Raw genomic sequence first — 52,231 nt, forward strand, 5'->3', positions numbered from 1 at the left:
AGCCCATTATTATATTATGCTTTGATGGAATCCAGTAGAATAAGAAAAGCAATATTATACGCATTAACTCTTCACTTGTTTAGAGATATTTATCTAGTAACTTACAATTTACCATGAAACTGAAGGTAAGTAAAAATACCTTGAAAAGTGAAAGTCATTCAGTCAAGTCCAACTCTTTGTGACCCCATGGACTCTATTGTCCATGGAATTCTCCAGGCCAAAATACTGGAGTGGGTAGCCTTTCCCTTCTCCAGTGGATCTTCCCAACCCAGGGATCAAACAGGGTCTTCTGCATTGCAGGCAGATTCTTTAACAACTGAGCAATCAGGGAAGCCCCAAATACCTTGAAATCACCAATATAAATGTCACACTATCATTTAATAAAATTTTTCCATTTGTCAATCCACTTAGGTTTCTCTTAGTGCCCTGTTATTCTTTTCCTTAAGAAATACTTCTAACAAACGTGGAGGAGATCAGAATGAAGTCAGAATTTCAAAAGGGGAGGGGAGACATGAGAAAGAAGCCTCAGGATAGCAAGAAGAGCAGCTTAATAGCAAAAAAGGAGGCCTCCAGAAGAGTGCTTAAAAAAACAAAAGGAAAAAATCCTCAAACTGCATAGATATATAGGACTCGAGAAAATTTGAATATATCAAAATGCAGATACATGCACAAAATACCTCATGTGCATAAAAATAATTGCCCTGAATCACCAAAAGAAAGTTAATTTTTAATATATTTAACTCAAAATTCCAGGGGAGCATGAAATGCAATATTTAAATTTCCTATCAAAGTAATTCAGTAAATGAAACAAGAATAATGAGATATTTACATATGTGAGATTTTTACTGGAAGTGAAATGTTATTATGCCAAGTGAAATGAAAGTGAATAGCTACTATATATGTAGGTAATAGGCTTCTCTGTGGGGAGAGAAAAAAAGACAGTACTTTGTTTCCCTTTGAATTTCTCTCCCCCATAGCTAGTGGTCTAGGATGCTACTATTTTTAAACTTTTATAATACAACCAATAGTGCAGGCAGAAATGTGCCAGCTCCTATCCTTGGAGACCATAAATGGAAGTAGGATCATTAACTACTCAAGGATGTAAGAATACTGCTCCTTATATCCTTCATCAAGTTACCCATAAAAGATTCAAAATTAAAATTTAAATATCTATACAGTATAAGTGTGCTTCCCTTGTGGCTCAGCTGGTAAATTATCCACCTGTAATGCAGGAGATGTGGGTTCCATCCCTGGGTTGAGAAGATCCCCTGGAGAAGGGAAAGGCTACCCACTCCTGTATTCTGGCCTGGAGAATCCCATGGACTGTAGCATTTGCATATGTGTATGTCTGTGTGTATGTGTCTGTATGCCTAATTAATTTTTTTTAACTCTAAAGTTTTGTGTTCTTTAACGGAGATACACAAATCTAAGAAAACTCTTCTTGCAAAGGCCTACTTTTTTAATGCAGAATTATTTAGGGCAGATATTGATTTGCTATTTTCTCTCACTGAAAAATAACATAACACTAATAACATTTTCCTAAACTAATTTGTTGCAGGATCTGGAATACAGAGTTATAGTTACGGGAGAAATCCTGTTCTTATTCTTTCTACAATGTAACTTTATTTGAGAGAGAAGAATAAAATTGTCTTAATACCCGAATCTCAAATACTACTGGGAAAGTAGATGCCTGTCCCTTTAGGATCTGATGGAGTGGGTATTTTTGTCAAGAAAGTGGAATTCATAAAGTTTAATCTTTTGGGTAGAGAATGAAGCTTAATTCTTCATAGAAGTCAAATATTGTGGAAAGGAGATATTCCTGTTTGTTTCTTTATCTAAAGCAAATGTTATAAAATATCTGTATGATTTAGAACAAAATCTTTATTAATTTCAAATCTTAAATGCTATGATTGTATAATGACACACAGAGTCTGAAGAGGGGGCTAAGAGCACTTTGTATAGAGTCTGTGTGACTAAAGCAAGTCACTTACCCTCTCTGAATCTTTGTTTCCTCAACTAGGAAGAGTAACTATGAGGATAAAGACTTGTACAGAGATTTGAAAACTTTATAGTACCGGGTTACCATTTGTGATTTCTTACACTTACAAAACATATTCTGAGTTTACTTTACCTGTATATGCCAATGTTCCCCAAAGTAACAGGCACCCTTACCCACGTAATGAAAGTATAGGAGTGTATTCACCAAGAAAAGCATTGTTTGTTCCAGGATCTCATCAAGAAGGGCACTCTCTTTAACAATGAAAAGCAAAAAGTTTTTCAAATTATAATTTAAAAAGCAAAGCAGTCAGGAGATTCCAGGTGTTTCTACAGTGGCTTTGGGAGAACTCTCAAGAGTTTGGTGCACATTTGAGGCTATGAATAACGGAAGTCTGGATTCAGATTTAAGAAGGAGCTGTTAGCCACTATATCAACTCTGTTCCTGCTGTCGTAGGAACAGATTGCAGTAAACTGCTCAGAAAAGCACTGGGAGCAACAGAAAGATGAGATCATTAAATGCTGCCAATCCCAGATGTGCTGTAATCCATGGGGTCACAAAGAATCCGATACAACTTGGCGACTAAAAAACAGCAATAACAATACAGCTGAGCATTCTGACCTTTTCATATCTAAATATTCTCACCAATTTCTTAAACTCTAACAATGACGGTTAACAGCCCAGTAACCTAAGTCTGATAATTTAGAGCTTCATTTGCCAGTTCTGCCTTGGATAGGGGACCATTTTGCTAGCAATTTCCATCTACATAAGAAAGATCATCTGGTGTTCAGTTGAGCCAATGTAACAGATTTCAGGACAAGAGGAATTTAAAACATTGGGCTCTGTGAAAATTGTTTAGTTCACTGGAGCATCTGATAGGAAATATTGAAACTGAATTGCAGATATTGGGTAATTAAATCAAGAAAATTGTCATCCAGTTTACAGACTGACTAAAAGCAAGTAAGTACATTTAAAGTTCAGGATTACCTTTCTCCAGGCAAAGTTTTCAGAATAATTGGCTTGTCTTGAAATGTATGTCTTTTTCTTCAGTCATTGAAAAATTAAATGAGTATAATATCAAAAAATAAAGAATAGAGTAACATATTGGTTAGAGCTTTAATGACACTCTAGCCTCAGTCTTCCTAGAACCATGTGTTGGTTTTACCACTTAAGATTTGTGTGATTTGGGACAATTATATCACTTGTTACTCAATGTTTTCATCTGTAAAATCTGTCTCCTAAGATTTTTGTAGTTAATAGAGGTTAGTAAAAAACAAAAAAGTGGTACATATTAAGTACTGAATAACTATTTCATACTATTAACCTAATATCATGAACAAAAAATGATTAATTAAGCTGTTTAAATAGAACCAATCCAGACAACACTTTAAACTTTTTCTCTGCTGAGAAGTTGATATACACTCACCTTAAGATATTTATTTATTTACCTTACAATATTGTAAAGTAATTAGCCTCTACTTAAAATAAATTTTTAAAAAAGATATTTATTTATTAACCTTCAAAGACTGCATCTTGATATTGTTTGCAAATATTGAGATGGGGCTTAGAAATACACAACAACTAATTCCCAAAGGTCTACAAATCTCTCAAGATTTGGCCCTATGTGTATTAGGCAATCAATGAAAAAAAAAATCAAAAAAAAAATAGAAAATACATCTCAAAAAGATTTCATCACCCAAGGAACTGGTCTCTGTTAGTAAAACACAATAAAAACCAATACAATATTGTAAAGTAAATAATAACAATAATAATTCATGTTGATGTATGGCAAAACCAATACAATATTGTAAAGTAATTAACCTCCAATTAAAATGAATAAATTTTTATTAAAAAAAAAATAAAGTTACCTGGGAGCTTAAAAAAAAACACACAATAATAATACATACATTGTCTTCTGTAATAGAATTTACAAACTGTTTCACCAAACATTGCTCTTAGCAAAAATTTTTTGTCTGAATCCACTCTAGTTGTTCTCAGACAGCCCCAAAGAGATGTGCTATCTAGGAAAGCTTTTGAATTTTTTCTACTTAGTAGTCCATCTGTTTTCTGTCATAAAATTAACAAGGGAACATAGAGTGTCAAGTATAGTTGTTTCTGGAATAAATTTAATTCTTTTGTGTAGCGTATGATTTCAATATTTTAATTACTTTGGGTCACCAGGTCAAATCTCAGCTTCCTAAGCTGTGAAATAATGCTAGATAATTTAAGTATTTCTGTAGCATAACAGCAAAAGTAAATTTCTAATGCTTCTAAACAGCGTGAAAGTCATTCAGTCATGTTCGACTCTTGTGACACACGGACTCTATACAGTCCATGGAATTCTCCAGGCTGGAATACTGGAGTGGGTAACATTCTCTTCTCCAGGGTATCTTCCCAACCCAGGGATCGAACCCAGGTCTCCCACACTGCAGGTGGATCCTTTACTAGCTGAGCCACCAGCGAAACCCTCCATATAGGTTGCTGCTGCTGCTGCTAAGTCGCATCAGTCGTGTCTGACTCTGTGCGACCCCATAGACGGCAGCCCACAAGGCTCCCCCATCCCTGGGATTCCCCTGGCAAGAACACTGGACTGGGTTGCCATTTCCTTCTCCAGTGCATGAAAGTGAAAAGTGAAAGTGAAGTCGCTCAGTTGTGTCCGACCCTCAGCGACCCCATGGACTGCATCCTTCCAGGCTCCTCCGTCCATGGGATTTTTCAGGCAAGAGTACTGTAGTGGGGTGCCATTGCCTTCTCCATCCATACAGGTTAGGTTGCCTTATTAATAGTTCTTTCTTATACTATCATCTTTTGGTGAGCTCTTAGTGTTATTGTTAACAATTTGAGGGAGTTATCCCTCTAGTTCTTCTCCTCAAAAATGTTCACATAAATTAGAGATATCTATGTTTGAAGTTATGTTATAATTTACATGTAAAATCACCACAGAATTTTTGTGAGGACAAAATTTTAAAATTTTTTAAAAACTGATTTGATTTTTTTTATTGTTTAAAGGTTTATTCAGACTATTTTAAGCTATTTTTAATTGAAAGATTATTACTTTACAATATTGTTTCATTTCTGCCATTCATTAACATGAACTAACCATAAGAGGGGACATATGCACAGACTATTTTTTGAAATGAGGTTGTGATAAGATGTCTTTTTACACAAAGTTACTGGTTGTATCTGAGCTTTCAAATTTATGTAAAATTACTCATATTCTCAGTATTTTTTAATATCTGACATTTTAAGTTTGTAACACTTCCTAATACATGATTATATAGTTGTTATTCTGGTCACCATGCTTCTCCCTGCAGTAGGAGGGCCTGATCTTTGGGATCAAGGATCACAACAGAGCACATGAATGCCAAAGAATTGATGCTTTTGAACTATGGTGCTGGATAAGACTCTTGAGAGTCCCTTGGACTGCAAGATCAAGCCAGTCAGTCCTAAAGGAAATCAATTCTGAATATTCATTAGAAGGACTGATGTTGAAGCTGAAACTCCAATACTTAGGCCACCTGTTGCAAAGAGCCAACTCATTAGAAAAGACCCTGATGCTGAAAAATCAAAGGCAGGAGGAAGAGAGGACGACAGAAGACAAGATGGTTGGGTAGTATTACTGACTCAATGGACATGAAGTGAAGCAAGTTCCAGGATATGGTGAAGGACAGGGAAGCCTGGCATGCCGCAATCCATGGGGTTGCAAAGAGTTAGGTACGACTGAGTGAAGGAAAAAGGAGAAGGTAAATGTTCTTCCCAATCAGGTAATGGCTAGCAAAGGGTGAGGTGATTTCACTAATGTTCCTACTCCGTATGGAAGGAAACTCTGAAAGCAGAGACTAAGTATCCCCTTAGTCTCTTTTCTTGGCATCCAAGTAGTCCCACAATATATTTTATAGATTAATATTCTACCAGTAAAATTGTTGAAGTTCTAATGTATCTGTTTGTTGTTTGTGCTACTTCCCACTCACACTGAATCATTCCTTTTTCTGTTTAAGTATTCAATTTCCCCTGAGAAAATCCCCTGCAGACTGACAAATGAGAAATTTCCACCCAGAGAAGTTTTGCATATTTTTCAGGCACCCCAGTATTATTATCTAAGATGAAGGAGCAATTGAATTCGAAGAGGAGAAAGACATTAAGCAAATATACACAGTTAGATATTTGGAATATTTCAGGGAAAAGTGGGTTTTGGGGGAGAGGGACTAGAAGGAGGCAGTATACCACGAGAAAATGCTATAGCTTTGATAGAGGCCAAATTATGAAAGGCAGTGTGGTTATGGTATTTATTTTGAAATAGACATATGCTATGCTAAGTCGCTTCAGTTGTGTCCAACTCTGTGCGACCCCATAGATGGCAGCCCACCAGGCTCCCCCGTCCCTGGGGTTCTCCAGGCAAGAACATCTTTTGATAAGATGTCTTTTTACACAAAGTGGGCTACACAAAGTGGAGTGGGTTGCCATTTCCTTCTCCAATGCATGAAAGTGAAAAGTGAAAGTGAAGTCATTCAGTCGTGTCTGACTCTTAGCAATCCCATGGACCGTAGCCCACCAGGCTCCTCCATCCATGGGATTTTCCAGGCAAGAGTATTGAAGTGGTGTGTCATTGCCTTCTCCGGAAATAGACATACACAACGGCTATTTTTAATTTTTCCATATTATCTTATTCTGATCATTTAATGTAACCTACAAATCTGTACATGGTATATTAGTTGATCACTTTTGAACAGATATAAGACAGATTTGGTAAAAATAAATAAAATGTAAATATCCTGGATGATAAATTTAGAAGCATTGGGATTTCTGAGATAGGTTTCAAAATCATCTTCTTTGAAATACATCAGTAGCATATTTCTAAAGCAACCAGCTATATTTGCCCTTGAGATATATTCTTAGAAATTGCTACCAGTGTTAACAAAACATCTCTAACTGTTCTAAAACTCTTTTAATTTCTTTCTGCTTTTCATTTACCCTCAATAAAATTCCTTGATTTATATTTCCCTAAACAATTTCTCTTGGGAATGAGAAAAGCAATATGCTTGCCATGTGTTAATATTTGAAAATAGTCCTCTTATTTCAAACAACCTCTAAGACAAATATTCACCTAATTCATTGTCATATCAAAGTGGAATTGTTTCTTGTCAGAAGTTAACAAATACTTTCATATATCTTATTTATGCCTTAAGATATGAAACTGCAACCACTTTTTAAAAATTTAAATTTATTTATTTTAATTGGGGGCTAATTACTTTACAATATTGTATTGGTTTTGCCATACATCAACATGAATCCACCACGGGTGTACACGTGTTCCCCATCCTGAAACCCCCTCCCTCCTCCCTCCCCGTACCATCCCTCTGGGTCATCCTGTATGCGAGAGCGCAAAAGAGACACAGATGTATAGAACAGTTTTTTGAACTCTGTGGGAGAGGGAGAGGGTGGGATGATTTGGGAGAATGGCATTGAAACATGTATAATATCATATGTGAAACGAATCGCCAGTCCAGGTTCGATGCAGGATACAGGATGCTTGAGGCTGGTGCAACCACTTTTATAATGATTTTTAATAAATTCATGCTCTAAAACTACAAAAATAAAATATACATGCATCATTTATATTGACTTTCTGAAAGTTTTAAATAAAAATATCACTAAGTTTAGATGCAAAGATAGTGCAGAATTGTTAAGCATCTTAATTATCTCTTAAAACTTTATATTAAGCAATATATTCTTCATACTGAATGGTTGAAACACAAAGTTTTATGTTTTAGAAGCAAAAAATATCATAATGTATTTTATATTACAATATTAAGAGTATAAAACACTGAATGATTTCCAAACAAAAACTGCATCAACACCAGGAATACAAAGATAAAAAAAAAAAAAAAACAGTCTGAGTTTTATAGGATTTCATAATCTATTAGGGGTAGCAGAGAAATAATTATTTTTCAAGATTAACTGTGTCAGGTAGTATAATAGGGTTAACAAAGACTACTTAAAATGATGAAAAACAGACTGATGCTAGAGAAGTTGATAGAAAGAAGACTGTGAAAGGCAGCATTCACCATAGTACTTATTTTCAACACACATCTACACTAACAGCCATTTTATATTTTTTCATCTAATAATTTATACAGACTAACAGAAGTTGGTAAAAGTTTTGCAAATGTTAATAAAACCAGGAAAGAATGAAAGCAGTAAATTACAAAAGCTCTTGTTCACTGCTTTTGTTTCTGTGAACAAATTTGAAACTGTGTTCAAATTTTTATATTCTTTGCAGCCAAAGATGGAGAAGCTCTATACAGTCAGCAAAAACAAGACTGGGAGCTGACTGTGGCTCAGGTCATGAAGTCCTTAGCCAAATTCAGACTTAAATTGAAGAAAGTGGAGAAAACCACTAGACCATTCAGGTATGACCTAAATCAAATCCCTTATGATTATACAGTGGAAGTGAGAAATAGATTTAAAGGACTAGATCTGATAGATAAAGTCTGCAACTGGTTAGTAAGAGAGAAGTCTGGCTCTACACAGAGTGAAAATAAATTGAGAGATGACTCAGATTTCCTTCTACCTGGTTAAAAAGAAACAAAAAAATTGTCAACAAAATTATTATGATTAAACACAAAACCTTTCTCCTGTGACCAACTGCACAGACAGATACCCTAGTATATTCAAAATTCTCTCCTACTCAGAGTTTTTCCTCAGAGCAGCTTTCACATTTTTATTTCTCAAGCTATAGATTAAGGGGTTCATCAAGGCAACCACATTGGTATAAAAGAGAGAAGAGACTTTTTGCTCATCCAGAGATCCAGCAGAAGATGGCCTGAGATACATAAATGCACATGATCCAAAGGACAGAGAAACAGTAATGATGAAGGAACAGCAGGTACTGAAGGATTTGGACCTGCCCTCCGTGGAGCTAATGTAGAAGATGCTGGAGAAAATGAGACCATAAGAGACAAAGATGGTGAGACTGGGCACAATGTTATTGATGTCACCACAATGAAAAGTACCAGCTCATTGATGTAGGTACTTGTGCAAGAGAGCTGGAGCAAAGGGTGGACATCACAGAAATAATGGTTGATGGTGTTTGCATCACAGAAGGTCAGTCTCAGCATGCATCCAGTGTGAGCCATGACACCAGATAATGCCATCAAGTAGGAACCAAGCATAAGGCTGGAACACACTTTAGGGGACATGACAACATTATACAAAGATGGCCACATAGCGATCATAGGCCATTGATGTCAGCACACAGAATTCAGAAATGACAAAAAAAATACAGAAAAAGTAAAAATGCAGCTGAAACATGAACCTCATGTGAGAAATAATATTCTTCTTCAATGAGAAATAAATCAGAATTTTGGGTATAAACACAGAAGAATAACAGAGGTCCTTGAAGGATAAGTTGAAGAAAAAGTACATAGGGGTATACAGATGTAAATTCAGTGCAATTAGGATTATCAATCCCAAATTTCCCAGCACAGTGACCATACACATTCCTAGAAACAGAAAGAACAGAGGGAGTTGGAGATCAGGTCAGTCTGCTAATCACAATAGAATGAATTTGGTCACAAAAGAGACACTTCCAGTAGCCATTCTTCTCAAAGGGAATCTGTGGATACAGGAGGAAAGTGTTCCATTAGAGAACAACTCAGCTCTTCCCACAAAAGATCTCATCCTACAAAAGTATATTTTTTTGTTGTTGAGTTGCTAAGTCATGTCCAACTCTTTTGTGACTCCATGAACTGTAGCCCACAAGGCTCCTCTGTCCGCAGGATTTCCCAGTCAAGAATACTAGAGTGGGTTGCCATTTCCTTTTCCAGGGGATCTTCCCAACCCAGGGATTGAACCTGCATCTCCTGCCTTAACAGACGGATTCTTAACACTGAGCCACCAGGAAAGTTCAGCGCTAAAGAGTGCACACACTGCGGATGCCTGACACTATCCCAACCTAGTCCCATAGAGTCTGCCTTCACCTTTGTCACAATATGGAGTGATGTGGACTTGCCCTTAATTAGAGCTTTTATAATCTAAATATAGCAAAGGATATCACAAACAGCCTACAGAGGGAAGACCAGTGATACCATACACAACCATACCTGCTGGGAAAGCCAAGGTAGAGGAGGGGTGGATTAGTGCACTATCATTCTACTCTCATCTCAACATTTCCTCATTCACTTGAGCTCTTCCTTCACCAGTAGAACCACAAGCAGTGACCCTAGCAACCTGGTGCTGGCTTCTAATGCACATTAGACTTCATGTGGTCAGAACCAAGAATTCTGTTTCTAATCCAAGAAGATAGTCTATGAGAATTAAGTAGCTTCCCTTGTCATAAATGTAAAAGAGTGAGAGCTTTATCCTCTTACAGGAAACTTCCTGACATGTTTTGAGCCCACTCATGTCTTGGAACATTCTCTGATCTCTTTCCAACAGATTCTCTCAGTTCACTTGAGTCTCAGAACCACACAAAATGAGAAAGACTATGCATATATTAGGCTCCCCAACCTTCATCTCAAAACAAGGAATAAGTATTGTAAATTGAGTTAGGTCTGTAAGTTGAATTCAGAAACACTCTTCGTAGTTCAGAAAACCACAGAGCTGGTTCCCTTAGCATTGATTGTCACTCTGTTGGTATTGAAAACGTAACTTCAGGTTCTTGGGGCTTGATTTCTTTGATTCTAAGAGGAGACAACCTAGACATATGCCTAGGAAATGTTTATGATCTAGTGTCATTTCTGATTTTATTAAGTCCTTTCAAGCAGTAGAAAAAACAAAGCCTTTAATTACACACTTGTTAGTAATAGACAACAGAAGATTTAATGTGAGTATAATGATGTAAAGCTGTTGGTTAAAAACTTGGTAGAAGCTTTCTAAGTCTCTTCCTGGAGTAAAGAATATTTATATAAATGGAATAAGGAAATTATAGATTCCAGTGTGTGATCTGTCTTTAGTTCTTATAGACCTACTCTTCTACTCATTTTTGCTTTACTCTGGGAACTGTACATCCCTCAGGTAGATCCAAAGTGAATTCCCATCTCTTCATTATCTTCACCTCTGAAGGGAAAGCTAGGACACTGCTTCAGTCCCTCTCTATGCCCATTTCCTAAGTGGACATATTTCCATAAGAGTCCTAATCCAGGTCTCTTTATTTCTTTATCTGAAATTTTTCAAATGTTGCAGTGTTCAAGTTTTGCAACAATATGCTCCATATTATACACATAAGCATCCTAACTTGATTCCCCTCCTTTTATCAAGGTCCAAGGAATGATGCTAAAGCTGAAACTCCAGTACTTTGGCCACCTCATGCAAAGAGTTGACTCATTGGAAAAGACTCTGATGCTGGGAGGGATTGGGGGCAGGAGGAGAAGGGGACGACAGAGGATGAGATGGCTGGATGGCATCACTGACTCAATGGACGTGAGTCTGAGTGAACTCCGGGAGTTGGTGATGGACAGGGAGGCCTGGTGTGCTGCGATTCATGGGGTCTCAAAGAGTTGGACACAACTGAGCGACTGATCTGATCTGAAACAGATACACAGAGCTTCAGTTGCTAACAAGATATAATAATTAACTTGATTCCTTAAACCATTGCCAAATGTAAAGTTTAGAAGTATTATTTAAACTTCTATATTATTTTATACACAATATTCTGATAGAATGAAATCTAATTTGACAGAAAGTTTATTTTTTAAAAAAATGAAACAAATTCTATTTTGAGGCTTCTAAAATGGAAATCTTGTGACCAACTTTAACATATTTTAGCACATCAATTAATGCTAAAATACAAAAGAGTGGCTGTACCTCTGTATGCCTACAAGGGTTCCCAAATAGTGTAATTATTATTTAATTCTTTAGATACACTTCTTTTTCAATAAGGAAGACAAGTTTATAAAAAAGGGGTAAAATATAAATGAAAAAAATTGCCAGCTAGGTCAACTATTTTATAAATATAAGCCTTGGTATGTGAAAATAATATATGTTGATATTGAGATCAAGGGATGTGGTATGAGTAACACTGAAAACAATAAATCAAAGATATAGCAAGGAGTTAAAAAATGTAAGTCAATGCTGAACATCTAAACTTACAACAAAAGCAAGCATATCAGTGTTGCTAAATTCATAATATCTAACTCTTCAGAAGAGGTTAGAAAGCAAGAAAAATTTAAAAATATTATTAAAGTTATCTTTTAAAATGCTGAAATTGCCACAAGTAAGACAAGCATTTTCATAACCATTTCCCCCTATTTTCTCAAAAGAAAAATAATCCAACATTCTATTCCAGAAAACACAGCGTCACAACATTTGATTCATCCACCAAATGTTTCTTGCAAATTATCATAGTTCTCATCATCCTAACTGCAGACTTATTTACAATTTCATGCCTTGAAATCCATAAGAAAGTACCATATGGAAGCCAACAGAAGCAGGAGTGATTTAGCTGTGCCCAGGTTACACCAAATGGATGCAGGTTCATGGGTTTAACTTTTTCTTTAAATATCAAACATTTTAAGCTTTTATCCTATCCAGACAAATCCCATGATCTTTATAATATTTCTGTGGCTGTCTAGAAACAGGAGACTTATAAATAGAGGTTTCTGTTTTCTATCATATTTTTCTAGATTCCATCCTTCTAATTTGAGCTTTAATTACTACTCACCATCTAATCTTATGAAAACGTATCCTATGTCTTTCTGGTTTTCCACAATTATGGCACAGCTTGTTCACCTTTATTCCTGCAAATACTACTGCTGTATGGTCACTATGCATTATAAGTTCAGAAAAACTTTATGGACTGGATATATTCACTTCACCAGATGGAACAGAATAAACATCCAGATTAAAATGCAGATCCTAAGCCTCACGACTACTCTCCACAGGGTCTTCTTATGTATTGGCCATGGATCTGTTGAGGTCCAGCCTCATGAGAGATTTCTGGGCTCCTTTCTCTCCCATGTCCTGTTCTCTGAATTACAAACATTGCAAGCATTCCAAAAACTAATTTTTAAATTTTGTGAATGAAGAAACATTCTTAGTCACCAATCTTCTCCCCAGTATACTAGCCCAAAAGGCATTATCTTTCCCATAAACAACTATAACAAAACCCCTGATGAACTGTTTTCCTCAAAAATTTAAATAAAATTAAAAAAGAGCAATATGCACTCTGAGAAAAATTCATGTAACAACCTGAAACAAAGCATACTCAGATTAAAAACTAGGATAGTTTTTCCTGTGCCACGTTTACATAAACAAAATTAAAGAGATACAATAGAAGCCAAGTATATTGAGAAAAGTAGTCTTGAAATCAGAAACCTAAACTTATTCTAGACTATTTCATTAAAAACACATATGATTGTAAAAAAGTCATTAACCACTCTATGTAATGACCATATAATGAATACATTTTGACAATCCATTACATGCAGATAACAAAATCCTTTGTCAAAGGAGGCATTCACAGTGCTTACAGATACAAAGTGGGTTATACTTAACAGTCACTATAAAGTCTTCCACTTCAGAAATTAAAAGTGATATAATCTTGCTCAATGAAGCCTGGAGAGATGGAAAGAGGAAACATTCTCAGATTCATACTTCTAATGGCAATTGGCAGATAAGACATCCCCCGTGACATTATGTCACCCTCAGTTTCAGTCACTCAGTCATGTCCGACTCTTTGTGACCCCATGGACTGCAGGACACCAGGCATCCCTGTCCAACGTGAACTCCTGGAGTTTACTCAAATTCATGTCCATTGAGTCGGTGATGCCATCCAACCATCTCATCCTCTGTCGTCCCTTTCTCTTCCTGCCTTCAATCTTTTCCAGCATCAGAGTCTTTTCCAATGAGTCAGTTCTTTGAATCAGGTGGCCAAAGTATTGGAGTTTCAGCTTCAGCATCAGTCCTTCCAATGAATATTCAAGACTGATTTCCTTTAGGATGGACTGGTTGAATCTCTTTGCAGTCCAAGGGACTCTCAAGAGTCTTCTCCAACACCACAGTTCAAAAGCATCAGTTATGTCACCCTAGTGTTCCTTAATTTGATGATTTGTTGACCAGTCTTCAATTTCCACAGGTAAAGGTAAGTTCAGACTAATGCAGAAAATATATTATAATAAATAATTTGATAAATAAACAAAATGATTATAATGAATGATAAAATGATAAATGTTCTTCTTAGTAGTATTAATAAATGGGAACATGTGAGGAAAGGAAATTATGCAAATGGTAAATAAGGAGAGAAGTCTACTCTGTGATAAGTTTAAATAAATTGAAATGTCAAAAAAGTCTTTCATATGATACAAAATAGAATAATAAGAGTGCTAATAAGATCATTAAAATTACAAAGAGAATATCCCTATCCTGTGATTTTCTGCACAAAAAGGTGTTGTCTCTAATCAAAACTGTATTCCACTTACAGTTTTTCTCAGAGCAGTTTTCACATCTTTGTTTCTCAAACTGTAGATTAAGGGGTTCATCATAGCAACCACATTGGTATAAAAGAGAGAAGAGACTTTTTGCTCATCCAGAGACCCAGCAGACGATGGTTTAAGATACATAAATGCACATGATCCAAAGAAGAGAGAAACAGCAATGATGTGGGAAATACAGGTGCTGATGGCTTTGGACCTGCCCTCTGTGGAGCTGATGTGGAAGATGCTGGAGAAAATGAGGCCATAAGAGATAAAGATGGTGAGACTGGGCACAGTGATGTTGATGCCCACCACAGTGAAAACAACCAACTCATTGACATAGGTACTTGTACAGGAGAGCTGAAGCAGAGGATGAATATCACAGAAATAATGGTTGATGGTGTTTACATCACAGAAGGTCAGTCTCAGCATGCATCCAGTATGAGCCATGGCACCAGAAAATGCCATTAAGTAGGAACCAAGCATAAGGGTGGAACACACTTTAGGGGACATAACAACATTATACAAAAGTGGGTTACAGATGGCTACATAGTGGTCATAGGCCATTGATGTCAGCACATAGATTTCAGAAATAACAAAAAAAACAGAAAAAGTACAGCTGAGTCATGCACCCCATGTAAGAAATAATATTCTTCTTTGATATGAAGTTAATCAGCATTTTGGGTGTAAACACAGAAGAGTAACAGAGATCTATGAAGGACAAGTTTAAAAGGAAAAAGTACATGGGGGTGTGTAGATGTGAATTTAGCAAAATTAAGATAATCAAGCCCAGGTTCCCAATCACAGTGACTATGTACATTCCTAGGAACAGGAAGAACAAGGGGAGTTGTAGATCTGGTTGGTTTGTTAAACCCATCAAAATGAACTGAGTCACGAAAGACCCATTTCCAGGAGCCATTCTTCTCTAAAGGAATCTGTGGATATAGGAAAAAGAGTCCCATTAGAGAGCAACTCACCTCATCCAGTGCCCCATTCTCCAAAACAGAATACACACTGCGAACGCCTGACACTATCCTGACTCAGTCCCATACAGTCTGCCTTTTCCATTATCAGGATACAGAGTGATGTGGACTCACCTATATAGAGTTTCTATAAGCCAAATATAGCAAAGTAGATCACAATCATACTAGAGAGGGAAGACAAGAGATGCCATATGCAAATATACCCTCTGGAAAAACCCAGGGAAAAGAAGGATGGACAAGGATGCAACTCTTCTACTCTCTTCTCAGCATTCTCTCATTCCCCTGAACTCTTCCCTCACCAGTACAATTGGAGGCAGTGACCCTAGCAACCTGGCGCTGGCTTATCATGGAGATACACCTTATGTGGCAGGAACCAAGAACACTGTTTCTAAACCAAGATGAGGGGACCCGAGTCTAGGAGAATTGTTACCAACCTTGTCACAGAGTAAAAATCATAAAGGAAGAAGAGTGAGAGATCTACCTACTTAGAGGAAATTTCCTGACTGATATGTCCTTTGAGCCCCTCTAATATTCTCTGATTCCTCTCCAACAGATATTTCTAGAAGTTTACTTGCATCTCAGCTACACAAGACAAGAAAGAATGGACATATAATAGGTCCCTGAACTTTGAACACCAAACAACGAATAAATATTATAAATTAAATTCAGAAACTCACCCAACTTTCATCTTAAAACTGCAGGACTGTCTCCCTTACCCTATGTCTTTACCCTGTTGGTTCTGGAAATGTCATTTCACACTCTCCAGACTTGATCCCATTGATTTCAGGGGAGAGGAGCTAGACATTAATTCATCTATGCCCTGGAAATCTTTCTAAGCTTCTATAATTTCTGATATCTTCAGTGTTTTCAAGCAACAGAAGAAAAATAATCCTTTTATTATCATACTTGCCACTTGATCAGACACAGATTTAATGTGAGTGCAGTGATGTAATGCACTTGGTGAAAAGCAGGTTAGAAGCTTGCATGGTCTCCTCCCCAGGGTGTAGATTATATGTACAATATGGAATAAGGAAATTATGGATCCTGGTTCATGATCTGTCTTTAGTTCCTTAGGGGCTCACTCTTCCACTCATTTTTGCTTTACTCTGGGGACTGTACATCCCTCAGGTAGATCCAAAGTGAATTCCCATCTCCTCATTATCTACACCTCTGAGGGGAAAGCTACTATATTGTCTCATTTCCCTCTTTATTCACATTTACTAAATGGACCTATTTATACAAAAGACCTACTTCAGGTTTCTTTATTTCTTTATCTGAACACATCAAATGTTGCAGCAACTAATTTCAGTTGTTCTCTTTGTGAGATGTCTATGAAATAATTTGCAATATAGTATAGCCCTTCTATAGTTTATATTTTTAACATAGTCCTGAAATTTCTACCAGACTCTCCTGCTGCCTAATTTTCTGTAACATTTCAGTAAGTGAAGTTATCAATTCTTCTCATCATAGAAAAGAGTATGGGTTATGAGTTAGAGAGTGCTATGAATCCTACCTTCCTTCTTCCACTTTTACACACTATAACCCTTTGGAAAAGTTATTGAATCCCTTGGTTCTCCTATGTAAAATAAGGAATGTAAAAATAGCATCTCTTTCATTGAGCTGTTGTGTTAATCAAATGAAAAAAAAATCTAAAATGGTTGGGCCAGTATTGGCATATGAGTGTCAAGAAAAGTCAGCTGTTATTACTTATGTTCTCATAAATTTCAGTAGATTCTCTTTCACAATACTCATCAGACTTTTCCCCTTTAATTCATGCTTTTCTATAAACTGTATATTCTATGAGGACAAACATCTATTCTCTCTTGTTAACTATTTGGATCCTGAAACTAAGAACAATTTTGGAACAATGCTGAGAACACAGAAAGAATTCAATGAATACTTCTGAAACTTAGAAAAATGGTAATGAAACTCATCTTATTTTTATCTAAGAGCTTTCAGAATACATTCAAAACTTCTCTTGTGCTAAACCACAACATCTGCAACCACAGTGACCTGCACCCATCTGTCCCCAGCCACCGCACAACTTCTGGCTTTATGATTAAACTGAACTAGTGTAATATTGAACTATAATAGCTCCTAACTATTATTTTCACATTTTCCCACATATTCACTCTTATTTGGTCATGAATAATGCTACTAGATAACGTCTGAAAACACGGCTCTGTCCCTCCCTAGTTCAAGAACTTTCAGTGGTTCTCCATTACCCACTTGAAAATTGAAGCTATGTAGTAAAAACGTAATTCTCAAAACTATGATTAAGGTTTGGTTAAAATTCAAGAAGAAACTGAGTCAGAGTTAACTTTGATGAGAAGCCTGAAAGTACCATTCTGATTAGTATCTTGCACACTTTAAATATGGTACAAAACTTTAACTTTATCAAAAACATAAAAAAGTAAGTAGGAGAATGTTTACTTAACAAAAACCATTCAATTGTCTTGGGAGATTCAACCCATTTTAGAAATATATATGTTTTTGTGTGAAAAATAAACCTACATGAGTCTATCTTTAAACACACTACTTATATTGAGTGGAAGGAGGGAGAAGAATATCATTCTAAGATAATGGAGTGTTCTCTCTCTTATTGATAGAAAAGCATCAAATGCTCAAAAATATGCCTTCAAAATGCTCCAGAAAAGAGGGCATCCACAAACAAAATAATGGCTTGTGCAGCTACCAAAATTATAGAATTTGTTTGTTTGTTTTTAGTGGGGCAAAACTTAAAAGGGAGATGGAAGAAACCACTAGGCACTGAATTTCTGAAGGACGAAAATTAAAATCATGCCATGTGAATATAAGCTTCTTTGAAACATCTTCTTAGTTCTCTATGTCTTGTTTAGAATCTTCCCAATATATTGTATAATATTTTAAATCACTAGCTAGCTAAATTAGGAAAGAAAATATATATTCATGGTGCAACATTTTGGAAAAGAATCCACTTTCACAGCAATTTAGAAAAAGTTCTGTCCTGGTTGATGGGCAAAGGAGAAACCAAGGGCTTACAAGGTTGACTCTAAGATTGAACACCTTCAGCAGAACCGTAACTTCCCTCAAAACCTGTCAGTGCCAGTCACACAACTCAAGAAAGGAAGAACTACAAAGAGATCAAACCAGTCAGTCCTAAAGGAACTCAGTCTTGAGTATTCATTGGGAGGACTAATGTTGAAGCTGAAGCTCCAATACTTTGGCCACCTGATGTGAATAATGGAATCATCAGAAAGGATGCTAATGCTGGGAAAGACTGAAGGCAGGAGCAGAAGGGGACGACAGAGGATGTGATGGCTGGATGGTATCACCAAATCGATGCACATGAGTTTGAACATGCTCCAGGAGTTGGTGTGGACAAGGAAGCCTGGAGTGCTGCAGCCCATGGGGTCTCAAAGAGTGAGACACAACTGAGCAACTGAACTGAACATTTAAAACACTCTGGCTTGTCTTTTGGACTCTGTGGGAGAAGGAGAGGGTGGGATGATTTGGGAGAATGGCATTGAAATATGTATAATATCATATATGAAACGAGTCGCCAGTCCAGGTTCGATGCACGATACTGGATGCTTGGGGCTGGTGCACTGGGATGACCCAGAGGGATGGTTTGGGGAGGGAGGAGGGTTCAGGATGGGGAACACATGTATGCCTGTGGCGGATTCATTTTGATGTTTGGCAGAACCAATACAATATTGTAAAGTTTAAAAATAAAATAAAATTAAAAAAAAAATAAAAAATCATATTAAAGTATAATAAAAAAAAAAAATACTCTGGCTTGATTCCCCCTCCACTCAAAAGAAGTCCAAACACAGAGATGCACAGTTCCATTGTTAACTGAAACAATTCCATTGCTAACTGATTAATTTGCTGAACAATCAGCAAAGTTGCCTCCTTTACAATGTTACTACAGGTATTATTACAAATTGTATTTTAAGTTACTTATAATTTTTTCAAATTAACCAAAGACATAAATTACTCATTTTAAAGAGTAGTTCTTTTATGTAAATGAACAGATTTCATTCTAATTTTGAGGGTCATGAAATGAAAGATTAGTGCCAGGCTTAGTTCACTCCTAGGGATACTCAAATTTTTACAAAATACATAATAGAGCACATGCAGCTGTATGCTATAGGTTTCCAAATGACCCAGTTAATTTCACTTGTTTAGATACATTTCTTTCCATTCAAAAAAAAAAAAAAGTTTATAGAGGGAAACATGAGTTTAAACAAAAAAAACCACAAAACTCTAACCAAGATCAACAATATTATGTAAATAGAACTTGTTAAGGAAAAATCAGTCATGTTCATATTGCAATCAGGAGATGAAATATGAGTGGTCATCTAAAAATATCAGCCAAGGATTAAGTTATGCTGAACATCTCAAACAAAAACAAGTCAAAAATCAGCTTCGCCAAATTTCAAAATACATAAATACGGACTGGAGATTAAGAAGAGTGTTTAGTAATTAATATTTTTCAAAATATCTTAGAAAATGATTACAGGGTCACTGATACAGCATGTTGAGGATTTTTAAAGTAGCACACTTTTGCTTTCAAAAAGTAATCCAACATTCATGTCATAACTTGCTTTACTCTCCAAATTTTTCTTTCACATTGGCATTATTCTCCCAGCTGCAATTTAATGTTTCTGTACCTAAAACTCCAATGAATGTAGCACACAGAGGCCAACAAAACCAAGAATAATCTACTTGTTCAAAAGGCATCTAGTCCTGTTGGTTTAACATTTTAAATCATAAATAACTTAAGCTTTCATCTTATATAGAGAAATTCTGTTATCTCAGTAGTGTCTAGGGTCCTGCACAAGGAGTGAGTCCATAGGTAAAGGTTTTCTACTGAAATAGAATAACATTATCAGGAGTGTATAGAGTATACTGAAGAATAATATACTTGACTTGAAGTCAAAATGATAAGACTTTAGTCTACAATTTTTCTTTCTAAAGCTGTGTAACTTTAAGTAAATCATTATCCACTCTTGGCTTCACTTTCGCACCCATGCAAAACATGTATTTTGATGACTGGTTATGTGTCAGTTCTACTTACAAAGGTGAAAAATAAAACTCTTTGCTAAAAGAAGTTTAACACTAAAGGTTTACATATGGGAAATGGGTATCCTTGATACTCTTAGAACCATCAATCTCTGGTATTTCAAGAAGGTATATTATTGCTAAGTGAAATATGGAAAGATAAGAGTAGAAACAGAGTATCTTACTTATCCTTCTTATTGCAAGTTGACAGATTAAAAATAACCCATGTGATAGGTTTCAGTCTAATGTTATGTAATTCATTATTTGGAGGCCATTCATCTTTTCCCAGTGCAAAAATAATTTCAAAAAGATAAGGAAAAAAGATAATATATTCACTATTTAATGTTATTACTATGCAAGAAAAAGAGATGATATGTATTTTTAAAACGCTAAGAAAAACATATAAAAATGGAAATAAATTATTCAAACAGGATTTAAATTTCTTTAAGATACTAGGTTAAAAAAAGGTAATAAAAAATATGGTAAGAAGGTTTCCATTAAAATTAAAAACAATATATCACAATAAAAGTTACTTGTGCACACAGACAGTTCTAATTAAAACTGTCTCCTACTCAGAGTTTTTCTCAGAGCAAGTTTAACATCTTTGTTCCTCAAGCTGTAGATTAATGGGTTCATCATAGGAATCATATTGGTGTAAAAGACGGAAGAGATTTTCCCCTCATCCATAGACACGGCAGAAGGTGGTTTGAGATACATGAATGCCCCTGATCCAAAGAAGAGAGAAACAGCAATGATGTGCGAACTGCAGGTGCTGAAGGCTTTGGACCTGCCCTCTGTGGAGCTGATGTGGAGGATGTTGGTGAGGATGAGACCATAAGAGACAAAGATGGTGAGACTGGGCACAATGATGTTGATGCCCACTACAATAAACACTTCCAGCTCACTGACATAGGTACTTGTGCAGGAGAGCTCAAGCAGAGGGAGAATGTCACAGAAATAATGGTTGATGGTGTTTACATCACAGAAGGTCAGTCTCAGCATGCATCCAGTGTGAACCATGGCACCAGAAAATGCCATCAAGTAGGAACCAAGCATAAGGCTGGAACACACTTTAGGGGACATGGCACCATTATATAAGAGTGGCTTACAGATGGCCACATAGCGATCATAGGACATTGATGTCAGCACATAGCATTCAGAAATGCTAAAAAAACAGAAGAAGTAGAGCTGTGTCATGCACCCCATGTAAGAAATAATATTCTTCTTTGATAAGAAGTTAATCAGCATCTTGGGTGTAAATACAGAAGAATAACAGAGGTCTACGAAAGACAAATTAAATAGGAAAAAGTACATGGGGGTGTGTAGGTGTGAATTCAGTGCAATTAGTGTTATCAATCCCAAATTTCCCAGCACAGTGACCATGTACATTCCTAGGAACAGGAAGAATAGAGGGAGTTGGAGATCTGGCTGGTTGGTTAATCCCAACAGAATGAATTTGGTCACAAAAGAGCCATTTCCAGGAGCCATTCTTCCCCAAGGTGATCTGTGAGCACAGAAAAAAAAAGGTTACATCGAGAACAATGTTTTCACACAGTATCTCCTCTCACAAGTGTGCTGTTTGGGCTGGAGATATCTGAGAGTAACCCAGCCTGGACTCATGGAATTGTCTTACCTACTCTCTCATGGAATTGTGTTACCATTATCCTGAAACTGAGTGACAGGGAATTTCGCTTTTTGGTGTCTTTATAAACTAAGTAAGAAAGAGTATCAAAACTTAGCCTACAGAAGAAAGAAACCACTGCCCTGTGCAGACTTGACTGCTTGGGATAAAAAACAAACAGTGGATAAAGGAGAGGTTTGGACGAGGACTGACTCATTCTTCCCACATCTCAACATTTCTCCTTTCGCTTGGGGTCTCCCCTCACCATTAAGACTATGGGCAGAGACTCTAGCAATCAGGTGCTGGCCTTTAAAGCAGATTAGACTGGTGGGGTGAGAACAAAGGAAATTACTTCTTAACTAAAACTAAATGGCCAGAGTCTATGAGAGGTTAACTCTTCACCCCACATTACAGAGTAAAAGCTGTAACTGTAGATGAGTGAGACTTCCGTCCATGGAGAGGGAACTTACTGACTGATCTAACACATGCTTTTAGGCCCCTAGTGTCTCTGAGTGTTCACTGATCCATGTCTTGAATAGACATTTTTCTAAGTTTTATTTGAGTCTCAAGGTGCTAAATTGGAAATAAACTGTGATATCTTAGATCTTTGAACTTCAATTTCAAACAAGAAGGACATGAATAAATGGAATTCAGAAACTCACCTTCCTTTCTCCAGAAAACCCGAGGTCATTGGTTTACCCTCTGGGCTTAGTAGGGCAATTTCAGGTTCTGAAGCTCTGGTTCCTTTGATTCTTAAGAGAATGCGGCTCACATATATTTTCTGATTTGACTTCAAAATCTTTTAGAAATATAGATCATAATTTCTGTTTATGACTTTCAGTCCACTCAAGCAGCAGAGAAAAATAAGCATTCTTATTATTATTTTTGCCACTTGGTAAGTCACAGATTTAATGTGAGGGTGATGCTATAATGTACTCAGTTATAAATGTGGCAGAAGTTTATTCAGTCTCTTCCCCAGGGAAACACTCTATGTATAATAGGGACCTGGGGGGATTGCATTTGCATCCTGTACCTTAATCTGTCCTTTGTCCCTTAGAGATTCAATAGTTTACTCAAGTTTTCCTTTCACTTAGGGATTGTCCATTCACCAAAGAAGAGCCAAATCTCCCATTTTCTGTGCATGTAGATTACAGAAATGAAGAGGAAGCCCTAGTCTCTTTTTTCCTACAAAAAACAGCTGATTCAAAAACAATTTATGTACCGAATATGTAGGATTCAGAAACTTGTTAAGAGAGTCTTTCACCCAGTTCATGGAAAAAGATATACCACACAAATAGAGACCAAAAAAAAGCAGGAGTAGCAATACTCATATCAGATAAAATAGACTGTAAAACAAAGGCTGTGAAAAGAGACAAAGAAGGACACTACATAATGATCAAAGATCAATCCAAGAAGAAGATATAAAAATTATAAATATATATGCACCCAACATAGGAGCACCGTAATATGTAAGACAAATGCTAACAAGTATGAAAGGGGAAATTAATAATAACATAATAATAGTGGGAGACTTTAATACCCCACTCACACCTATGTGTGATCAACTAAATAGAAAAGTAACAAGGAAACACAAACTTTAAATGATACAATAGACCAGTTAGACCTAATTGATATCTATAGGACATTTCACCACAAAACAATGAATTTCATCTTTTCTCAAGTGCACACGGAAACTTCTCCAGGATAGATCACATCCTGGGCCATAAATCTAACCTCAGTAAATTCAAAAAAAATTGAAATCATTCCAAGCATCTTTTCTGACCACAATGCAGTAAGATTAGATCTCAATTACAGGAGAAAAACTATTAAAAATTCCAATACATGGAGGCTGAAAGACACACTGCTGAATAACCAACAAATCACAGAAGAAATCAAAAAAGAAATCAAACTTTGCATAGAAACAAAGGAAAATGAAAACACAACAACACAAAACCTGTGGGACACTGTAAAAGCAGTGCTAAGGGGAAGGTTCATAGCAATACAGGCATACCTCAAGAAACAAGAAAAAAGTCAAATAAATAACCTAACTCCACACCTAAAGTAACTAGAAAAGGAAGAAATGAAGAACCCCAGGGTTAGAAGAAGGAAAGAAATCTTAAAAATTAGGGCAGAAATAAATTCAAAAGAAACCATAGCAAAAATCAACACAGCCAAAGCTGGTTCTTTGAGAGGATAAATAAAATTGAAAAACCACTAGCCAGACTCATCCAGAAATGAGTCCTAGCAAATCAGTGCTGGTGCTGTGCTTACTCACTCAGTCTTGTCCAACTCTTTGTGACCCCATGGACTGTAACCTGCCAGGCTCCTCTGTCCATGGGGATTCTACAGGCAAGAATACTGGAGTGGGTTGCCATGCCCTTCTCCAGGGGATTTTCCCAACCCGGGGATCGAACCCATGTGCCCCTCATTGCAGATGGATTCTTTATTATCTGAGAAACCAAGGAATCCCAAGAATACTGGAGTGGGTGGCTCATGCCTTCTCCAGGGGATCTTCTTGACCTAAATAGAACAAGGGTCCCCTGCATTGTAGGTGGATTCTTTACCACCTGGGCTACCAGGGAAGCCCAATTAACTGGCCTATCAATGACTCACTTATAGGAAAAATGTTCCCTCTGAGATTTTCTAATCCATCAATTCTCTACACAGTCTAGAAATTAACTCTTATTAAAGAGTAAAGGAACAATGGGTCTTCAGGTAAAAGCTTTCTTATAATTTAAATGGTTCTGAAATAACAATTTTCTTCTGTATCAGAACTTGAACAGTGCAAAAAGCTCAGGTTCTTGAGCACCCTCACCATTTTTGGTTTCCACACCGAGGTAGAGTTTATAGTGAGACTGTATCTCAGCCTGTTATATCTACCTCTATGTGGCCTTTTTCTCACCTTACAAGGTGAAGAAAGTGCTCAGCAAGTTTTCAGATCTTTTTCAGAGGTGATTGTTTCATATATAGCTGTAGAATCACTGCATTCATGGAGGGAGGTGAGCTCAGGATCTTCCTATGTTCCCATCTTGAACCACGTTCCCTAAAACTGGGCTTCGCTGATAGCTCAGTTGGTAAAGAATCCGCCTGCAATGCAGGAGACCCCGGTTCAATTCCTGGGTCAGCAAGATCTTCTGGAGAAGCAATAAGCTACCCACTCCAGTATTCTTGGGCTTCCCTTGTGGCTCAGCTGGTAAAGAATCCACCTGCAATGCAGGAGACCTGGGTTCGATCCCTGGGTTGGGAAGAACCCCTGGTGAAGAGAAAGGCTACCCACTCCAGCATTTTGGCCTGGAGAATTCCATAGACTGTATAGTCCCTGGGGTTGCAATGAGTCAGACATGACTGATTAGTTTTCACTTTCACTAAATGTATACAGTCAATTTTTTCTCAATAAAACTGCAAAAGTATGAAAAAGTTACTAAATAAGATATTTTATTTTTTTAATTTTATTTTATTTTTAAACTTTACATAGTTGTATTAGTTTTGGCAAATATCAAAATGAATCCACCACAGGTATACATGTGTTCCCTTATTTTTAAATGACAGAAAATGTATGGCCATCGGACTTCTACCACTTTACTACTGGTGGCCCAGTAGTAAAGATTCCACCTGCCAATGCAGGGGACATGGGTGCAATTTCCTGATACAGGAAGATTCCACATGTGCTGGTACAACTAAGTCCATTCACCACAACTACTGAGCCCTTGGGCCACAACAACTGAAGCCCATGCTCTAGAGTCCAAGTGAGGCAATTCCTGAGTTTGCGAGCCACAACTTGAGAGTAACCCCCACAGGCCACAACTAGAGATAGCCCAGATACATGTTTGGAAAAACTTAAGTATGGGATTCTGTCTCTTCAACTGTAAATTTAATGAAATTTAAACAGAGGTCAAGTGCTCTTAATTTTTAAAATTTAGTGTCACATTGATCTGGGCTGTTCTGACAACACTTTGAAGGCTTAGTACAATAAAAGGTAAAAATATCTTAATTTTTATATTGGTTTCATGATGAAGTGATAATATTTTGGCTCTATTGAGTTACAGGAATCACTATTGTAATTAACGTCACATCTTTCTCTTTTATCTTTTTAATTCGGCTAGCAGAAAATTTGAAATCACATGTAAAAGGACTTGAAGTATATTTAAATTGGATATTGCTATAACCACTCTTTTTTTTTTTTAATTTCCTTCCCATTTAGGTCACTACAGAGAATTGAATAGAGGTTTTTGTGCTATACAAGAGGTTCTCATTAGTTATCTATATTATACATAGTACTGTTTATATGTCAGTCCCAATGAACTAATTCATCCCACCTCCTCTTCTTATTTTTTTTGTTGTTGTTCAGTTTCCCAGCCTTGTCTGATACTTTGTGACCCCATGGACTATAGCATGCCAGGCTTCCCTGTCCTTCACTATCTCCCAGAATTTGCTCAAACTCATGTCCATCGAGTCGATGATGCCATCCAACCATCTCATCCTCTGTCATCCCCTTGTCATCATGTCCTAAAATCTTTCCCAGTATCAGTGTCTTTTCCAATGACCTCATTCTTTGCATCAGGTGGCCAAAGAATTGGAGTTTCAGCTTCAGCATCAGTCCTTCCAATGAGTATTCAGGGTTAATTTCCTTAGGATTGAGTAGTTTCATGTCCTTTTTGTCCAAGGGACTCTCTGCAACCCAATGAACTATAGCCCACCAGGCTCCTATGTCCATGGGGATTCTCTAGGCAAGAATATTGGAGTGGGTAGCCACTCCCTTCTCCAGGGGATCTTCCTGACCCAAGGATCGAACCCAGGTCTTCCATGTTATAGGATGATTCCTTACCTATCTGAGCCACCAAGGAAGCTTCTTCCCTTCTTAGTACCCATAAGTTTGTTCTCTACATCTGTGACTTTATTTCTTCTTTACCATTTTAACTAAAGGTAGTTAATCTCTGCCATTTTTCAGGATGTAATTTAAGAACTTTCTGGTCTGTGATTCAGAGAACCATTTTTGATAAAACTAGAAAACCGGACCTTCCAGCTCTGTTTAATACATAAGTATAGTCACATTCCATAGTTTACCTGATGGACTCTCAGTTGTGAAAATTTCAACAATTTCCCTTGTTACTTTTTTGCTCCATTCACATACGTTAAGAAAGCAAAACCAACTAAGAAAAACTATGCTGTGCAAGCAAAATACCCTGACCCTCTTTTGAAGGAAGTTCAAATAGACAGACATTGTACTTATTTCTAACTAAACTGTGTTCAAATTGCTCAACTCTCTGCTAAGTTATCTCTTTAGAAATGTCACCACTCTTTATTATAACAAATACTATTTAAACTATTTTATTAATTTTTTCCAATCAGTCAAAGACAAATTACTTTCAAGGAAACATTTTCTGTAAATGAAGCACATTTCATTTGCATTTTGATGTTCATGAAAGATTAGTAACTGGTTTTCAGCCACTCTTGCGACCACCTCAAATTATGATAGAACATATAATTTAGTGGACACACCTCTGTGATGTCCACAGATTTCTAAATAACACTGATATTATTTATACCTGTTTATATATACTTTTTTTTCAGCAAAGAAAACAAGTTTTTAAAAATGAAGAGTAAGTAAAAGAAAGGAAAAAAAGCAAAAAGCTGCAGCCAAGATCAACTATTTCACATAATTAGAACTTGTAAAGTTAAAATAAATTGTGTTATTATTGGAATCAGGGGAGGGGATGAGTGGTCTTTTTAAACTAAGACAGGATTTAACAATCACAACATCCAAAAAACTAACAGACAAACCAGTTATGCTGAATTTTAAAATAACTGAATAGTGAGTGGAGACTAGGAATGTGGCAAATGGTGAATATCATCAAAGGTATCTTAGAAAATATTTAAATTATCACTTGATACATTGAGTTGAGGGTTTTTAGAGTTTCCTTTTTTAACCTTTTTTCCCCAAAATGATAATAATTCAGGATCCTTTCCAGAAGTCATGGTCACAACTTGGTTCATTCATCCAATATTTTTTTTTTAATTTCTTTAATTTCTCATTGCCATACCAACTGCAGTTCAAGGTTTTCATACCTAAATATCCAAATGGAAATAGCATATGGAAGCCAACAAGAAGGTGTTATTTAGTAATTTCCAAGTACTCCAGTCCTGTGAGTTTAGTTTATTTTTTCTTTTACTTCAAGTAAATTATGCTTTTATCATCCAAATAAATTATGTGACCGCCACAATATATCTAGGGCCTTCCAGAATGGAGAAAGCAATAGGTAAGGGCTTCCATTATCTACCATTCTTTGTTCTAAATTCCTTTTTCTTAAATTGAGTTCCAGTTATCCCTAGCTATTTTATCTCCTGGGGCTTCCCAGGTGGCTCAGTGGTAAAGAATCTGCCTGTCAATGCAGGAGATAAAGGTTCCATCCCCAGGTTGGAAGATCCTCTGAAGAAGGAAGTGGCTACCCACTCCAGTATTCTTGCCTGGAAAATCCCATGGACAGAGGTGCCTGGCAGGCTAGAGTCCATCAGCTCGCAGAGTTGAATGTGACTTAAGCTACTGAAAAACAATTTTATCTCCTGAAGAGCTGTCCTTTCTCTACCTGCTTCCCCAAACATGACTATAACTTTTCCATCTTAATTTCCAAACACCACCAATGTATGGACACTGTACATTATAATTTTATCAAGGCTTTATGGACACTGGAATGTATTTATGATACTCAATGGGATATAAATTCAGATTGAAACTGTATCATGACCACTCCCAAGGAGAACCTCTTATTTACTGCCCATGTGTCTCTCTGAGTCCTGACATATTGCATGATTTAGGCTCCTTTTTCCCACATGTGCTGTTCCTGAATTACAGATAGTTGCAAACTTTCTAAATTCAAGTCTTTAATTTTTTTTTTCAGAAAAAGTAACTTCCTTGTTTGAACCAATCTGCTCCCCAATATATTAACCCCAAAGTTTTCCTAAGTCCCAAGAAAAAGAACAATCAAGCTATTTTTCGACAAAATAATTTTAAAAAGTAATAGCCACACTGAGGGAAATTCATTTATCATCTTGGGACAAGACAGAGTCACCTTTGAAATTAGCAGTGTTTTCTCATATTCCCCCATAACTGAAATAAAAGTAATAGAAGAAAGTAACAGCAAAATAGATTACAAAGTAGCAAACTTGAAATCAGGTTTTCTTTGTAAAGTTAGGTGACTTAAGTAAATCTAACCACTCTAACCTTAACTTTTGCATGCATACAATAAATGTAGTTTGATGACCTGTTATGTCTATGCTTGACTGTACAAAGGTTAAAAAAAAAACTCTTTGCCCTATCCTTGATAGTCATCATAGAACTTTTAAACTCTGGCATTCTTGAAAAGAGCATGAAAAGAGTAGAAATATTTAATTCATGCTTTTAATAGCAAGTGGCCAATAAAAACACCCTCAGTGATACAATGTCACTCTATTGTTGTAGAATGCCATTATTTGAAGACCATGCATAATGTTCCAAAGGAAAAAAAAAAAGAGTTCAAAAGTGACAACGAAATAAAAAGATGGAGACAATGTTATGATTTAATTAATGCTATTTCTAAACAGGAAAAAAAAAAAAAGTTAGAGAAGATATTTTGGTAATAGTGAGGAAAAAAAAAAAGACCCACTCCAAAAAGACTAGAAATTACTTATGAAAAAAGACTCAAGTTTCTTTTATCAGGTTAAGGAAAAAAATAGGATTAAAAGGCTGCCATAAATAATATATGATTTCAGCAAGAATCTCCTTGTCATATAACCAACTGCACAGACAGATACTCTTTGTTCATCACTATCTCATACTCAGGGTATTTTTCAGAGCAAGTATAATGTCTTTGTTCCTCAAGCTATAAATTAAGGGGTACAACAAGGGAACGGTGTTGGTATACAAGACAGAAGAGATTTTTCCCTCATCCTTGGACCCAGAAGAAAATGGTTTGAGATACACAAATGAACCTGATCCAAAGAACAAGGAAACAGCAATTCTGTGGGAATTGCAGGTGCTGAGGGTTTTGGGTTTTCCTTACATGGACTTGATATGGAGGATGCTAGAGAAGATGAGACCATAAGAGATAAAGATGGTGAGACTGAGCACAATGATATTGATGCCCACTGCAATGAAAAGTACTAGCTCATTGACATGGGTACTTGTGCAGAAGAGCTGGAGAAAAGGGAGCATGTCACAGAAAAAAAATGGCTGATGATGTTTGCATCACAGAAAGTCAGTGTCAACATAGAGTGTGAGCCATGGCACCAGAAAATGCCATCAAGTAGGAACCAAGCACAAGGCTGGAACACACTGTAGGGGACATGGCATTATACGAAAGCGGGTTACAGATGGCCACATAGCGGTCATAGGCCACTGATGTCAGCACATAGATTTCAGAAAGAGCAAAAAAACACAAAAAGTTAAGTTGGGTCATGAACCCCATGGAAGAAATAATGTTATTCTTTGATATGAAGGTAACCAGCATTTTTGGTGTAAACACAGAAGAATAACTGAGATCTATGAAGAACAAGTTAAAGAGGAAAAAGCACATGGAGGTGTGCAGATGTGAATTGATCCCAATTAAAGTTGCCACGCCCAAGCTTCCCAACACAGTGACTGTTGTATGTTACTAGGAACAGGAAGAGCAAGGGGAGTTGGAGATCTGGTTGGTCTGTTAATCCCAATAGAAGGAATTCAGTCACAAATGAACCATTTCCAGAAGCCATTCTTCTCTAAGAGAATCTGTGGACAGAGGAGAAAGAATTACACAGAGAAAAATTCAACTTTCCCACAACATCTGTTCTCCAAAGAATGCTGCATGCACTGGCAAGATCTGAGACCTGACCAATGTGGACCGTTGCCTATTTTACCATTATCATGGAACTGAGTGACATGGGCATTCCCTTGTTAGTCTTTATAAACTACAAGAGCAAAAAGTATCAAGACTTAGCCTACAGCATGAAGCACTTTGCTTCCTTATGCAAACATGACTGCTGTAAAATCCACAGGATTGTGGAGAAGTTTGGACAAAGACATAGTCACCCTTCTATCCCTCATCAATTCTTCCTTCACATGACGCTTCTCTTCACAGTAAAATTGGAGACAGCAACCCCACTAACCTGGTACTGACCAATACAGATTTGACTTGGTGGAGGGGGAATCAAGAGGATTTTCTAAACCAAAATTAAGGGACCAGAATCTAGGAGGGATTAAGTTACTGCTCCATGTCACAAAGTAAAAACCATAAATATGGAAGAGTGAGATGTCTTTGATGGAACTGATTGAGATAACACATTCTCTGAGCGAAATAATGTCTTTAAACTTTCCTGGCACCCTTCCTTTCATGTATCCTTCTGGCACCCTTCCTTTCATGTATCCTTCTGCCAGTTTTGCTGAATCCCAGGACTACAAAAATGAAAAAGAAAGTCATCTGTCTTAGCTCCCTGAACACTCATCACAAAAGGAGGGCATTAATATAAGTGGAATTCAGAAACACACCTTATTAGGCCATCAAACCATGCAATTGCCTTATCTGAGTTCTTACCCCATGTCTTAGAAGAGCAACTTCAGGCTCTGAGGCTTTCTTTCCTTTGTTTCTAAGAGGATGCAGCCTACACTTAATGTCTGATATGCCCCATAAATCTTTCAGAACTACAGCTCATAATTTTTGAGCAAATTGAGTTTTAATTATTATCATCTTTGCCACTTGGTAAGCCACAGAAGATTTCATGTGAGTGTAATGATGTCATACAATCAGTTATCCCAGGGTAGAAGCTTGCTCAGACACTTCCTCAGGAAAACATTCTAGGTGTAATAAGGACCTGAGGGGATTTTATTTACAAATATGACCATTATGTGTTTTTCATCACTTAAGGATTCAAATGTTTACTCAAGTTTTCCCTTCACTATAGGTATTATTGTCTTCCCTGGCAGTCCAGTGCTTAAGACTTTGAGCTTCCAAAGCAGGTGGCCGAGTTCAATCCCTGCTTGGGGAACTAAGATCCCACATGCCACGTGGCGCAGACAAAATACATTTTGGGCTTCCCTGGTGGCTCAGCTGGTAAAGAATTTGCCTGCAGTGCGAGAGACCTGGGTTCAATCCCTGAGTTGGGAAGATTCCCTGCAGAAGGGAATGGCTACCCATTCCAGTATTCTGCCCTGGAGAATTCCATGGACTGTATACTTCATGGAGTTGAAAAGAGTCAGACACAACTGAGTGACTTTCACTTTCATAGAGATTATACATCCCCCAAGGAAAAGCTGAAAATAAATTCCTGTTACCTATTCAGCAAGATGATAGAAAAGGAAGCCCTAGAACTATCTACCCACCATGAACACACTGATTCAGAAACATTTCAAGTACAGATTTCCTTTGTAAGAAATCCAGAGTCATTAAAAAGGTCCAGCTCCTAGTAATGTATGAAACCAGTTATACAGAAACTGTTAGGGAAATTCAGGAAATCCTCTTTTCATAGGACTTATTCTTCCAAAGAACCTTCAGGTTGGGACCAACTCCCCAGCTCTAGCTTCTCCCTGGGGAAGGAAAGGTATGCATTATGTGGCCAATGCTCCAACTTTTCTTCAGGCTGCGCAGGAGACTGGCTTCAAGACAGCCTGTGTGTCAGAAAGCACAGGGGACCCAGGATAAAGAATTAGTAGCTATCCTGGGTGAGAGAGAACCACCCAGGGCTGGAAGCCACCATAGCTCCCCCTCACCAGATCAGCTGAGAACAAAGTACTGAAAACCCCTCTCTCACAGCTTTCCCTGGAGAGGAAGGAAGTGCACCATACATCTCAGGACACAGCATATCTGGGGGCTGCATGTGGACTTGGCTTCGGTCTTGCTTGTTTAGACCACTGAGGGGACCACGCACACTTGGAATACCTGGAAGCCCACCAAGAACAAAGAGAGAAGGCTGAACTAACAGAAAGGTTGAGCAGTCCACACTGGCCAGGCTTATTAGTGCTTTCTCCAGCACAAGGCCAGCCCATGAAAATTAGGACAGGTGAGTGTTTTGTGCAACATGCAGACACCAAAGCAGAGTCAATGAAGATGAAAAATAGTAGAAATATTTTCCAAAAGAGTTTAAGATAAAGTACTCCAAACTGACTTTAATGGAATGGATATGTAAATTACCTGACACAGAATTCAAAAAAGTATCACGCTTACTGTAATCAGAGAATAATACATAAACAAAGTGAGAATTTCACAAAGATACAGAAAACTTAAAAATACTAAGCAGAAATCATGGAGCTGAAGAATAGAACAGAGAGAACATAGAATGTCACTCAGTCATGTCTGACTCTTTGTGACCCCATTGACTGCAGTCTGCTAGGCTCCTCTGTCTGTGGAATTCTCCAGGCAAAAATACTGGAACAGGTTGCTCCTTCTCCAGGGTATCTTACCAATCTAGGGATTGAACCCGCACACTGCAGGAGAATTCTTTACCATCTGAGCCACCAGGGAAGCCTAAAGAACATGTAAGTATGTATTTATTTACACACACACACATATTTAGTAGGGCTTCCCTAGTGGATCAGTGGTAAAGAATCCATCTGCAAAGGAGACATGGGTTCAATCCCTGGGTCAGGAAGATACACTGGAGGAGAAACTGGCAACCCATTCCAGCATTCTTTCCTGGGAAATCCCATGGATAGAGGGTCTGCTGGTCTAGAGTCCATGGAGTCACAGAAGAGTCAGACAAAACCTAGCGAATAAACAACATTTAGTGGGGAAAAACAGTATCATTTTTACCTATATAGCAGGGTACCCTTTGGAGAAGGCAATGGCACCCCACTCCAGCACTCTTGCCTGGAAAATCCATGGACGGAGGAGCCTGGTAGGCCGCAGTCCATGGGGTCGCAAAGAGTTGGACATGACCGAGTGACTTGACTTTCACTTCTCACTTTGATGCATTGGAGAAGGAAATGGAAACCCATTCCATTGTTCTTGCCTGGAGAATCCCAGGGACGGGGGAGCCTCGTGGGCTGCCATCTATGGGGTCGCACAGAGTCAGACATGATTGAAGCGACTCAGCAGCAGCAGCAGGGTACCCTTAGTAGTTAAAGAAAATACCAGACTCTCTGAAATTTGTCAAACTGCACAGAATAAGAAATAGTCACAATTCAAAACCCAGAACAATGACCTGTGCTACCACAAATATGGGATATTTTTTGCAAGGCAACTCTAAAGGGAGAAATATTGAAAAGATTAAAAGACATTGTATGATTCCATTTTGGCTGCTACAATAAAATCTGGGGCTTCTCTAGTGGCTCAGATGTTAAAGTATCTGCCTACAGTGTAGGAAACCCAGGTTCAATCCCTGGGTTGGGAAGATCCCCTGGAGAAGGGAATGGCAACCCACTCCAGCATTCTTGCCTGGAGAATTCCATGGGAATTCAGGACAGAGAAGCCTGGTGGGTTACAGCCCAAAGGGTGGCAAAGAGTCAGACATGACTGAAAACTAACACACACATGCACACACACACACACACACACACAGTAAAATCTACAGATTGGGGGGCTTCATAGAAAAGTAAAGTTTATTTCTCAAAGTTCTGGATCCAAGGAAGTCCAAGATCAAGGCCTTGGAAGATTCAGCGTCTGGTGAGATCCCTCTTCCCGGTTCACAGCCTGCCATTTCTTGCTATATCCTCTCAGGACCAAAGAGAAAGGAGACCTCTCTGCTGTCTCTTTTACAAAAGCACTGATCCCATGCATGAGCGCTCTATCCTTATGATGTAATCAACTACCACAGTTCTCACCTCCTAAGGCCGTCACTTAGGTTTCAACATATGAATTTCAGGAGGATACAAAATTCAGTCTATAGTAATCATCACTCAAAGATTACACATTCTGACATTTTAATTTTAGGTTTCACTTTGAATTTTTTCCTTCATTCTTTGTATCTACAACCTAAGATCTATGTTTCGGATCATTCCAGTATATCGCATGGGATTTTGAAAATGCTATACTCACACGATTAGATAGAATGGAGAAATTCATGATGTAGTATTTTGGGGAAAAAATCCAAATAAATACACAATTATTAATTATGTGAATTGCGATTAGATATTCCGCTGGGAAACTCCAGAGATGTTTGTGGTATTAAAAACAGACACCAGACTCTCTTCACAAGAATCATTTTAACAACCAAAACTTCCCATTTCAAAGCAAGTAGCCATGATTGAGGGATATTCTTTTAGTCAAATCTTGTCATATTTTGAATTTTTAAACATACAAAAAGAATAGAAATACTGGATGCAAAGGCAATGGATAATTGCATTTCTGGGCAACAGAACTTAGAAATGTGCCCTAGCAAATCCCAGTGTTACTGTACATGTATTATTAGAAGAGTAGTGCAGTTATCTGGGGTTTGCCCTACTATGAATATCAACAGTCCTATCAATGACCTATAGGAAAAAGGTTTTCTCTTAGATTTACTAGTTAATATAGATAAATTATCTACATAGCCTAAAACATAACTCTTGGCAAAGGAAAGAGAGAACACCAGGTTTTAGGGCACAGATTTCTTAAAATCTCAAGTATCTTAAAATAAGTTTTTCTTCTGTATCAGAACTACAACCTTGTGTGAAAAAAATAATGTGTTAATTGTCCCTGTGTATTAAGGAATAGAGTTATGAGGTATGAAACAGTCCCTGTCAGTGAAGAGAATTAGTCTCAATTGGAAATTGTTTCAGCAATAATCTAAGTAAACAGCTCCCTCTGATGGGGACTTCTGTCTTAAATAATATTGGAACTAACTTAACAGAAAAAAAATTGCTCTAAGAAATATACCAAGAGAATAGATGAGATTTTCCTAGAAACACACAACCTACCAAAAAGTAATCAAATAAAGATCTGTGGCAAGCAAAAGAGTAAAATTAGACCATTATCTTACACCAAACACAAAATTAATTCAAAATGGATTGAAGAATTAAGTGAAAGACCTAAAAGCATAAAATTTCTAGAAGAAAACACAGGTGGTTTTCCATAACATTAATCCTAGAAATGTTTTTTAATTAATTAATTTTTAATGAAAGCATAGTTGATTGACATTATTATATTAGTCTCACATTAGTTATATTAACAGCATACTCATTCATTTAAATTTTTATATTTAATTTATAAGTTAAAAATGTACATTTTATCTTTCTCTATATGACTTATTTCACTAAGCATAATAAATTCCCAAGTCCACCAGTCTTCCAAATAGCAAAGTTTTTTTTTGACTGATTAGTACCTACTGCATATATATTCCAAATCTGCTTCATCCCATTCATTTACTAATGGACACTTAGGTTGCTTCCACATCTGGCAGTTATAAATAATGCTGCTATGAACAATGGGGTTGGAATTAGTGTTTTCATTTTCTTCAGATATATACCCAGAGTAGGATTTGCTGGATCATACAGTGATTCCATTTTCAGTTTTCTGAGGAACCTCCATGATGCTTCGCATAATGGCTGTATCAGTTTACATTCCAACCAGACTCCATGTGGGTCTCTCTTTACAGCCTTGGTTGTGAACAGCTGTTCTGCTAGTCCCCAGGCTGATTTCAGCAAGGGTTGCTCTTTATGTGGTTGTAGTCTGATATGTTCTTCAGGGAAGGTGAACCCACTGTCTTCCTACTCTGGTACCTTGATCTCACTTTTCATATTTGCAGTTTTGATTGATATAGGCAATCTCTGTGCTGAGGGTCAGTCTCAGGCAAAACAAGTTCTTCTCTGGTCTGTTTGAGCTTGCACCTCTCACTGTACATGTATGAAAAGTTTCTAATTTTTTGTGTGTATGCTTCTTAAAAGTCCTAGTCTTTAATGTCAGGCTCCCAAAACACCAAAAAAAAAAAAAAAAAAAATGAAGATGGGAGGGATACAAAGTCAGTTCAGTTCAGTCACTCAGTCGTGTCTGACTCTTTGCAACCCCATGAATCCCAGCACACCAGGCCTCCCTGTTCATCACCAACTCCTGGAGTTCACTCAAACTCACGCCCATCGAGTCCGTGATGCCATCCAGCCATCTCATCCTCTGTCGTCCCCTTCTCCTCCTGCCATCAATCCCTCCCAATATGCTATCTAGGGATACAAGGTGCTCTGCTGCTGCTGCTGCTAAGTCGCTTCAGTCGTGTCCAACTCTGTGCGACCCCACAGAGGGCAGCCCTCCAGGCTCCTCCGTCCCTGGGATTCTCCAGTCAAGAATACTGGAGTGGGTTGCCATTTCCTTCTCCAATGCATGAAAGTGAAAAGTCAAAGTGAAGTTGCTCAGTCGTGTCTGACTCAGTGACCTCATGGACTGCAGCCTACCAGGCTCCTCCGTCCATGGGATTTTCCAGTCAAGAGTACTGGAGTGGGGTGGCATTGCCTTCTCTGGGGATACAAGGTACTGGTCTTTAAATTCCCTGAAACTCACTTCAGCTGGGTTGGGGAGGGGCAAAGCCATGGTGGGGAGATGCACCAATTATGGCTGCTCTCCTCTCTGCACCTCTGATTCAGAAGCAACAATCAGTAATCAGAGAAAAGATATTGGATATTTGGAGGAAAATCTCCTATTTACCACCTGCCTCCCATAAGCATTCTTGCAAAGTTCAACTGGAACTTATGCAGGTGGGTTTGCCATAGAGTTGTGTGGGAGCGTGGGTAGCTGCACTATAGTGAAAATGACTGAAATCAACCACAATTCAGTTCAGTTCAGTTGCTCAGTCGTGTCCGACTCTGCAACCCCATGAATAGCAGCACGCCAGGCCTCCCTGTCCATCACCAACTCCCAGAGTTCACTCAGACTCACGTCCATCGAGTCAGTGATGCCATCCAGCCATCTCATCCTCTGTCGTCCCCTTCTCCTCCTGCCCCCAATCCCTCCCAGCATCAGAGTCTTTTCCAATGAGTCAACTCTTCGCATGAGGTGGCCAAAGTACTAGAGTATCGGCTTTAGCATCATTTCTTCCAAAGAAATCCCAGGGCTGATCTCCTTCAGAATGGACTGGTTGGATCTCCTTGCAGTCCAAGGGACTCTCAAGAGTCTTCTCCAACACCACAGTTCAAAAGCATCAATTCTTCAGTGCTCAGCCTTCTTCACAGTCCAACTCTCACATCCATACATGACCATAGGAAAAACCATAGCCTTGACTAGACGGACCATTGTTGGCAAAGTAATGTCTCTGCTTTTGAATATGCTATCTAGGTTGGCCATAACTTTCCTTCCAAGGAGTAAGCGTCTTTTAATTTCATGGCTGCAGTCACCATCTGTAGTGATTTTGGGGCCCAAAAAAATAAAGTCTGACACTGTTTCCACTGTTTCCCCATCTATTTCCCATGAAGTGTTGGGACCGGATGCCATGATCTTTGTTTTCTGAATGTTGGACCTGCTTGAAAAGATTAAAAATGGGTTCCACACCATGCAATAATAGACAGCGATCTCATCAAATACAAGACTTGAAGACACTGTGTGTGTGTGTGTGTGTGTGTGTGTGTGTAATCCCAGTAAAGGAAAAATAAAGGATGAAATTCAATATAGTGCAGTTTCAGGAAATAAACCAATCAACAACTCAAAATTCCTTTTACTTCTCGTTTCCATCAACCCTTAACCACAGTGACCCTTATCATGCTCATTCCAAACCTGATCTTGAGTAATTAATAACATCAGCTCTCTCAGAGAACAATTTACATTGCACAAATTTGTGATGTAACCAGGGAATTTTCTTTCTGCTCTTAGACTTGGAGGACCATTTTCTGTTAAAAAAACCATGAAGTTTTCACACCAACTCAGATACAGCTTTGTCCTTTTACAGCAGCACAGGGGAATCCCACAGCTTACCCAATTGATTCTCAGCTGTGGTAACTTCAATAGAACCATTCTGAGAGGGTAACAGGCAGGAATACCAGGGGTCTCCAAATGGAGGGAATAGGGTGCAAGTGTCAGACATTTTTTTCTCTCCCTCTTAAGCAGCTGCTGTTGCTGCTGCTAAGTTGCTTCAGTCGTTTGCAACTCTGTGCGACCCAATAGATGGCAGCCCACCAGGCTCCTCCCTCCCTGGGATTCTCCAGGCAAGAATACTGGAGTGGGTTGCCATTTCCTTCTCCACTCTTAAGCAGCAGGAGGAAACAAACTATAAATGTTAGATGTTTTTCCCCTTCTCTATACAAATTTAAAAAGAGGTTTCTTTTAAAGTTCTGTGTTGCCATGATGACACCTGGTTCCACCTGAACTTTTCTTAAACCTTGACTTAACCCATGCATTTTTCTATGGAAATGTTTGTTTTAATATATGTTAATGAACTATATATTTACCCTAGACACTGTCTTCAAGTCAGTTCACCTAAGACTCAAAACCTACTTGACAAACCAGTATGTTTTACTTATGCAAATGTTCTCTTAAGCTATGTTAATGAGACTGTATTTGCTTGGAAACCTGCCTTTCTTCAAGATTCATATCAATCATTTTATGGCCCAGGACAACCCACCTTGTGCCAATGTTATCTCAAAAAGCATGTTGTGGATGAGGGGCCTGGTGCTAGTCTCTGGGTTTTGAGACATTTCCTTTCCCTAATTATCAGACTGCTAGTAGCTATATAGCATCCGGCTAAAGACTAGCAGGGGGGCACTCTTTCTGCCCCCTTCTGATGTCTATGTCAGAAGCTTTCTCTATATCTTTAATACTTAAATAAAACTTTATTAAATAAATACTCTGAGTCATCTAGCCTCATCACTGGCCCTGATTGAATTCTCCTCTAGAGGCCAAGAATCCCAGCATCTTTCATGGCTCAGCAGCAACCTTTCAATTCCTTCTCTCAAAAGATGTCAATGTCATTCATATAACACACAAAAGCAAAAATGATTAAGAAAAACTGTGCTGTGCATGTAAAATACTCTGACTTGATTTCCCTCCTTTTGAAGGAAATCCAAATGATAGACAGGCTTATTGTTAAATAAAAATTGCTTAAATTAATAAGCTATCAGCAAACTTGCCTCTCTTAAATTTAAATTGCCACCCTTAACTATTACAAACTGTATTTTTTAATATATTTATTAATTTTTTCAAATAAGTAAAATATAAAATTAACTGTAAAGACAGTTAATCTTCTCTGAAAATGAACACATTTTATCTGAATTTTTAAGCTCATGAAATTAAACATTAGTGACCACACTAACCCACCCTTTGTTTTTATTGTTGCTCAGTTGCTAACTTGTGCCAACTGTTTTGCAACCACACAGACTGTAGCCCACCAGGCTCCTCTGTCCGTGACATTCTTCAGGCAAGAATACTGGAGTGGGCTGCCATTTCTTCCTTCAGGGTATCTTCCTGACCCAGGGATTGAACTCGAGTCTCCTGCATTGTCAGTGGTTTCTTTATACTGAGCCACCAGGGAAGTCATACCTTTGGAAAACTTCAAATATTTATAAAATACCTAACAGAGTGAGTGGTTGGAGATATGAAACATTTCCAAATGGCTCAACACACGAACTTGCTTAGAAACACATTTGTTATTATAGGGGAAACAAGCTAGAAACAGAAAGTAAAAAAACAAAAGGAAACTCCAACCAAGATCAACTATTTTAAGTAAATATGATCTTTTCAGTGAAAAAGAAGCATGTTGATATTAGAGGTCAGGAGATGGGAGATGAGTGGTCATTTTAACCATAAAACAGGGATTTAGCCATGCTGAACAACTAAAAATTTTAAAAAATTCAACATATCAGCTATGCTAAATTTCACAACACCCAAATATTGAGTGGAGATTAGGAAAATGATATATAATAATATTGTTAAAGTATCTTGGAAATTATTTTCATTATATTTTCACATATATTGAGGAGTTTTAAGGTAGTATTTTTCCTTTAAAAAAAAATCCAACACACTTTGCAATAAAGTCAGTGCCAAAATTTAGTGTATTCGCCAGTTTTTTTCAAGTTATCATTATACTACCAGCAGGACTCTGAGATTTAGCACCATAAAATGCATATGGAAGTAGCATTTGGAAGTCCACAGAAACAGGAGTGATTTAGTTGTTCTCAGGCTCTCCAGTTCTATTGATTTAACTGTTTCAAAAAAGTCCAATGACTTGAGCTTTCATCCTATCCAGAGAAACCCTGTGAGCTCCATAATATATCTAGGCCCTTCCAGGAAGGAGAGGGGAGTCATAGATATGGACTTTCTTTATCCACCATTTTCCTTCTCTAAATTCCTATTTCCTAACTGAGTTTCAAATGCTCTTAACAATTTTATTACTTGTACCTGCTGCCTTCTTCTTTCCTGATTCCAAATGTGACCACAGCTTTTTCACCTTCGTTTCCCAAAGCACTATTAATTTACAGTCATGTGCATCATAGCTTTATCAAATATCTATAGACAGTGAAATACATTTACAGTCCTGTACGGAAAGCACACAGATTCACATTATTTGTCTCCTAATGCGCATGAATACTTCCCACACAAGACCTCTTATTTGTTGAACATGTGTCTTTTTGAGGTCTGTCATAATGACATGATTCTGGACTCTTTTCTCACCCATGTCATATGCTCTTAATAAAAAAATCTCAAATTCAATTTTGTTAATTTTGCAAAAAAAAAAAAAAAAAAATAGCTCCCTATTTGAGTCAATCATCTTACCAATACACTAGTCCAAAAGGCCTTTTTACCCACCCAAAGAAACCCATGAAACTCTTTGCCTAAACAAGCCAACAATAAAAAAGCAACAAACAGCTATTTCCCTGGAATTAACGAAAGTTAAGCTTCAAATTTAAAATGTCTTCTCATTAATGATCATACTGAAGGAAATAGAGTAGAATGAAGTGGATGTAAGCAGACTACAAAAGTAGCAGACTTGAAATTAGAAGGCTAACAGTTTAGTCTAGATTTTTCTTTATGAAGCTGTGACATTAAATCATTAACCATTCATTTCACCATCTATGAAATAAATATATTTATATGATCTGTCACTTGCTGGTTTCATTGAATTAAAGTAAAAAAAGAAAACACTTGCCCAAAGAAGCTTGATGTAAAATATTTAGAGATGCAAAATAAATTTATAGTCAATATCTTAATGAAGGCTTCAATCTCTGACATTTAAAGGAGACATAGTCTTCCTAGTCAGATAATAGAAAAATGGGAGTAAAAACAGTAAAAGCATCTGATACATGCTTCTAAAGCATGCGGAAGATATGCACAACTCCAATAAAATGATGCTACTTTAGCGATATCTAGCTGATTTCATCATTACTGTCTCATTATATCAAAGGTATCTCAAATTTGATCACTTGGAGACCATTTTTCTTCAGTAAAAATTAAAACTTTGAAATGAAGCTAGAAAATAACAGTTACATTTATAATTTAATACTATTAGCTAAAAGGAAAACCAGAGGAGATATTTCACAAATCATTTAAGGAAAAAAGAAGTCCAGACAGAAAAATTGGAAATACATTATTATGAGAAGGCTTAAATTTTCTTAGGCATGTTATTTTAAAAAATAGAAAAATAAGGCCATGACTAAAAATATTTAATTGAACACACAGAATCTCCTTGTCCTGTAACTATGTGCACAGACAGATAATGTCTCTGATCAAAATTCTGCCACACATAGGGTTTTTCTCAAAGCAAGCTTAACATCTTTGTTCCTCAAGCTGTAAATTAAGGGATTCATCATGGGAATCACATTTGTGTAAAAGACAGAGGATATTTTCCCATCATCCGCAGACACAGAAGATGGTTTGAGATACACAAATGCACTTGATCCAAAGAACAGAGAAACAGCAATGATGTGGGAACTGCAGGTGCTGAAGGCTTTGGACCTGCCCTCTGTGGAGCTGATGTGGAGGATGTTGGAGAGGATGAGACCATAAGAGACAAAGATGGTGAGACTGGGCACAGTGATATTGATGCCTGACACAATGATAACTTCCAGCTCAATGATGTAGGTACTTGTGCAGGAGAGCTGGAGGAGAGGGTAGATGTCACACAAATAATGGTTGATGGTGTTTGCATCACAGAAGGTCAGTCTCAGCATGCATCCAATGAGGGTTGTTGCCTCAAAAAATGCCATCAGGTAGGAACCAAGCATAAGGCTGGAACACACTTTAGGGGACATGGCAGTGTTATACAAGAGTGGGTTACAGATGGCCACATAGCGGTCATAGGCCATTGATGTCAGCACATAACTTTCAGAAATACCAAAAAAACACAAAAAGTAAAGCTGGGTCATGCACCCCATGTAGGAGATAATCTTCTTCTCTGATGTGATGTTGATCAGCATTTTAAGTGTAAAAACAGAAGAATAACAGAGATCTATGAAGGACAAATTAAAGAGAAAAAAGTACATAGGTGTGTGCAGGTGTGAACTCGACCCAATAAGGATGATCAAGCTCAAATTTCCCATCACAGTGACCATATACATTACTAAAAACAGGAAAAACAGGGGGAGTTGAAGAACTGATTGGTCTGTTAATCCTGCTAAAATGAACTGAGTCATGAAAGAGTCATTCCCTGGAGCCATTCTTCTCTAAGGGGATCTGTGAAAACAAGGAGAAGGCTTACACAGAGGAAAAAATATTTCTCACATCTCCTCACATAAGTGACATATGTACTAGGAATGACTGTGGGTAGCCCAAACTGAACCCATAGAATTTACTTTCCATTACCAAGGAAATGAGTGACAAGAATTTCCTTTATAAATGCTTTATAAACTAAGTAGCAAAAAGCATCAAAATTTAGCCTTTTACCCAAAAGGATATTGGAAAAGAAGCTTGAACCAGGAGAGAATTTTCATTCTCTCATCTCACCATTATTTCATTCACTTGGACCCTCTTCTTACTTCTCTTCTTTTGGCAGCAATCCCCAAAGCCTGGTTTTGTCTCTAGCGCAGATAGGAATTTACAGGGTAGGAACCAAGAATATTGCTTGTAATTAAAAAAAGAAACATAAGAGCAACCAAAGTCTAGGAAAGGTTAAGTTACTCCATATGTCACAGAGTAAAAGCTATAAAAGTAGAAGAAAGAGTGTTCTATCCATGCAGAGGGAACATATTAAGAAACTGTATCACCTGTATCCTTTAATATTTCTGAACATTCCCCGCTCTCCCTTCAAACAGTTTTCGCTGCAAGATTCAGTTGAATCTCAGGACTGCACAAATAGGAAATGAACTGTCATATCTGAGTCTCAATCGTGTCATATCTCAGTCTGCATCTTGGACAAAGAAAACATGAATGTAAATGTAATTCGGAAACTCACTCTTGTAAGCCAGAATATCCCAGCCTTTCTTCTTAGTGATTTTACCCCATGGTCCTGGAATGGCAATTTCAGGTTCTCGGGCTTTGGTTTTATTTTTTCTAAGAAAATGTCACCTGTAAACAATTTCTGATATACCTTAGAAATCTTTCAGAATTATAGATCATAATTTTGATTATGATTTTTGTCCTATCCAGCATCAGAAAACAATAAATGGACTCTAAAATCATTTTTGGTGCATACTAAGTCACAGAGGATTTTAGTGTGCATGTAATGATACAGCGCACTCAGTTATAGACATGGAAGCAGCTTGTTCAGTCTCTTCCCTAGGGAACAGTTTCTACATGTAATAGGGAACTAAGGGGTTTGTCTTTACAATCTGTCTTTAGTTCCTTATAGCTTCAATATTTTACACAATTTTATCCTTCACTATCAGGATAGAGCATCACCCAAGGAACAGCAAAATTAACAATTTCCCATCAACAAGACTGCAGTGCAGCAAGCCCTAGAATCCCTTTCCCTGCATGAACACAGTGACTAAAAACAATTTATGTACAGATTCTCTCTGTAAGAAATCCAGAACTTAGTTAAAAGGATTCTGAACACAGTTTAATCATGATGCTAGTTACATTGAAGCTGTTAAGAAAATTCAAGATATGTCTTCCATATACCTATGGAGGTCCAAACCACGTGACTGGGACAAAATCGCCATTTCCCAGGTTCTCCCTGGGAAGAGAAAGAGATGCACAATACATCCAAAACTCCAACTTTTCTAGGGGCCATCCAGAAGACTGGCTTCTGTGTAGCCTGTGCCATAAAGCAGGACAGGCACAGGATATGGCATAATCTAGCTGCCTGAGATGAGAGAGAAGAGAGACAGCAGTTTATGCTAAAACTCTCTGTAGCCACCCACCTCACTTTGGTTTAACACAGCTAGAAGCAGAAAATACTTGCCCTACAGCTTCTCCTTATAAAGGAAAAGGTGCACTGTGCAGCCATTAATGCAACTTACCTAGGGGCTGCCAAAGGAATTGACTTTAATCTCCCATGTTAAGAGTCTAAGGGGATCCTGACATTCTCCTGACTCCTGGGAGCTACTAAAAACTAGGAAAGTGGATTGTACTATCACAAGATTGAGAGGTCTGCCTTTTCTAACCAGGCTTATTAATACGGTCAACTCCAATACAAGGCCAGTTCATGAGGATTAAAATAGTTTTCTATTTTTGTCTGTGTGCAGACATGAGTGCAGAAAGTCAAGGGAAAATAAAGAAAAGTTCAATTAAAAAAAGAAACATTCCAAGAAAATGAGCATACAAAGTGGACCTAAAAAAAAAAAAGAAAGAAAGAAATGGAGATATATTACTTAAGTGACAGAGAATTCCTTTAACTGTCATAAAACAATACATGAACAAAGTGTGACTTTTTTCTTCAAAGAGTACCAAACAGAATTCACAAAGCCAAAAACATGATAATTGAACTGAAAAATTCAGTAGAAGGTCAAAACCACAGACTAAACAGACAAAGCAAAGGATTATAGAATTTGGGAAAAAGGACAATTGAAACAATTCAGTAAATGGAGTGAATAGATAAAACAATGAAAAATAATGTCAAAAGTCTAAGATTTATGGAATGTATTATATTACATGACACACAGGCATTACAGGGATCACCAAAAGAGAAAAATGTGAGTAATAGTCTAAAAGATTTCCCAAAGAAAAACTAACTGAAAAAAATTCCCAAATCTGTGCAAGGAACTGGACATCTCGAAACAAGAAACAAAAATATTCCAAATAAGATGATCCCAAAGAAATCCACAAGGGACATTATAATTAAGTTATCAGAAGTCAAAGAAAGATTTTTTATTGAAGTATATTTGATTTAAAATACTATGTCAATTTTAGGTGTACAACATAGTGATTCAATATTTTTATAGCTTATAGTTCACTTAAAGCTATATAAAAATATTGGCTATATTCTTCATTGTATCCTTCTTCTTTATATATTTTATATATAGGTCTGTATATCTTAATGCCCTCCTCCTATATTTTCATTTACCCCTTCCCTCTCCTCATTGATACACACCAGTTTGGCCTCTATATCTGTGAGAATGCTTCTGTTCTGTTATATTCATTTTTTTTCTTGTATTTTTTAATATTACACATATGGCTAATAACATACCATACTGATCTTTGTGTTAGTTCCCTGAATATACTATTCTCTAGGACCAGATACACAGAGAAGGCAATGGCACCCCACTCCAGTACTCTCGCCTGGAAAATCCCATGGACGGAGGAGCCTGGTAGGCTGTAGTCCATGGGGTCGCTAAGAGTCAGACACGACTGAGCGACTTCACTTTCACTTTTCACTTTCATGCATTGGAGAAGGAAATGGCAACCCACTCCAGTGTTCTTGCCTGGAGAATCCCAGGGACAGGGGAGCCTGGTGGGCTGCCGTCTATGGGATCACACAGAGTCGGACACGACTGAAGTGACTTAGCAGTAGCAGTAGCAGGACCAGATACATGACTGCAAATGGCAAGATTTCATTCTTTTTCATGACAAATATAATATATATATATATATAATTGAGCAATTTACATTAAATGTAAATGTATAATTGAGCCATTAAAAGTTATGATGTATGAAAAAAAAGTTATGATGTATGAAAAAAAAGTTATGATGTATGTATATATATCCATATATATATATATATATAATTAATCTGTTAATACACATTTAGGTGGCTTTCACATCTTTGCTATTGAAAATAATGCTGCTGTGAACACTGGTCACATGTATTTTTTCACATTACTGGTTTCATTTTCTTCAGATATATACTGATTGTTAGATCATAAGGCAGTTTTATTTTTAGTTTTGTGATGAACCTCTGTACCTTTTTCCAAGGGCTTCCCTGGTGGCTCAGAAGGTAAAGAATCTACCTATAATGCAGGAGACCTGGGTTCAATCCCTGGTTCAAGAATGTCCCCTGGAGAAGGGAATGGCTACCCACACCAGTATTCTTGCCTGGAGAATCCTAGAGACAGAGGAGCCTGGCTGGCTACAGTCTATAAGGTCACAAAAAGTCGGACACAACTGAAGCAACTTAGCACATAAGCATATTAGGTCCATATGCGTTTCTGAACATTATGTTCTCTTCTTGCATTGATCCTTTTAATGTCCTTCTTGTCTTTTACTATCGACTTTGTTGTAATGACTTCTTTGATATGGGTATTGAATTCCCCTATTTCTTTTTTTTTCCACTTGACTTGAATATCTTTTACTGTCCCTCATTTTAGTCTGGGTGTCTCTTTAGATCGGAAGTGAATCTCTTGTAGGCAAAGAAGGCTCTTTTTTTGTATCTTTGTTTTGTTTTATTTTAATCCATTTAGCCACACTATGCTTTCCTATTGGAGCATTTAGTCTATTGACACTCAAATATGTATCTACTTATTATCTTTTGTTATTTGTTTTCTGGATGTTTCTGAATGTCTTCTCTGCTCTTTTTCTATTTGTCTCTTCCATTTTGGTTTGATGATTTCTGTAGTGTTATGTTTGTGCTTCCTTCTCTCTAGTTTTTATATCTACTGAAGGTTGTTTATTATGATTACCACCAGTTTCGTATACACTGACCTATATCTATAGCCACTCATTTTAAATTCTAGTAACTTAAGTTCAAACAAATTCTAGTATATTTACATTTTTACTAGCTTCCCCTACATTTTGTGATTTAGATGTTGTATTTTACATTTTCATGTCTATCCCATTTGTTGTAGTTATGACTGAATTTATAATTTTCACCTTTTTATGGAGGATGATATCTATCTACAATATTATATAAGTTTCAGGTGTACCACAGAGTGATTCAAATTTTAAAGGTTATATATTTTTTTATATTTATTATACAACACTGGTTATACTCCCTGTGTATACAGGATATTCTTATAGCTTATTTAATTTATACATAGTAGCTATATCTCTTAGAGATAAGAAAGGCTTCTTCAGCGATCAATGCAAAGAAATAGAGGAAAACAACAGAATGGGAAAGACTAGAGATCTCTTCAAGAAAATTAGAGATACCAAGGGAATATTTCATGCAAAGATGGGCTCAATAAAAGACAGAAATGGTATGGACCTAACAGAAGCAGAAGATATTAAGAAGAGGTGGCAAGAATACACAGAAGAACTGTAAAAAATGATCTTCACAACCAAGATAATCACGATGGTGTGATCACTCACCTAGAGCCAGACATCCTGGAATGTGAAGTCAAGTAGGCCTTAGAAAGTATTACTATGAACAAAGCTAGTGGAAATGATAGAATTCCAGTTGAGCTATTTCAAATCCTAAGAGTTGATGCTGTGAAAGTGCTGCACTCAATATGCCAGCAAATTTGGAAAACTCAGCAGTGGCCACAGGCCTGGAAAAGGTCAGTTTTCATTCCAGTCCCAAAGAAAGGCAATGCCAAAGAATGCTGAAACTACCACACAATTGCACTCATCTCACACGCTAGTAAAGTAATGCTCAAAATTCTCCAAGCCAGGCTTCAGCAATATGTGAACCGTGAACTTCCAGATGTTCAAGCTGGTTTTAGAAAAGGCAGAGGAACCAGAGATCCAATTGCCAACATCTGCTGGATCATTGAAAAAGCAAAAGAGTTCCAGAAAAACATCTATTTCTGCTTTATTGACTATGCCAAAACCTTTGACTGTGTGGATCACAACAAACTGTGGAAAATTCTTCAAGAGACAGGAATACCAGACCACCTGACCTGCCCCTTGAGAAACCTATATGCAGGTCAGGAAGCAACAGTTAGAACTGGACATGGAACAACAGACTGATTCCAAATAGGAAAAGGAGTATGTCAAGCCTGTATATTGTCACCCTGCTTATTTAACTTATATGCAGAGTACATCATGAGAAATGCTGGGCTGGAATAGGCACAAGCCGGAATCAAGATTTTGCGGAAAATATCAATCACCTCAGATATGCAGATGACATCCCCCTTATGGCAGAAAGTGAAGAGGAACTCAAAAGCCTCTTGATGAAACTGAAAGAGGAGAGTGAAAAAGTTGTCTTAAAGCTTAACATTCAGAAAACGAAGATCATGGCATCTGGTCCCATCACTTCATGGCAAATAGATAGGGAAACAGTGGAAACAGTGTCAGACTTTATTTTTCTGGGCTCCAAAATCACTGCAGATGGTGATTGCAGACATGAAATTAAAAAATGCTTGCTCCTTGGCAGGAAAGTTATGACCAACCTAGATAGCATATTCAAAAGTAGAGACATTACTTTGCCAACAAAGGTCCGTAGAGTCAAGGCTATGGTTCTTCCAGTGGTCATGTATGGATGTGAGAGTTGGACTGTGAAGAAAGCTGAGCACCGAAGAATTGATGCTTTGAACTGTGGTGTTGGAGAAGACTCTTGAGAGTCCCTTGGACTGCAAGGACATCCAACCAGTCCATCCTAAAGGAGATCAGTCCTGGATGTTCATCTGAAGGACTGATGCTGAAGCTGAAACTCCAATACTTTGGCCACCTCATGCAAAGAGTTGACTCATTGGAAAAGACCCTGATGCTGGGAGGGATTGAGGGCAGGAGAAGAAGGGGACGACAGAGGATGAGATGGCTGGATGGCATCACGGATCAATGGACATGAGTTTGGGTAAACTCCGGGAGTTGGTGATGGACAGAGAGGCCTGGCATGCTGCATTTCATGGGGTCGCAAAGAGTCAGACACGACTGAGCGACTGAACTGAACTATATCTTAGTCCCCTACCCTTTTCTTGCCCCTCCCTCTTCTAATTCCTCATTGATAACCATTAGTTTGTTTGCTATATATGTGAGTCTGATTCATTTTTATATTTACTAGTTTGTTGGGGTTTTTTTAGATTCAAATATATGATATTATATAGTGTCTGTGTTTCTCAGTGACTTATTTCATTTAGTATTATATCCTCCAAGTCCATTCATTTTTTGCTACTGGCAAAACTTCATTCTTTTTAACAGCTGAGCAGTATTCTATTGTGTGTATTTACCATCTTTATTGATTTGGTCCTTCATGGACATTTAGGTTTCTTCCATATCTTGGCATGACTTTACAATTTTCATTTTTAACCACTATATTAGTTTAAAGTGGTTGATCCACACCCTTTACTATATACTTGCCTTTACCAATAGAATTTTCCCTTCCTCTAGTTTCTTATTATTCTTGTAGTCTTTTTCAATAATGAAGACTTTTTAACATTTCTTCTGTAGTTGGCTTAGTATTGGTGAACCCTTTTAGTGTTTGCTGTTGGAGATGCTCTTTTTTTACTTCAATTCTGAATGATATTCTTGGCTTGGAAGAGTATCCTAGGCTGCAGGGTTTTTTGGTTTGTTTTTTTTTTGTTTTTCCCTTCAGCACTTTAAATATTGTGCTACTCCATTCTGCCCTGCAGAAGCCCTTCAGAAAAATCAACTTATAATAGATTTATGTGGGTTACCTCAAATGAGATTCTTTGTTTTCCTATTGCTGACTTTAAAATTCTATTTTGATCTTTAACTTTTGCCATTTTAATTATGATATGCCATAGTGCATTTCACTTTGGGTTTATCTTGTTTGAGACTCTCCGTAATTCCCAAATCTGGATAGCTGTTTCCTTCAAGTGTTTAACCAAAATTTCATTAAATATATCTTTTACATTTTCTCTCTTTTCCTGCTGCTTCCACTAGAACATGAATGTTAATAAGCTTGATGTTTTCACAGAGGTCCATTAAACTACTCATATTTTTTAAATTTGTTGTTCTTTTTTGCTATTCTTATTGTGTGATTTCCATTATTCTGTCATCTATATCACTTAAGCATTCTTCTTTATCACTAAAATGCTGCTAATTCCTGCTAGTGTATTTTTCACTACAGTTATTGTATACTTGAGCTATAACAGTTTTTTCCCAGTTCCTTGTTAAAATACTCATGCTGTTCATCTATTATTTCCCCTGGTTTCATTAGCATTCTTACTACTATTGCTTTGAATTCTTTATCAGGTAAATTAGTTATCTACTTTTCATTAGGGTTTTAATCAGGATTTTACTTGTTCTCATTCTTTAGTCTGAAACAAATTCTTATAACTTCTGATTTTTCTTAACTTTTTCTGTCTCTCTTACATTAGGTAAAGCAATTACATATTCCAGTCTTGAAAGTGGTTTCTTGTACGGCAGTGTCCCTATGAAGTCTATGTATGTCCAATGGCTTTGGTGGGAGAACTGGATCTGAAGTGAGCATGGACCGTGTCTTCACCTGGGGTGTGATTGCAGCCACTGCGTTGGTGGGATATAGGGCTGGAGTTCGTGGGACCAGAGCCAGAGCCAGGTGTGAGCAAGGGCTTCCCTGTTCTCAGTGGCTTTCACCACCTTATCAGGGGTAGGCGTGTGTCCTGAGGAGCTGGAATAAGACCCTTGAGAAAGTGGATTTCTCCTGTATGTGATGGCAATTTCTGAATTATTCTAGGCCATGATCAAGGTATCAGAGCTTGGGGTTGCACTTCTCAGCTGGTTTTGCTTTTTCTGTAATGTGCTAAAGGCTTCCTTGGTGGCTCAGTGGTAAAAAAAAAAAAAAAATCTACCAGGGGCAGGAGACCCAGCTTTGACTGCTGGGTCAGGAAGGTCCTCTAAAGCTGGAAATGGCAACCCGCTCCAGTACTCTTGCCTGGGAAATCCCATGAACAGAGGAGCCTTGTGGGCTGTAGTCCATGGGGTCACAAAAGAGTCAGACACAACTTAACAACTAAACATCAACAACCTCACCTCAATTAGTGGCTGGGTAGTGGTGAGGGGTTGATGCCACAGCACAGAGCTGACCCTGCCCCTCCCAAAATTGACAAGGATGTGCACTCTGGTGATAGTGTTCTCTTCCCTGGACCCAACTTCACTCCTCATGGAGTGACTGCAGAGACAAATGAGTTGACAATGGCTCAGTTGCAGGT

At 37.5% G+C, this 52,231-nt stretch overlaps 2 protein-coding genes and 3 pseudogenes across 2 annotated transcripts; all 5 read right to left on the reverse strand.

Annotated features, from left to right (window-relative positions):
• Nucleotides 1-8,680: 8,680 nt before the first annotated feature.
• On the reverse strand, nucleotides 8,681-9,595 carry LOC139180677 (olfactory receptor 8B3-like; annotated as a pseudogene).
• A 4,796-nt stretch (nucleotides 9,596-14,391) lies between these two features.
• Nucleotides 14,392-15,325, reverse strand: LOC109554233 (olfactory receptor 8B3-like; annotated as a pseudogene).
• A 5,665-nt stretch (nucleotides 15,326-20,990) lies between these two features.
• LOC109554225 (olfactory receptor 8B8-like) lies at nucleotides 20,991-21,926 on the reverse strand. Its single transcript, XM_019954546.2, has one exon. It carries the CDS (start codon nucleotides 21,921-21,923, stop codon nucleotides 20,991-20,993), a length of 933 nt encoding a protein of 310 aa, XP_019810105.2. The 5' UTR covers nucleotides 21,924-21,926.
• A 7,931-nt stretch (nucleotides 21,927-29,857) lies between these two features.
• LOC109554061 (olfactory receptor 8B3-like) lies at nucleotides 29,858-30,780 on the reverse strand (annotated as a pseudogene).
• An 11,830-nt stretch (nucleotides 30,781-42,610) lies between these two features.
• On the reverse strand, nucleotides 42,611-43,540 carry LOC109554241 (olfactory receptor 8B3-like). The gene has a single exon (XM_019954560.2). The coding sequence runs from the start codon at nucleotides 43,538-43,540 to the stop codon at nucleotides 42,611-42,613; it is 930 nt and encodes a 309-aa protein (XP_019810119.2).
• Between the last annotated feature and the right edge of the window lie 8,691 nt (nucleotides 43,541-52,231).

The sequence above is a fragment of the Bos indicus genome, chromosome 29, assembly GCF_029378745.1.
Source record: "Bos indicus isolate NIAB-ARS_2022 breed Sahiwal x Tharparkar chromosome 29, NIAB-ARS_B.indTharparkar_mat_pri_1.0, whole genome shotgun sequence".
Lineage (NCBI taxonomy): Eukaryota > Metazoa > Chordata > Mammalia > Artiodactyla > Bovidae > Bos > Bos indicus.

What these genes read in the sequence shown, in the direction of transcription:
- LOC109554225 (XM_019954546.2), bottom strand. Translation starts at nt 21,923, where the DNA reads ATGGCTCCTGGAAATGGCTCTTTTGTGACCAAATTCATTCTGTTGGGA.
- LOC109554241 (XM_019954560.2), bottom strand. Translation starts at nt 43,540, where the DNA reads ATGGCTCCAGGGAATGACTCTTTCATGACTCAGTTCATTTTAGCAGGA.